Raw genomic sequence first — 65245 nt, 5'->3', positions numbered from 1 at the left:
ATTTTGTTGTTGTACATATTTATATTGTCATCATGAATAATCTGCTTGGATTGGCCGACCATTGGAGTCATGACGGAGCTGGCCCTGGCCCTGGCCCTAAGGTGGCTGTCTCCTGGGCACATTCAATACCTGGTCGCATATACTTACTTCTCACATTTATGCACACATCAAATCTGAGCACTGCTGCACTAGGGAGAGAGGCTTGCTCTCTATTGCTGCAGCTGCGGAGGGGCCGGGGTTTGTGAGATGGGAGCGTGCAGATGGAGGGAGAGAGAGGGAGACGCTGTAGCCAAGGCAACTCGGCGACAGCCAAGACTTGTAGCAGCCACAACGTTATTTATCATCCCATATAACAGTGCCTGTCTTGACTGGAGTAGCCTAGAGAAGCTAGCTACACAGTATAGCTAGCTAGGCTAATTGAAGCTACATGCTGCGCCCATTCGGATAAACCACAACCCCATTCAGTAAAACCACAACCCCATTCAAATAAACCACAACCCCATTCACATAAACCACAACCCCATTCATATAAACCACAACTCCATTCAGGTAAACCACAACCCCATTCATATAAACCACAACCCCATTCATATAAAACACAACCCAATTCATATAAACCACAACTCCATTCATATAAACCACAACCCCATTCAGATAAACCACAACTCCATTCATATAAACCACAACCCCATTCATATAAAACACAACTCCATTCATATAAACCACAACCCCATTCATATAAACCACAACTCCATTCATATAAACCACAACTCCATTCACATAAACCACAACCCAATTCATATAAACCACAACTCCATTCAGGTAAACCACAACCCCATTCATATAAACCACAACCCCATTCATATAAACCACAACTCCATTCATATAAACCACAACTCCATTCACATAAACCACAACCCCATTCATATAAACCACAACTCCATTCAGGTAAACCACAACCCCATTCATATAAACCACAACCCCATTCATATAAAACACAACCCAATTCATATAAACCACAACTCCATTCATATAAACCACAACCCCATTCATATAAACCACAACCCCATTCAGATAAACCACAACTCCATTCATATAAACCACAACCCCATTCATATAAACCACAACCCCATTCATATAAACCACAACCCCATTCATATAAACCACAACCCCATTAATTTAAACCACAACCCCATTCATATAAACCACAACCCCATTCATATAAACCACAACTCCATTCAGGTAAACCACAACCCCATTCATATAAACCACAACCCCATTCATATAAACCACAACCCCATTCATATAAACCACAACCCCATTCATATAAACCACAACCCCATTCATATAAACCACAACCCCATTCATATAAACCACAACCCCATTCGGGTAAATCAACAGCCTACCTGTTGATTGCTCGTTGTAGCCTACTCCTGTTCATTTCACAAACTTTTAATTCCGTCATTTTATTCCAAGTTTCATTGCATTAGTGAACTCTGCTACACACTTGCTACACATTGAGCCTCTTTGCTGCTTTGACTGGGCAACGTAAACAACAAGCTCCACATGGGTTGGCCACCGGTCTATTTATGGGTCGGCCACCGGTCTATTTATGGGTCGGCCACCGGTCTATTTATGGGTCGGCCACCGGTCTATTTATGGGTCGGCCACCGGTCTATTTATGGGTCGGCCACCGGTCTATTTATGGGGCGCACGTCATTGAAAAGTGTGTTGTTCTATTTTTTTACAATTTCACATGTATACTGACATTTTATTTAGAAAAAGCCTTTCAGCATTAGAATACATGAAAGTATATGAAAATACAGTGACATAGCAGACATTGTTTGTCAAATAAAGTTGAAGTCAAATTGTAGTTTAAAATTAAACAAACCAAAAAATACCTTCCTTTACCTTTATAAATATATATATATTACAGAACAGGGAAAAAAAAGACAAAAAACACATTAATCTAACATAAACACTTGCGACAGCCTCTTTAAATTATTCCATTTCTCATCCATACAGGATGAGACATGAATGATTCATGGCCCAGCATGCACTGGGACAGGAAATGGAAACAAATAGAGGGAGGCTTAGGTTGCGTCCCAAATGGCACCCAATTCTTTATAAAACACTGCTTATGACCAGGCCCGGGGAATAGGGTGCCATTTGGGATGTAACCCAGGCTAAAACCCCAGCCAGCCAGGTCCCCCAGCCCCAGTCCCCCAGCCCACCTCTCAGCTGCAGCCTGTCTGAGTGACTGAGAGAGCCCCTCAGTGGCGCAAGGCTACTCCCCCGGTAAGTGCAATGGGGAGTATCAACATTCCTCCAACTAGGCTATACAACAGTACAGCACTGCCCACTCATTTATAAAAGAGAAGCTGTTGTAGGAGAAATGTCGTGGTCTGTCTGTAAGGACTGCTCTGACCCTCTCTCCCTCAGTGTGGCTCCAGCTGCAGGTGATGTTGCGTGGGGAACATTGGAGTAGAGGAGTGAGGAACATGACTGGAAATGAGGGATGAGTTACCCTACATACAGTACTGTGTGGAATGTTCTCCACTAACAAAACTGAGGGATGAGTTACCCTACATACAGTACTGTGTAGAATGTTCTCCACTAACAACACTGAGGGATGAGTTGCCCTACATACAGTACTGTGTAGAATGTTCTCCACTAACAACACTGAGGGATGAGTTACCCTACATACAGTACTGTGTAGAATGTTCTCCACTAGCAAAACTGAGGGATGAGTTACCCTACATACAGTACTGTGTAGAATGTTCTCCACTAACAACACTGAGGGTTGAGTTACCCTACATACAGTACTGTGTAGAATGTTCTCCACTAACAACACTGAGGGATGAGTTACCCTACATACAGTACTGTGTAGAATGTTCTCCACTAGCAAAACCGCAGTGTCAGAATTAGATGTTTTCTAAGGTTTCATCCCACATCAGTAGTGCACTATATAGGGAATAGGGTGCCATTTGGGATATACGTAGATAATGTACTGTATGTATGGCATATAGCTAATGTATTTATAATATATGTATATATAATACGAATAAGAATTGTTGTCTAGAGACAGTGACAAAAGGACAGGAAGTTAAGAGAGACATTATGTTAGAAGGCCGTATTCAAATCCACTCCAACACAGTACTGTAGATGTGCTGTAGGTAGCAGCAGTGTAACCTCTAGATCACCTGACCAGCGCTCCACACCACATCTCTGGTGTTCCTATCATGACAACACACTGAGATAGACTCCAGCGCTCCACACCACATCTCTGGTGTTCCTATCATGACAACACACTGAGATAGACTCCAGCTCTCCACACCACGTCTCTGGTGTTCCTATCATGACAACACACTGAGATAGACTCCAGCGCTTCACACCATGTCTCTGGTGTTCCTATCATGACAACACACTGAGATAGACTCCAGCGCTCCACACCACATCTCTGGTGTTCCTATCATGACAACACACTGAGATAGACTCCAGCGCTCCACACCACATCTCTGGTGTTCCTATCATGACAACACACTGAGATAGACTCCAGCTCTCCACACCACGTCTCTGGTGTTCCTATCATGACAACACACTGAGATAGACTCCAGCGCTCCACACCACGTCTCTGGTGTTCCTATCATGACAACACACTGAGATAGACTCCAGCGCTCCACACCACGTCTCTGGTGTTCCTATCATGACAACACACTGAGATAGACTCCAGTGCTCCACACCACGTCTCTGGTGTTCCTATCATGACAACACACTGAGATAGACTCCAGCGCTCCACACCACGTCTCTGGTGTTCCTATCATGACAACACACTGAGATAGACTCCAGCGCTCCACACCACGTCTCTGGTGTTCCTATCATGACAACACACTGAGATAGACTCCAGCGCTCCACACCACGTCTCTGGTGTTCCTATCATGACAACACACTGAGATAGACTCCAGCGCTCCACACCACGTCTCTGGTGTTCCTATCATGACAACACACTGAGATAGACTCCAGTGCTCCACACCACGTCTCTGGTGTTCCTATCATGACAACACACTGAGATAGACTCCAGCGCTCCACACCACACGTCTCTGGTGTTCCTATCATGACAACACACTGAGATAGACTCCAGCGCTCCACACCACATCTCTGGTGTTCCTATCATGACAACACACTGAGATAGACTCCAGCGCTCCACACCACGTCTCTGGTGTTCCTATCATGACAACACACTGAGATAGACTCCAGTGCTCCACACCATGTCTCTGGTGTTCCTATCATGACAACACACTGAGATAGACTCCAGCGCTCCACACCACGTCTCTGGTGTTCCTATCATGACAACACACTGAGATAGACTCCAGTGCTCCACACCACGTCTCTGGTGTTCCTATCATGACAACACACTGAGATAGACTCCAGCGCTCCACACCACACGTCTCTGGTGTTCCTATCATGACAACACACTGAGATAGACTCCAGCGCGCCACACCACGTCTCTGGTGTTCCTATCATGACAACACACTGAGATAGACTCCAGCGCTTCACACCATGTCTCTGGTGTTCCTATCATGACAACACACTGAGATAGACTCCAGCGCTCCACACCACATCTCTGGTGTTCCTATCATGACAACACACTGAGATAGACTCCAGCGCTCCACACCACATCTCTGGTGTTCCTATCATGACAACACACTGAGATAGACTCCAGCGCTCCACACCACGTCTCTGGTGTTCCTATCATGATAACACACTGAGATAGACTCCAGTGCTCCACACCATGTCTCTGGTGTTCCTATCATGATAACACACTGAGATAGACTCCAGCGCTCCACACCACGTCTCTGGTGTTCCTATCATGATAACACACTGAGATAGACTCCAGCGCTCCACACCACGTCTCTGGTGTTCCTATCATGACAACACACTGAGATAGACTCCAGCGCTCCACACCACGTCTCTGGTGTTCCTATCATGACAACACACTGAGATAGACTCCAGCGCTCCACACCACGTCTCTGGTGTTCCTATCATGACAACACACTGAGATAGACTCCAGCGCTTCACACCATGTCTCTGGTGTTCCTATCATGACAACACACTGAGATAGACTCCAGCGCTCCACACCACGTCTCTGGTGTTCCTATCATGACAACACACTGAGATAGACTCCAGCGCTCCACACCACGTCTCTGGTGTTCCTATCATGACAACACACTGAGATAGACTCCAGCGCTCCACACCACATCTCTGGTGTTCCTATCATGACAACACACTGAGATAGACTCCAGCGCTCCACACCACGTCTCTGGTGTTCCTATCATGACAACACACTGAGATAGACTCCAGCGCTTCACACCATGTCTCTGGTGTTCCTATCATGACAACACACTGAGATAGACTCCAGCGCTCCACACCACGTCTCTGGTGTTCCTATCATGACAACACACTGAGATAGACTCCAGCGCGCCACACCACGTCTCTGGTGTTCCTATCATGACAACACACTGAGATAGACTCCAGCGCTCCACACCACGTCTCTGGTGTTCCTATCATGACAACACACTGAGATAGACTCCAGCGCTCCACACCACGTCTCTGGTGTTCCTATTATGACAACACACTGAGATAGACTCCAGCGCTCCACACCACGTCTCTGGTGTTCCTATCATGATAACACACTGAGATAGACTCCAGCGCTCCACACCACGTCTCTGGTGTTCCTATCATGACAACACACTGAGATAGACTCCAGCGCTCCACACCACGTCTCTGGTGTTCCTATCATGACAACACACGGAGATAGACTCCAGCGCGCCACACCACGTCTCTGGTGTTCCTATCATGACAACACACTGAGATAGACTCCAGCGCTCCACACCACGTCTCTGGTGTTCCTATCATGACAACACACTGAGATAGACTCCAGCGCTCCACACCACATGCCTCTGTTTAACCTCACACACACACATAATGCATACACAAACACACACACTTGCGCACACACACACACATACAGTAGATTAATATACTCAGGACCCTCGCCCACTTGAACGAGCTGCATTTTTCATGCTCTGTTATCCCCTGCTAACATTATACTGTAGCAAGATAGGAGGGATGCTGACATCCCTCAGACAGACAAAATGTAATCAGAACACATCAGAGCATAAAAGCCAAATATAGACCGCCCCAAGAGGATACGTCCCAAATGGCACCCTATTCCTGATATAGTGCACTACTTTTGACCAGAACTGATTTTAGCCAAGGTCAAAAGTAGTGCACTAAATAGGGAACAGGGTGCCATTTGAGATGCAACCCAAACCTCTGAGGCCATGCACTATAAACCTGTCTCTCACCTCTCAGCCTTCCTCCTTTCTCTGAGCCTCTGTCTGTCTCCACTTCTTCCCAATCTGGCAATACAGTACATATTAAGTGTCCCAATCTGGCCCTGCCAAGCACTACACATTAACTGTCCCAATCTTGCCCTGCCCAGCACTACATATCAACAGTCCCAATCTGGCCCTGCCCAGCACTACATATCAACAGTCCCAATCTGTCCCTGCCCAGCACTACATATCAACAGTCCCAATCTGGCCCTGCCCAGAACTACATATCAACAGTCCCAATCTGTCCCTGCCAAGAACTACATATCAACAGTCCCAATCTGGCCCTGCCCAGCACTACATATCAACAGTCCCAATCTGTCCCTGCCCAGCACTACATATCAACAGTCCCAATCTGTCCCTGCCCAGCACTACATATCAACAGTCCCAATCTGTCCCTGCCCAGCACTAGATATCAACAGTCCCAATCTGGCCCTGCCAAGAACTACATATCAACAGTCCCAATCTGGCCCTGCCCAGCACTACATATCAACAGTCCCAATCTGGCCCTGCCCAGCACTAGATATCAACAGTCCCAATCTGGCCCTGCCGAGCACTAGATATCAACAGTCCCAATCTGGCCCTGCCCAGCACTAGATATCAACAGTCCCAATCTGGCCCTGCCCAGCACTACATATCAACAGTCCCAATCTGTCCCTGCCGAGCACTACATATCAACAGTCCCAATCTGGCCCTGCCCAGCACTAGATATCAACAGTCCAAATCTGGCCCTGCCCAGCACTAGATATCAACAGTCCAAATCTGGCCCTGCCCAGCACTACATATCAACAGTCCCAATCTGGCCCTGCCCAGCACTACATATCAACAGTCCCAATCTGGCCCTGCCAAGCACTACATATCAACAGTCCCAATCTGGCCCTGCCGAGCACTACACATTAAATGTCCCAATCTGGCTCTGCCGAGCACTACATATCAACAGTCCCAAATCCCTATAAACAGCATATATACCATAATGTATACATAACTTACTCATTATAGGAAAGCTATTACTATCATGTATCACATTGTTTTGCAGGTAAAGTAGGTGATCAAATAAATGAAGATCCTACATCTGTAATATGTACATTTAGGTAGGAAAAATAGTGTCCGTGTGTGTGTGTGGGGGGGGGGGGGATTGCGTCATCTATGAATCTGTTGGGGCAGTATGCGAATTGGAGTGGGTCCAGGGTGTCTGGGATGGGTGTTGATCTGAGCCATGACCGGCCTTTCAAAGCATTTCATGGCTATAGATGTGATTTCTACGGGGCGATAGTCATTTAGACAGGTTACCTTGGCGTTCTTGGGTACAGGGACTATGGTGGTCTCCTTGAAACATCACAGACTGGGTCAGGGAGAGATTGAAAAAGATACTTGCCAACTAGTCAGCGCTCTGAGTACGCGTCCTGTATCCTGTATCAAATTGTACTGCAAAGTAGGTGAAATGTTCTGTATAAAACATGCATTTATGAAAAGTTATGGAGAGATGTTTTCAGCCTCAATCATTTCTGAGGAGATACTGTGAAAAGTACATAGCTTGAATGGAAAACTACATTATATTTTATCATAAGCGCATGACACAGTTTATCAAGTGATTTGTTGGCATATAGCTAATATTCTTGTTTATTGCCAGACAGGCATGAAACCATTTACTTCCTGCCCTCATAACTAAATGCTAAGTAGGTAAATAAATAAATACAAGAAGCATTTGACAGAAGAGCACACTGTTGCCTGGTAACCTAATGGCATGCTGAGGATTCATCTCGGAATTAAACAGAACAACTACCACAGCCTACAAGCCTTTCAATTGCCCTCTGTAGAATTCTCTATTCCCAAATGACAACAATGTACTACAATATACAGCATAACGTACACATATAGTCTCCCTACTGTCTGATGTATAGTAACTGTACTGTCTGATGTATAGCAACTGTCTGATGTATAGTAACTGTCTGATGTATAGTAACTGTCTGATGTATAGTAACTGTCTGATGTATAGTAACTGTCTGATGTATAGTAACTGTCTGATGTATAGTAACTGTCTGATGTATAGCAACTGTACTGTCTGATGTATAGTAACTACCACAGCCTACAAGCCTTTCAATTGCCCTCTGTAGAATTCTCTATTCCCAAATGACAACAATGTACTACAATATACAGCATAACGTACACATATAGTCTCCCTACTGTCTGATGTATAGCAACTGTACTGTCTGATGTATAGCAACTGTCTGATGTATAGTAACTGTACTGTCTGATGTATAGTAACTGTACTGTCTGATGTATAGTAACTGTACTGTCTGATGTATAGCAACTGTACTGTCTGATGTATAGCAACTGTACTGTCTGATGTATAGCAACTGTACTGTCTGATGTATAGTAACTGTACTGTCTGATGTATAGCAACTGTACTGTCTGATGTATAGTAACTGTACTGTCTGATGTATAGCAACTGTACTGTCTGATGTATAGTAACTGTACTGTCTGATGTATAGTAACTGTACTGTCTGATGTATAGCAACTGTACTGTCTGATGTATAGTAACTGTATGATGTATAGTAACTGTCTGATGTATAGTAACTGTCTGATGTATATTAACTGTCTGATGTACAGTAACTGTACTGTCTGATGTATAGTAACTGTCTGATGTATAGCAACTGTCTGATGTATAGTAACTGTACTGTCTGATGTATAGTAACTGTATGTTATATATTAACTGTCTGATGTATAGTAACTGTCTAATGTATAGTAACTGTACTGTCTAATGTATAGTAACTGTCTGATGTACAGTAACTGTCTGATGTACAGTAACTGTACTGTCTGATGTATACTAACTGTATGTTGTATATTAACTGTCTGATGTACAGTAACTGTCTGATGTATATTAACTGTCTGATGTATAGTAACTGTACTGTCTGATGTATAGCAACTGTCTGATGTATAGTAACTGTACTGTCTGATGTATAGCAACTGTCTGATGTATAGTAACTGTATGATGTATATTAACTGTCTGATGTATAGCAACTGTCTGATGTATAGTAACTGTCTGATGTATATTAACTGTCTGATGTATAGTAACTGTATGATGTATAGTAACTGTCTGATGTATAGCAACTGTCTGATGTATAGTAACTGTCTGATGTATAGTAACTGTATGATGTATAGTAACTGTATGATGTATAGTAACTGTCTGATGTATAGTAACTGTATGATGTATAGTAACTGTCTGATGTATAGTAACTGTATGATGTATAGTAACTGTCTGATGTATAGTAACTGTACTGTCTAATGTATATTAACTGTCTGATGTATAGCAACTGTCTGATGTATAGCAACTGTCTGATGTATAGCAACTGTCTGATGTACAGTAACTGTCTGATGTATAGCAACTGTCTGATGTATAGCAACTGTCTGATGTATAGCAACTGTCTGATGTACAGTAACTGTACTGTCTGATGTATATTAACTGTCTGATGTATAGCAACTGTCTGATGTATAGCAACTGTCTGATGTATAGCAACTGTCTGATGTATAGCAACTGTCTGATGTATAGCAACTGTCTGATGTACAGTAACTGTACTGTCTGATGTATATTAACTGTATGTTGTATATTAACTGTCTTATGTATAGTAACTGTACTGTCTGATGTATATTAACTGTATGATGTATAGTAACTGTATGATGTATAGTAACTGTCTGATGTATAGTAACTGTCTGATGTATAGTAACTGTATGATGTATAGTAACTGTACTGTCTGATGTATATTAACTGTCTGATGTATATTAACTGTATGATGTATAGTAACTGTCTGATGTACAGTAACTGTATGATGTATAGTAACTGTATGATGTATAGTAACTGTCTGATGTATAGTAACTGTCTGATGTATAGTAACTGTATGATGTATAGTAACTGTCTGATGTACAGTAACTGTATGATGTATAGTAACTGTATGATGTATAGTAACTGTCTGATGTATAGTAACTGTCTGATGTATAGTAACTGTCTGATGTATATTAACTGTCTGATGTATAGTAACTGTACTGTCTGATGTATAGCAACTGTCTGATGTATAGTAACTGTACTGTCTGATGTATAGCAACTGTCTGATGTATACTAACTGTATGTTGTATATTAACTGTCTGATGTATACTAACTGTATGATGTATATTAACTGTCTGATGTATAGTAACTGTCTGATGTATAGTAACTGTCTGATGTATAGCAACTGTCTGATGTATAGCAACTGTCTGATGTATAGCAACTGTCTGATGTATAGCAACTGTCTGATGTATAGCAACTGTCTGATGTATAGCAACTGTCTGATGTATAGCAACTGTCTGATGTACAGTAACTGTACTGTCTGATGTATATTAACTGTATGATGTATAGTAACTGTATGATGTATAGTAACTGTCTGATGTATAGTAACTGTCTGATGTATAGTAACTGTATGATGTATAGTAACTGTACTGTCTGATGTATATTAACTGTCTGATGTATATTAACTGTATGATGTATAGTAACTGTCTGATGTATAGTAACTGTCTGATGTATAGTAACTGTCTGATGTACAGTAACTGTCTGATGTATAGCAACTGTCTGATGTATAGTAACTGTCTGATGTATAGCAACTGTACTGTCTGATGTATAGTAACTGTACTGTCTGATGTATAGTAACTGTACTGTCTGATGTATAGCAACTGTACTGTCTGATGTATAGTAACTGTATGATGTATAGTAACTGTCTGATGTATAGTAACTGTCTGATGTATATTAACTGTCTGATGTACAGTAACTGTACTGTCTGATGTATAGTAACTGTCTGATGTATAGCAACTGTCTGATGTATAGTAACTGTACTGTCTGATGTATAGTAACTGTATGTTATATATTAACTGTCTGATGTATAGTAACTGTCTAATGTATAGTAACTGTACTGTCTAATGTATAGTAACTGTCTGATGTACAGTAACTGTCTGATGTACAGTAACTGTACTGTCTGATGTATACTAACTGTATGTTGTATATTAACTGTCTGATGTACAGTAACTGTCTGATGTATATTAACTGTCTGATGTATAGTAACTGTACTGTCTGATGTATAGCAACTGTCTGATGTATAGTAACTGTACTGTCTGATGTATAGCAACTGTCTGATGTATACTAACTGTATGTTGTATATTAACTGTCTGATGTATACTAACTGTATGATGTATATTAACTGTCTGATGTATAGTAACTGTACTGTCTGATGTATAGCAACTGTCTGATGTATAGCAACTGTCTGATGTATAGCAACTGTCTGATGTATAGCAACTGTCTGATGTATAGCAACTGTCTGATGTACAGTAACTGTACTGTCTGATGTATATTAACTGTATGTTGTATATTAACTGTCTTATGTATAGTAACTGTACTGTCTGATGTATATTAACTGTATGATGTATAGTAACTGTATGATGTATAGTAACTGTCTGATGTATAGTAACTGTCTGATGTATAGTAACTGTATGATGTATAGTAACTGTACTGTCTGATGTATATTAACTGTCTGATGTATATTAACTGTATGATGTATAGTAACTGTCTGATGTACAGTAACTGTATGATGTATAGTAACTGTATGATGTACAGTAACTGTCTGATGTATAGTAACTGTATGATGTATATTAACTGTCTGATGTATAGTAACTGTCTGATGTATAGTAACTGTCTGATGTATAGTAACTGTATGATGTATAGTAACTGTCTGATGTACAGTAACTGTATGATGTATAGTAACTGTATGATGTATAGTAACTGTATGATGTATATTAACTGTATGATGTATAGTAACTGTCTGATGTATAGTAACTGTCTGATGTATAGTAACTGTCTGATGTACAGTAACTGTCTGATGTATAGCAACTGTCTGATGTATAGTAACTGTCTGATGTACAGTAACTGTACTGTCTGATGTATAGTAACTGTATGATGTATAGTAACTGTCTGATGTATATTAACTGTCTGATGTATAGTAACTGTATGATGTATAGTAACTGTATGATGTATATTAACTGTCTGATGTATAGCAACTGTACTGTCTGATGTATAGTAACTGTATGATGTATAGTAACTGTCTGATGTATAGTAACTGTCTGATGTACAGTAACTGTACTGTCTGATGTATAGTAACTGTATGATGTATAGTAACTGTCTGATGTATATTAACTGTCTGATGTATAGTAACTGTATGATGTATAGTAACTGTCTGATGTATATTAACTGTCTGATGTATAGTAACTGTATGATGTATAGTAACTGTCTGATGTATAGTAACTGTCTGATGTATAGTAACTGTCTGATGTATAGTAACTGTCTGATGTATAGTAACTGTCTGATGTATAGTAACTGTCTGATGTATAGTAACTGTCTGATGTATAGTAACTGTCTGATGTATAGTAACTGTCTGATGTACAGTAACTGTATGATGTATATTAACTGTCTGATGTACAGTAACTGTATGATGTATAGTAACTGTCTGATGTATAGTAACTGTCTGATGGATAGTAACTGTATGATGTACAGTAACTGTCTGATGTATAGTAACTGTCTGATGTATAGTAACTGTCTGATGTATAGTAACTGTCTGATGTATAGTAACTGTCTGATGTATAGTAACTGTCTGGTGTATAGTAACTGTCTGATGTATAGTAACTGTACTGTCTGGTGTATAGTAACTGTCTGATGTATAGTAACTGTCTGATGTATAGTAACTGTCTGATGTATAGTAACTGTCTGATGTATAGTAACTGTACTGTATGATGTATAGTAACTGTCTGATGTATACTAACTATACTGTCTGATGTATAGTAACTGTCTGATGTATAGTAACTGTACTGTCTGATGTATAGTAACTGTCTGGTGTATAGTAACTGTACTGTCTGATGTATACTAACTGTCTGATGTATAGCAACTGTCTGATGTATAGTAACTGTCTGATGTATATTAACTGTCTGATGTATAGTAACTGTCTGGTGTACAGTAACTGTCTGATGTATAGTAACTGTCTGATGTATAGTAACAGTCTGGTGTATAGTAACTATACTGTCTGATGTATAATAACTGTCTGATGTATACTAACTATACTGTCTGATGTATAGTAACTGCCTGATGTATACTAACTATACTGTCTGATGTATACTAACTATACTGTCTGATGTATAGTAACTGTCTGATGTATAGTAACTATACTGTCTGATGTATAGTAACTGTCTGATGTATACTAACTATACTGTCTGATGTATACTAACTATACTGTCTGATGTCTAGTAACTGTCTGATGTGTATACTAACTATACTGTCTGATGTATAGTAGCTGTACTGTCTGATGTATACTAACTATACTGTCTGATGTATAGTAACTATACTGTCTGATGTATACTAACTATACTGTCTGATGTATAGTAACTGTACTGTCTGATGTATAGTAACTGTCTGATGTATACTAACTATACTGTCTGATGTATAGTAACTATACTGTCTGATGTATAGTAACTATACTGTCTGATGTATAGTAACTATACTGTCTGATGTATACTAACTGTACTGTCTGATGTATAGTAACTGTCTGATGTATACTAACTATACTGTCTGATGTATAGTAACTATACTGTCTGATGTATACTAACTATACTGTCTGATGTATACTAACTATACTGTCTGATGTATAGTAACTGTCTGATGTATAGTAACTGTACTGTCTGATGTATACTAACTATACTGTCTGATGTATAGTAACTGTACTGTATGATGTAAAGAAACTATCTGATATATAGTAACTGTACTGTCTGATGTATAGCAACTGTACTGTCTGATGTATACTAACTGTATGATGTATATTAACTGTCTGATGTATACTAACTGTATGATGTATAGTAACTGTCTGATGTATAGTAACTGTCTGATGTATATTAACTGTCTGATGTATAGTAATTGTACTGTCTGATGTATAGTAACTGTCTGATGTATAGCAACTGTCTAATGTATAGTACCTGTCTGATGTACAGTAGCTGTACTGTCTGATGTACAGTAACTGTATGATGTATATTAACTGTCTGATGTATAGTAATTGTCTGGTGTATAGTAACTATACTGTCTGATGTATAGCAACTGTACTGTCTGATGTATAGTAACTGTCTGATGTATAGTAACAGTCTGGTGTATAGTAACTATACTGTCTGATGTATAGTAACTGTCTGATGTATACTAACTATACTGTCTGATGTATAGTAACTGTCTGATGTATACTAACTATACTGTCTGATGTATAGTAACTATACTGTCTGATGTATACTAACTATACTGTCTGATGTATACTAACTATACTGTCTGATGTATAGTAACTGTCTGATGTATACTAACTATACTGTCTGATGTATAGTAACTATACTTTCTGATGTATACTAACTGTACTGTCTGATGTATACTAACTATACTGTCTGATGTATAGTAACTGTACTGTCTGATGTATAGTAACTACACTTTCTGATGTATACTAACTATACTGTCTGATGTATAGTAACTGTACTGTCTGATGTATACTAACTATACTGTCTGATGTATAGTAACTGTACTGTCTGATGTATACTAACTATACTGTCTGATGTATAGTAACTGTCTGATGTATATTAACTGTATGATGTATAGTAACTGTCTGATGTACAGTAACTGTCTGATGTATATTAACTGTCTGATGTATAGTAACTGTCTGATGTATAGTAACTGTATGATGTATATTAACTGTCTGATGTATAGTAACTGTCTGATGTATAGTAACTGTCTGATGTATAGTAACTGTATGATGTACAGTAACTGTCTGATGTATAGTAACTGTCTGATGTATAGTAACTGTATGATGTATAGTAACTGTATGATGTATAGTAACTGTCTGATGTACAGTAACTGTCTGATGTATAGTACCTGTTTGATGTATAGTACCTGTTTGATGTACAGTAACTGTCTGATGTATAGTACCTGTTTGATGTATAGTAACTGTATGATGTACAGTAACTGTCTGATGTATAGTAACTGTATGATGTATAGTAACTGTATGATGTATAGTAACTGTCTGATGTATAGTAACTGTCTGATGTACAGTAATTGTACTGTCTGATGTACAGTAACTGTCTGATGTATAGTAACTGTCTGATGTACAGTAACTGTCTGATGTATAGTAACTGTCTGATGTACAGTAACTGTATGATGTATAGTAACTGTCTGATGTATAGTAACTGTCTGATGTACAGTAATTGTACTGTCTGATGTACAGTAACTGTCTGATGTATAGTAACTGTCTGATGTACAGTAACTGTATGATGTATATTAACTGTCTGATGTACAGTAACTGTACTGTCTGATGTATAGTAACTGTCTGATGTATAGTAACTGTACTGTCTGATGTATAGTAACTGTATGATGTATAGTAACTCTCTGATGTATAGTAACTGTATGATGTATAGTAACTGTATGATGTATAGTAACTCTCTGATGTATAGTAACTGTATGATGTATAGTAACTGTCTGATGTATAGTTACTGTCTGATGTATAGTAACTGTACTGTCTGATGTATAGTAACTGTCTGATGTATAGTAACTGTATGATGTATAGTAACTGTCTGATGTATAGTAACTGTATGATGTATAGTAACTGTCTGATGTATAGTAACTGTACTGTCTGATGTATAGTAACTGTCTGATGTATAGTAACTGTATGATGTATATTAACTGTCTGATGTACAGTAACTGTACTGTCTGATGTATAGTAACTGTCTGATGTATAGTAACTGTATGATGTATAGTAACTGTCTGATGTACAGTAACTGTCTGATGTATAGTAACTGTATGATGTATAGTAACTGTCTGATGTATAGTAACTGTACTGTCTGATGTATAGTAACTGTCTGATGTATAGTAACTGTATGATGTATAGTAACTGTCTGATGTATAGTAACTGTATGATGTATAGTAACTGTCTGATGTATAGTAACTGTATGATGTATAGTAACTGTCTGATGTATAGTAACTGTATGATGTATAGTAACTGTCTGATGTATAGTAACTGTACTGTCTGATGTATAGTAACTGTCTGATGTATAGTAACTGTATGATGTATAGTAACTGTATGATGTATAGTAACTGTCTGATGTATAGTAACTGTCTGATGTATAGTAACTGTACTGTCTGATGTATAGTAACTGTCTGATGTATAGTAACTGTATGATGTATATTAACTGTCTGATGTACAGTAACTGTACTGTCTGATGTATAGTAACTGTCTGATGTATAGTAACTGTACTGTATGATGTATAGTAACTCTCTGATGTATAGTAACTGTCTGATGTATAGTAGGATATTGATTGACCATAAACACATTCTATTAGTCAAAAATGGCCATATTTATATTGTTACTGCCTATATATCTACTGTACGTATGAAACTTACAGTAATAAGGTTAACTGCTTTATGTTGTTGAAACTGATTCTATGATGCATTTCAATTTGTCAAGTTAAAACTGATTACTGTTGGTGAAAATGCTGGTTAAATTGACGGCACACATTTTCAATGTGTGAAATTCAATGTGTGAAATATGACTAACGTCAGAGCTTCTCATTTCGGTTCGCATACGGGCAATAATTACATAGCAAAATATGATCTGTTTTTTTTGCTCCCAATTTTCCCATTTTTCGATTAGTAATGTTATTTTTCACACAGTCATGTTATAAAGCACATGACTGTTGACTACTGTGCTGTATATCATTCCTCTGACCAGCGTCATCATACATACTTCCTCTTCCTCCATCCCAAATGGCACCCTATTCCCTATATAGTGCAACTACTTTTGACAAGAGCCCTGGGGGGAATAGGGTGCCATTTTGGACACATCACTGTTGTGAACCTCAGTACTCTCAAACCCTACACTCTCACATCACTTTAAAACTGTCATTAGTCTGGTGAAAAGGCCAACAAGGGGGCTCCCAAAGGCCATTTCATATCAATAGGAGAATAATAAAAAGAACAAAATGTTCAGCATTTCTTCTTTCAGTTCCCTTACATGTCCCTCACTACATTACAGGTCAGGTTTCAGTAAGATGTGAGGGAAAACACAGCCAGACACACTGTTTAACAAGGCATCAAATCAAACCTGCTATGGAGACATCTACTATATCAAAGGAGTGTTTGTGGAACAGAAACTATGATGACCAAGCCATTCAACAACAGGCCTTTAGTTTCAATTCCCTCTAAACTACAAGGCAATACACACTTCTCTTTACTGTAACAAGTCCCATTTGAAACAATATCTACGTCCTAAATGGCACTCTATGCACTCGACAGTGCACTACTTTTTTTTACCAGGGCCCATGTTCAACAAGTGCTGTTCTAACTGGTTGAATGAACACATTCACAGGCATTATTCTTTCCTGTGTACAATGTGTCAAAACAATAAACAATTATCATCAAACTCAGTAAACACATTACATTACATTCACTTTGCATTCACAGTGTTATCGCAGAATTGGACCGACAAGTTAAATATCCAACTAGACATGAATGTATTGTCAGTGTGTGTTGACTAGCAGCACGTACTGTGCTGTGCCTCATTGGATCTGACTTGCCAATGTGCTTAGTAATATGGCCACACCTCTACGGACGTACATTATCATAATCTACAAGTGACTAACAATACCTGTCAAATCAACGTGTTTCGTCCCTCTGTATTTAATCCCAAAAAATGTTTTAATCTAAGCAACATTTTGGTACCATGAAACTGAGGCTGCATCCCAAATGGCATCCTATTATATTAGCTCTGTCAAATGCAGTGCACTATATAGGGAAAAGGGTGCCAATCAGGATGCACTGTGTCAAACCTACTGTAAGTGCATGGAGCTGTTAAAATGACTCGGTCCATCCATGACACAGCTCAGATGGTACCTGCCCCCTCAAGCCATCTGAACAGCACAGAGTGGACATCTGTGAGCCCTCGCACTGCCAAGAAAAAGTCTGATGTAAAAATACCATCAACATTCTGAGGTGGAGAAAAGACTGAAGGGTCGTTTGCACGTGGTCTGAGAAGGGCTTTCGTATCAAAACACATGAGCATTTTGTTCTTGTCACAGTTGAAAATGTCAAGTGAATACTGGCAAGCCCCCACTTCCTGTGTGTTCTCATTACCACGCCGAAATAATAGTTGGCTTTTGTCAACATCTGACACCTCGAGACAGAACATTGGCAGATACAATAGCTTCATAAAACCTGAAATGTACTCAAAAATTGAATCAAAGCCATCTAGCAGCATGTCTGCAATAAGTTACCATAGGAAACTTGGCAACTCAAACACTGGGGTCAACAAGACAGTCAAATATGCATTTTCACCAATATCACAACATCCCTACAGCCAATGCTGATTGATATTTAATTGAGCTGTCCACTCTTGGATTTAGAGTCAAATCTGAAAAACTATTTTAAAATTGCAAGGAATCAATGTTGACATCCTGTTTTTGTATCTTAAGATATGTTTTATTGTGTAGGGGGAATGGGGGGGGGGGGGGGGTCACTTACCACTAGCTGGATCTGTTGGTCGTATGGTTGTCTGTGAGACGTAACGCTCGTAGGCGATCAGCCAGGATGACCGTGGTGGGTTTATAACTGTGCTGATTTTTTCTTCTGTGCTGTTGTCCTGTCTTTGCTCTTTGGCTGTTTGACTAGAGAAGTTGACTGTAGAACAAGAGATCCACAGATATTATGATGCTGATGAGAATGGACCATCCCTGTAACCAACAGGTGAACAATCTAGATAAGGGATAATACTAATATACTGATAGCGTGTATTGTAAAGCCACACACACACACACACACACACACACACACACACACACACACACACACACACACACACACACACACACACACACACACACACACACGTACACACACACACACATATACACATACACACACGTACACACACACACACACACTCACCACATGAGGTGGGTGGCACCTTAATTGGGGAGGAAAGGCTTGTGGTAATGACTGGGGCAGAATGGTAGTGGAATGGTATCAAATACATCAAACACATAGTTTCCAAGGATTTAATGCCATTCCACCCCTCAGCAGCCTCTACTAACATAGCCGGCCATATAAACCTTATGTAAATGCATTTAAACAACCACTTTTTAAGTCAGCCGCTTAACACCATGTCTATCTATCTGTGGAGATAATAGCAGAGATGATACTGTTGCAGGCAGCTAACTCATTGTTACTTCAGTCACGTCTGGTGGTGAGATCATACATGTGGGCATTGGTCTATTTATAGTCTGGCTGTGGTACTGCTTGGAGACAGAATCAATGCGCATGGCATTTTATCTGTCTACCGGCGTAAAACAATTAAGGGGGACAATATCGGGTAGTTTATGCTCATGCAGATTAATGTGAAGTATGTGCAATATGAATTCAGTTAGGTTATTATTAAGTAAAACATTTTGTATCATGTAATAAACAGCCTCTTACATAAAAAAGCAAGTGGCAAGATACAGGTGGGCTATGAATGAAAACATGGAAGTCACTTTTGAACTGTGATAAAATACAATTAAGTTCAGACCAAGCTAGAGTTGACAGTAATAGGCTAAATAACAGTAATACATTCCGATTCAAATGAGTAAATTCTCTACTAAAAACATGATCATGTTTGCTACTGTACCGACCTGGTGCACTATTGTATCTCATTGCAAGGATTTGACACTAGCTATCTTACCTTCTGTACAACAAAACCACGTTGAGTTGAGAAGAAACTCGGTTGGATCAATTTGGCAACGGTAAAGTGAATTTAGTACCCTGCTCGAAGGCAGATAGAGGGCTTCGGGTCAGGCGAGCGCCGTGTTTTAAAATTGAAGCGAATAGAAATGCGTCTAAAAGCGGTATGACGAATGGGCTAAAAATAACTACGAGGGGAGAGCAGGAGCGGTACAATCAAAATTGTAGCCTATGTGGTATTGAGGGATTGTAGACATAGCAACGGTGTTTATAAATACATGTGGATATAAAGTGATGTTATATTTCAACCTCTACACGATTGCACTGGATAAAGAAGAACTAGTCTTAAAAAGCATGCCTTGTTACAGGTGCCAGTGAATATCTTGATAACAGATTACCCTACATACATTTAAATAATACTAGACTACCTTGTGATTGTGTTTTTACTTTGTACTGCTATTACAATAGATTGCATGTCACAAAGGAATGTTATTAATGAGTGATAGGGTTTATATTGAAGTTTGTCTTTGTGAGAAAGTGCAGTGAGTATGCTGCAGAGCAGGCTGCTTATGTTCTGTTGGTTTGGGCTGTCTGAGGTGTCTGGGGTCCACTGTGGTGGGCGGGAAGCTGTGGTCTGTATATGTGTATGGGTGGCGGGGGTGGTTGTCCTCAGGGCCACTGAAGAGAACTTTCTCCCCTGGGTGTCTTGTGGCAACCTGGTCTCAGAGCATATCGTATTATTCTGTAGGATGATATGTTATGTTTCGTATGGTATGAATTCATTTGTGGCTTTCCATCACTCATTTCGTATGATATGGTACCAATTACAATTAGTATTATATGTTACGAATTTGCAAAATGTACAATGTGTTATAGATTTGTAACTGCATGATATGTTACGAATTCTAGCTAGGTGGCTAACGTTACCGAGCTCGCTAACATTAGCTAGTCTAGCGGTTGGGGTTGGGGTTAGGGTTAAGTTTAGGAGTTAGGTTAAAGGGTTAATGTTATGGTTAGGGTTAGGGGAAAGGTTAGCTAAAAGGTTTGAGGTAAGGGTTAGGGGAAGGGTTAGCTAACGTGCTCCACAAGCACTTCGTATTATTCTGTATGAAAATCCAAGGCTAGCTTTTTTCAAACAGAAGTTTGCATCCTGTTGCTCCAAAAACTTTTGGGACACTGTAAAGTCCATGGAGAATAAGAGCACCTCCTCCCAGCTGCCCACTGCACTGAGGCTAGGTAACAATGTTACCACCGATAAATCCACGATAATCGAGAATTTCAATAAGCATTTTTCTACGGCTGGCCATGCTTTCCTCCTGGCTACCCCTACATCGGCCAAAAGCTCCACACCCCCCGCAGCTACTTGCCCAAGCCACCCCAGCTTCTCCTTCACCCAAATCCATATAGCAGTTCTTCTGAAAGAGCTGCAAAACCTGGACTCGAACAAATCAGCTGTGCGAGACAATCTGGACCCTCTCTTTCTAAAACTATCTGCCGCCACTGTTGCAAGCCCTATTACCAGCCTGTTCAACCTCTCTTTCGTATCGTCCGAGATCCCTAAAGATTGGAAAGCTGCCGCGGTCATCCCCATCTTCAAAGGGGGTGACACTCTAGACCCAAATTGTTATAGACCTATATCCATCCTGCCCTGCCTTTCTAAAGTCTTCGAAAGCCAAGTTAACAAACAGATCACTGGCCATTTCGAATCCCACCGTACCTTCTCTGCTGCCCGCACCCGTTCGCCCGACTAGCATCACTACTCTGGATGGTTCTGACAATGTGTGGACAACTACAAATGCTTAGGTATCTGGCTAGACTGTAAACTCTCCTTCCAGACTCATATTAAACATCTCCAATCCAAAATTAAATCTAAAATCGGCTTCCTAATTCGCAACAAAGCCTCCTTCACTCACGCCGCCAAACATACCCTCATAAAACTGACGATCCTACCGATCCTTGACTTCAGCGATGTCATTTACAAAATAGCCCCAAACTCTCTCCTCAGCAAACTGGATGCAGTCTATCACAGTGCCATCCGTTTTGTCATCAAAGCCCCATATACCACCACCACTGCGACCTGTGGCCTCTCGTCGACTGGCCCTCGCTACATATTCGTGGCCAGACCCACTGGCTCTAGGTCATCTATAAGTCTATGCTAGGTAAAGCTCCGCCTTATCTCAGCTCACTGGTCACGATAACAACACCCACCCGTAGCACGCCCTCCAGCAGGTATATCTCACTGGTCATCCCCAAAGCCAACACCTCCTTTGGTCGCCTTTCGTTCCAGTTCTCTGCTGCCAATGACTGGAACGAATTGCAAAAATCACTGAAGTTGAAGACTTATATCTCCCTCACTATCTTTAAACATCAGCTATCTGAGCAGCTAACCAATCGCTGCTGCTACACATAGCCCATCTGTAAATAGCCCATCCAATCTACCTACATCATCCCCATATTGTTTTTATTTACTTTTCTGCAATTTTGCACACCAGTATTTCTACTTGCACATCATCTGCACATCTATCACTCCAGTGTTAATTTGCTAAATTGTAATTACTTTGCTGCTCTATGGCCTATTTATTGCCTTACCTCCTCACGCCATTTGCACACATTGCATATAGACTTTATTTTTTTCTATTGTGTTATTATTGACTGTACGCTTGTTTATTCCATGTGTAACTCTGTGTTGTTGTTTGTGTCACACTGCCTTGCTTTATCTTGGCCAGGTCGTAATTGTAAATGAGAACTTGTTCTCAACTAGCCTACCTGGTTAAATAAAGGTTAAATAAAAAATATATTAAAAAAACACTCCATTTAGTATGATATGTTATGTTTAGTATGGTTACATAAGACAGATGTTACTTAAGACAAAAAAAACGGAAGGAGGGTGGTTGGGTGGAAATTTAACGTGACCGTCTATAAGTAGTTGCAAAGTAGCTCAAACGTAGGAAGTAGTTGAAAGGTTGCTACTTAGGTAAAATGCTAAAGTTGTCTGTGATGAGATTTGAACTTGCAACCTTTCGGTTGCTAGACATTCGCCTTAAAAGCCCATCCAACCACCATCCTTTTGTTTTTTCTGTCTTATGCTACCATACCAAACAAAGTATAGCATACTAAATGAAGTGTCTCAGATTTACGTACATAATAATACGAAGTACTCTGAGACCAGGTTGCTCCCCTGTTAGAGGAGGGGAGCCACGATGAGGGATGAACTCTGATTTACTGAGGATTTATATGATTTATGGCTGTAGTGTAAAGTATGTGAGGTATTTGTCAGAATCAATTGTCATGGGAGTGTCAGGACAAAAACTTACCTGAGGATTTCAGTAATACTGCCTGTCTCCTAAATGGCACCCTTTTTCCCATAGAGCTCTGGTCAAAAGTAGTGCACTTTGTATGGAATAGGGGTGTCATTTGGTACACAACCAATGTGTTGAGGTATTTGTCAGAATCGTCATGGGAGTGTACCTAAAGTGTACCTGAAGATTTCAGTAATACTGTTTGCCTAATTTTGACCACAAAAATATGCAACCTATATCTTTATATCGTTATGTGAGGAAGGAAGGGTTACACAGAGAAGCACTTGAACAAATAAACAGTGTTGCTGTCTGTCTAGCTGCAGCTGGGTGCAGCAGGAAGGAGCAGATAAAACACTGGTGTTCACTCTTCACCTTCTAGGAAACAGCTTCCCCTGCTGCCTACGTCCGAAGTTGCATGGAGGTCCAACAACTGTCTTATAGCACGTCTGTACCACTTCCAACAGTTGTGGCTATCTACCAACCAATAATCTATCACCACCAGCTAAGCCTATGCTGCACTAGTGACATATTTATGATTCTCTACTGTAGCCCATTCTGCACTAGGGATACCCCTACATACTTATGATCCTCTACTGTAGCCCATTCTGCACTAGGGATACCCCTACATATTTATGATTCTCTACTGTAGCCCATTCTGCACTAGGGATACCCCTACATATTTATGATCCTCTACTGTAGCCCATTCTGCACTAGGGATACCCCTACATATTTATGATCCTCTACTGTAGCACATTCTGCACTAGGGATACCCCTACATATTTATGATCCTCTACTGTAGCCCATTCTGCACTAGGGATACCTCTACATATTTATGATCCTCTACTGTAGCCCATTCTGCACTAGGGATACCCCTACATATTTATGATTCTCTACTGTAGCCCATTCTGCACTAGGGATACCCCTACATATTTATGATTCTCTACTGTAGCCCATTCTGCACTAGGGATACCCCTACATATTTATGATTCTCTACTGTAGCCCATTCTGCACTAGGGATACCCCTACATATTTATGATTCTCTACTGTAGCCCATTCTGCACTAGGGATACCCCTACATATTTATGATTCTCTACTGTAGCCCATTCTGCACTAGGGATACCCCTACATATTTATGATTCTCTACTGTAGCCCATTCTGCACTAGGGATACCCCTACATATTTATGATTCTCTACTGTAGCCCATTCTGCACTAGGGATACCCCTACATATTTATGATTCTCTACTGTAGCCCATTCTGCACTAGGGATACCCCTACATATTTATGATTCTCTGAGGTTGCCCATTCTGCACTAGGGATACCCCTACATATTTATGATTCTCTACTGTAGCCCATTCTGCACTAGGGATACCCCTACATATTTATGATTCTCTACTGTAGCCCATTCTGCACTAGGGATACCCCTACATATTTATGATTCTCTGAGGTTGCCCATTCTGCACTAGGGATACCCCTACATATTTATGATTCTCTACTGTAGCCCATTCTGCACTAGGGATACCCCTACATATTTATGATTCTTTACTGTAGCCCATTCTGCACTAGGGATACCCCTACATACTTATGATTCTCTGAGGTTGCCCATTCTGCACTAGGGATACCCCTACATATTTATTATTCTCTACTGTAGCCCATTCTGCACTAGGGATACCCCTACATATTTATGATTCTCTACTGTAGCCCATTCTGCACTAGGGATACCCCTACATATTTATGATTCTCTGAGGTAGCCCATTCTGCACTAGGGATACCCCTACATATTTATGATTCTCTACTGTAGCCCATTCTGCACTAGGGATACCTCTACATATTTATGATCCTCTACTGTAGCCCATTCTGCACTAGGGATACCCCTACATATTTATGATTCTCTACTGTAGCCCATTCTGCACTAGGGATACCCCTACATATTTATGATTCTTTACTGTAGCCCATTCTGCACTAGGGATACCCCTACATATTTATGATTCTCTACTGTAGCCCATTCTGCACTAGGGATACCCCTACATATTTATGATCCTCTACTGTAGCCCATTCTGCACTAGGGATACCCCTACATATTTATGATTCTCTACTGTAGCCCATTCTGCACTAGGGATACCCCTACATATTTATGATTCTCTACTGTAGCCCATTCTGCACTAGGGATACCCCTACATATTTATGATTCTCTACTGTAGCCCATTCTGCACTAGGGATACCCCTACATATTTATGATTCTCTGAGGTAGCCCATTCTGCACTAGGGATACCCCTACATATTTATGATACTCTGAGGTAGCCCATTCTGCACTAGGGATACCCCTACATACTTATGATTCTCTGAGGTAGCCCATTCTGCACTAGGGATACCCCTACATATTTATGATTCTCTACTGTAGCCCATTCTGCACTAGGGATACCCCTACATATTTATGATTCTCTACTGTAGCCCATGCTGCACTAGGGATACCCCTACATATTTATGGTTCTCTACTGTAGCCCATTCTGCACTAGGGATACCGCTACATATTTATGATTCTCTGAGGTTGCCCATTCTGCACTAGGGATACCCCTACATATTTATGATTCTCTACTGTAGCCCATTCTGCACTAGGGATACCCCTACATATTTATGATTCTCTACTGTAGCCCATTCTGCACTAGGGATACCCCTACATATTTATGATACTCTACTGTAGCCCATTCTGCACTAGGGATACCCCTACATATTTATGATACTCTACTGTAGCCCATTCTGCACTAGGGATACCTCTACATATTTATGAGTGATGTACTACACATATAACTGAAGTGGTAGGTGTGTGCTTCAAATCACAGATCATACATTTATATTGTCCAGTAAACATCATGAAGTCATGCAATAGCTTATGTGGATGTGTTTGCCCTCCTCTAATGTGTTTAGGGACAGGTATCAATGGTGAGGGTCTACGTCCCAAATGGCACCCTATTCCCTATGTACTCAACTACTTTTGACCAGAGCCCTGAGGGGTGAAATTAGTGTATGTGGGCCCTGGTCAAAAGTAGTGCCCTATATATGAAATAGGGGCCCATTTGGTACACAACCAGGGTCTTCTCTTGTTCCCCATCGAAGTATGGGGTAGGGTGGGTTATGTCACGGTGTGTCACGGTGTGTCACGGTGTGTCACAGCAGCCGGTTGCTCACTTCAAAGCCAGTCAGTGAACCAGAAGCTGTGGGCCCTCAGACCTGACACTTTCCCACTCCTCTGGTGACATCACCGGTCATTGCTGGGAATGTAGGGAGAAGAGAGATGCTTTTATCTTAACCAGGAGCAAAGGCATGCACGATTAGGGCAGATTATATGCAGATTTGTCATCGTCATAAATCCACAGCTGTCCAGGGCCTCACATTTTTATTTGTCACTTCAAAGGCATTCTTCACTGTCTCTCTTTGGTTCATTGTTTTGGGCATGGGCTGCCGGTGGACAAATGCATTTTCAGTCAGTCAGTGTGAAAGTTGTTTTTCAACAATGCATATTGAAACAATGTTTTTCTGACATAAAAGTAGTGTTCTGTAGGGGCCAATGATTTGGATGTCCAGGGTGGATGGTGACTACAGAGCTGTCCATTCAATTCCCTCTGCTGAGTGACTGGCTGAAGACCCAAAACTAAAGAGGAGAATGTAAGACGTTCCAAGACCACACTAGCATGTCTCCAGTGACTACCTGAAGCACCAGTAGCAGCCATGGCAAGACATTATCAGTCTTGATTATGCAGAAAGGCCTTGTGGCCCATAACCATTACACCCCTGTAGCGATGGGAAATGACTGGTGAGCTGATGCAGTTCCTGTTCTTCTTGTTCTTGTTCTTGTTTTTGTTTTTGTTCTTCCCCTCTTCCTCCTGCTTCCCTCCTCCTCCTGCTCCCCTCCTCTTCCTCCTGCACCCCTCCTCCTCCTGCTCCCCTCCTCCTCCTCTCCTCCTCCTCCCCCTCCTTCTCCTCCTCCTCCGCCTGCTCCCCTCCTCCTGCTTAGCCTCCTCCCCTCCTGCTCCCCTCCTCCTCATCTCCTCCTCCTACTCCCCTCCTCCTACGCCTCCTCCGCCTGCTCCCCTCCTCACCCTCCTCTCATCTTCCTGCTCCCCTCTCCTGATCCCCTCCTCCTCCTGCTCCCCTCCTCTTCCTCCTGCACCCCTCCTCCTCCTGCTCCCCTCCTCCTCCTCCCCCTCCTCCTCCTGCTTAGCCTCCTCCCCTCCTGCTCCCCTCCTCCTCATCTCCTCCTCCTACTCCCCTCCTACTCCTCTCCTCCTCCTGCTCCCCTCCTCCTACTCCTCCTCCACCTGCTCCCCTCCTCCTGCTTACCCTCCTCTTCTCCTCCTGCTCCCCTCCTCCTCCACTCCTCCCCCTACTCCACTCCTCCTCCCCTACTCCCCTCCTCCTCCTCTCCTCCCCCTACTCCCCTCCTCCTCTTCTCCTCCCCCTACTCCCCTCCCCCTCCTCCTCCTCTCCTCCCCCTACTCCTCCTCCTCATCTCCTCCTCCTGGTCCCCTCCTCCTCCACTCCTCCCCCTACTCCCCTCCTCCTCCTCTCCTCCTCCTGCTCCCCTCCTCCTACTCCTCCTCCGCCTGCTCCCCTCCTCCTGCTTACCCTCCTCTCCTCCTCCACTCCTCCCCTTACTCCCCTCCTCCTCCGCTCCTCCCCATACTCCCCTCCTCCTCCTCTCCTCCCCCTACTCCACTCCTCCCCCTACTCCCCTCCTCCTCTCCTCCCCCTTCTCCCCTCCTGCTTACCCTCCTCCTGCTCTCCCCCCCTACTCCCCTCCTCCTCCTCCTTTCCTCCTCCTACTCCTCTTGCTCCCCTCCTCCTCATCCCATACCTCCTACTCCCCTCCTCTCCTCTTCCTCTTCCTCTCCTCCTCCTCTCCTCTCTTCCTCTCCTCCTCCTCCTCTCCTCCTCTCCTCTCTTACTCCTCCTCCTCACCATGCAGCAGCAGCAGTAACAGCTGAGTGACCTGGTGGGTGACAACTCTTTCATCTGAGGTTCTCCTCTCCACTGGCCAGCTGTTTGCTATTCCTCATTCTGACAGCCTGAGACAGAGGACCAATGCTTAAATGCAGAATCTCTCACACTCACACACACTCACACACACACACTAGCACTGCACGGGTCAGCAGTTTTCTCACCTGCAACCATCTGCAGTTGCTAATAACTATTAGCGACCGCCCGACTATAATGTGATGAAGTGAAAATCCAGCGCCAGACCCGCTAATAAAGAAAATGTGCTGTAGTCAGAGACGGCAGAACGATTTTTGCAGGATTTTTATTGCTTGATTTAGATATGTTTCTGCTTAGAATTTTCAACATTTTGGTAGGCTATTTGTTAGTCAACTTGTCTGTAATTAGATACATGCAGCCTCTCTTCTGTCATTATACGTTGCCCTAGAAGACTAACCTTGCTCACCAGAACAATGTCATGCATTGATAGAATGAATGATTCAATCTAGTTGACATTGGTAAAGTTTTCTCTGTGATCTCTGCTTCTTTCATGGAGAAAATACGTCTAGGGACCGGGGAGAAAGTCCATTAACAAAAAATAAAGGGAAAAGTTTGACCGGTTGTAAGGAAATATAAAGCTGTGAAAACAACCCAACATATTTCTAATAACATTTCAGTTCGGCTTGGATGCACATTTTATGTGGTTGAAATACTATCGGCTTTTATGACGCTGATAAATATAGATACTGTCTGTAGAGGCGGTATCTGCACATTCATAGAGGCGCTATCTGCACATTCACATTGGCTCAAGATCAACATTTCTCCACTCCTGTTCCTGAGTAAAAATGTAGCCTATATTCGGTGTAGTCCTGTCATTAAACTGTAAGAAATGCTTGATTCTACAGGAGTTAATATTAAGGCTATGTGAGAGGTTATAGACCGACAGTCAGTGTCCAGATATCAGTATCTATTTAACCCATCTGAACAGTAGGATTCAGTTCCCTTGACGTGCCACAGGCCAATTTAAGTCACTGTCTTGTGACTGTTGAATTCATAGCACCTCACAATCATCACACACAACACATCCGGCACTGCTATCATCCTCTTTCACCACTTCACCAAATCTTTCCTAAACATGACGTTTCTGGCCCTTCATTGTCTTTACTTTCAACTCTCCATTTTACAGCTTTTCTCTTATTGAATTCAACTCTGACATTGTCCTTTTTCCTTCTGTGTATCGACCCCTTTCCCAAAAAGGGCCATAAAGATTAGGTGTATGCACTAATGCCACTGATAAAATAATTACAGAAAAACCTCAATGTAGCCTAGAGATACATATTTCACAAAAATTATACATGCATTTCTTAAGGTATTGTTTTCTCTTTATTCAATTCACCCCCCACCAAACTGCCTTTCATCCACACAATCTCTCATGATCACCCGAAACACGCCCACCATGCGGATATAACCTCGGTAACTGCAGGTTATTAGTCAACCCGCACATCACTAACACACACACAGACACACACACGCCACTGTGGCCCACTGCAGCACAGGATACAACCACACCTGGACTGAGTAGCCCAATCATCAGATCAACATCACGCATCAGGTCCTAGTGCCATAGATCCCTGCATTAGCAGAATATACAAGCTGGCCTGGGCTTCCTCAGTAGTCAGGGGAGAGAGGGTAGAGCACAGGTGCTACAGGTCAGTGTACACACATTACAGAGTCCAGGGATGGGGTGGAAGGGGGAGGGGGTTAGGCTGCTGTTCAGGAGAAAGGGGGTTAAGATCAGGGTGAGGCATGTGAGAGCGAAGGGCATCTGTTTTCTCCATCTCCCTGTGTTTACTCCCCTTCTCCCTCTCACCCTCCTTTCTGCTCCTCTCTTAATTCAATTTGTGGGAACCCCCATCCCTCCACTCTCCCCTCCCTCCCATCCAGCTGTCCCCCGTGAGAGTGCATTCCAGCTGGGGTTTCTAGGGCCTTAGGGGGGCTTAGGGACAGATCCTGGAGGATTACCTCTGGCTAAAAGGGACCAACCCACCCAAAACCATCAATTCAGTGGTGGAACTGCACACCATGGCTGCCATACCCACCACCTTTCCTCTCTCCCCTCTCTTTCTCTCCTTTCCTTGAAATGTGAGACTGCCAGGCATAACTGGTGAGCATAACCCACAAGGAGCTCTGTCTTTTTCTCTCATTCTCTCTCTCTCTCTCTCTCTCATTCTCTCTGTCTGCCTACTACTAGAACAGTAGGACATTCACCAGAGAGTGATAATGAGTGTGTTCAGTTTTCAGTCTCCCCAGATAGATGAGAGTTGACACCACATCCTGACCTGGCTGCTCATAGCTCAACTGTGGAAGGAAGAGGCTAGACTTGATCTGTGATGTAATGGCCACCCAATGGGACAACTATACAGGCTGTATCATAATCGGTCGTGATTTGGAGTCCCAAAGGGCGGCGCACAATTGGCCCAGGGTCGTAAAGGTTAAATAAATAAAAAAGTCTCATCAACAGAATGGCTGTTTGGTTCACAATATGTCTGTATTTGCTGTGCGGTTATTTAACTCTTATTTTACCAGGTCAGTTGACTGAAAACACATTCTCACTTACAGCAACGACCTGAGGAATAGTTACAGGGGAGAGGTAAGGGGGATGAATGAGCCAATTGGAAGCCAGAGATGATTAGGTGACCGTGATGGATTGTGGGCCAGATTGGGAATTTAGCCAGGACACCAGGGTTAACACCCCTACTCTAACAATAAGTACCATGGGATCTTTAGTGACCACAGAGTCAGGACACCAGTTTAACGTCCCATCCAAAAGACAGCACCCTACACAGGGCAATGTCCCCAATCACTGCCCTGGGAAATTGGGATATTTTTTTAGACCAGAGGAAAAGGGCCCTCCAATACCACTTTTTTTGTAATGGCTGGTTGATACAGTTACAGTTGAGCGTGGTACAGTTGAGCGTGGTAACTGTATTATAATACTATTCATGCTATCATGAGTTACTTCAACTATTCTAATATTGCTTCAATGTTAAGGAATATGGGACATTTTTGTATCAATCATTTTTCTGTCAAGGATTCATTAGCACTCTTGAGAGAGTGAAAAGGTCATATTTAAGTTAACAGATCATCATGAGCATAGAGGAGTGTGAAAGTCTCCTGACATGGAATGTTAGCCACAACAGCTGATGATGCAGGACAATAATCTCCTCTGGGTGGACAGTGGAAACAGATCCGACAGGACTGGCCGGGAATGGAATGCCAGCGTGGCTTAGAGCCAGACAGAACTGGCAAGGAATGGAATGCCATTGTGGCTTAGAGCCAGACAGAACTGGCCGGGAATGGAATGCCATTGTGGCTTAGAGCCAGACAGGACTAGCGGGGCACCAGTGTGGCACAGCGCCAGAGGCTTGGACACAAGACAGGCAGTGTGTGGAGCACAATAGACCAGTTCCCACAAACCAAATCCATCCTGACTCCAATGATTCCAATGAACATGTCACATTCCTAGCATGGCCAAAATCCCTGTCATTGATAGCTTGGCATTTTAGAATATTTTTGGGGGAAAGAAATTTGCAGTTGTTCCCCTGTCTGGAAAGAGATGCCTCACTCTGTCAACCTGATGTGGAATTTAGACCTAAATATTGCACATTCTCTCATGGCTCTGGTGCTGTCGTTGTTTCAGGGAGAGTAGACAGCAGGGGGCGGTGTTATACCACATTTCATCAACCCAGGAAATTACAAGACAATACTAAGACCTATTATATCTGTCTAAAATGAGAAAAATACACTCAGCTAGTCTAAAATAAAATATATACAATGTTGGTCTACAAAAACCAATACTTTTCTGTATCTACAGATTTTCACAGAAAAAAACTGTGAGAACCGAATGCCACCAAACTAGACGATTCACATTCCTCAACAATCAACTGAATTAGACATGTCAGTTTAGCCACAAATAAAACATGTCAGATTTTATTCTCCCATAGACAACAAGCCTCATGTGTGTTTCAACATGACATAACACATTACCATTGGGGTTACCAGGTTGTTACTACCAGTCGATAGAAAGTTGTGGAACGGCTATCCTTTCTGCCTACCTACTTCACATATTGTATTAGTGTGAAAACACCCTCAGAACTGGGACATCCCTGGTTGACTTATGTTAAGTATCATCATGAGATTCCAGGAGCCAAGATGTAAACATTCCGTGAGGAGCACAGTAGTGGTGATCTATATAGGTTAGTTACCATCATAGTGGTGATCTATATAGGCTAGTTACCATCATAGAGGTTGTCTATATAGGTTAGTTACCATCATAGTGGTGATCTATATAGGTTAGTTACCATCATAGATGTTGTCTATATAGGTTAGTTACCATCATAGTGGTAATATATATAGGTTAGTTACCATCATAGTGGTGGTCTATATAGGTTAGTTACCATCATAGTGGTGGTCTATATAGGTTAGTTACCATCATAGTGGTAATATATATAGGTTAGTTACCATCATAGTGGTGGTCTATATAGGTTAGTTACCATCATAGTGGTGGTCTATATAGGTTAGTTACCATCATAGTGGCTATCTATATAGATTAGTTACCATCATAGTGGTGGTCTATATAGGTTAGTTACCATCATAGTGGTGGTCTATATAGGTTAGTTACCATCATAGTGGTGATCTATATAGGTTAGTTACCATCATAGTGGTGGTCTATATAGGTTAGTTACCATCATAGTGGCTATCTATATAGGTTAGTTACCATCATAGTGGTGATCTATATAGGTTAGTTACCATCATAGTGGTGGTCTATATAGATTAGTTACCATCATAGTGGCTATCTATATAGGTTAGTTACCATCATAGTGGTGGTCTATATAGGTTAGTTACCATCATAGTGGTGATCTATATAGGTTAGTTACCATCATAGTGGTGGTCTATATAGGTTAGTTACCATCATAGTGGCTATCTATATAGATTAGTTACCATCATAGTGGTGATCTATATAGGTTAGTTACCATCATAGTGGTGATCTATATAGGTTAGTTACCATCATAGTGGTGATCTATATAGGTTAGTTACCATCATAGATGTTGTCTATATAGGTTAGTTACCATCATAGTGGTAATATATATAGGTTAGTTACCATCATAGTGGTGATCTATATAGGTTAGTTACCATCATAGATGTTGTCTATATAGGTTAGTTACCATCATAGTGGTAATATATATAGGTTAGTTACCATCATAGTGGTGGTCTATATAGGTTAGTTACCATCATAGTGGTGGTCTATATAGGTTAGTTACCATCATAGTGGTGGTCTACTGTATATAGGTTAGTTACCATCATAGTGGTGATCTACTGTATATAGGTTAGTTACCATCATTGTGGTGATCTATATAGGTTAGTTACCATCATCGTTGTGGTCTATATAGGTTAGTTACCATCATAGTGGTGATCTATATAGGTTAGTTACCATCATAGTGGTGATCTACTGTATATAGGTTAGTTACCATCATAGTGGTGATCTATATAGGTTAGTTACCATCATCGTTGTGGTCTATATAGGTTAGTTACCATCATAGTAGTGATCTATATAGGTTAGTTACCATCATAGTGGTGATCTATATAGGTTAGTTACCATCATAGTGGTGATCTATATAGGTTAGTTACCATCATAGTGGTGATCTACTGTATATAGGTTAGTTACCATCATAGTGGTGATCTATATAGGTTAGTTACCATCATCGTTGTGGTCTATATAGGTTAGTTACCATCATAGTGGTGGTCTATATAGGTTAGTTACCATCATAGTGGTGGTCTACTGTATATAGGTTAGTTACCATCATAGTGGTGATCTACTGTATATAGGTTAGTTACCATCATAGTGGTGATCTATATAGGTTAGTTACCATCATCGTGGTGGTCTATATAGGTTAGTTACCATCATCGTTGTGGTCTATATAGGTTAGTTACCTATATAGTGTAAATAAAGTGTAAATAAAACCCTTCAACAGTACTTGATCAACATTTATCAGCGTGTGAAAGAACAGAATAACAGTAAACTTTCTCTTCCTGCAGTGTCATGATTGCTCATTACATAAATTGTACACAATTTCATACAAAATACAGACAAATGCAAAACTGAACATTTTCATCGATTGAATTTGAACATATTCAAAGTTTGATTTGTCTTTTGACAAAATAAATTAAATAAACCCTGACTTTCACTGAATTATGTCAATGAAGTGACAGACCTCCAAACAACAAGGGGTATAATGTTCCACTGCACTATTCTGCATAGCAACATGAACATGATTGGCTCAGTTAAACAAGGTACATTATTTATAGTGCTACATACAACAGTCTTCTACTTTCACTAAGAGTGCAATAGGTTATTTTGCCATAAATAAGTGCATACATTTTCTTCAAGTTAGATATGTAGATCAAACACATTGATCTGCCACTTGAACTCAATGGCAAAGACCCAGATGGCACCCTATTCCCTATAGATGGCACCCTATTCACAATATAGCTCACTACTTTGACAACAGCCCTATGGGTCCTGGTCAAAAGTAGTGCACGATATAGGGCATAAAGTGCTATGTAGAAAATGTCATTGGGTCTTGGACTACTAACTCATCTATAAATTATCATTACTTTGCCTGTCTTGCAATGCAAGTGAGTGGGCTGAAGAACAGATAGACAGGATCCATAAAGCGATCAAATTGCTCATAATATTACTTCATGATTTAGTAGGATTGTCGATGCATTCTGTACAAAAATATGAAGCACAGTGTAGACAGATACTCCATCTCATAGATAGCTCAAATAGCTTATGGTTTGTTTCATTCAACTGCACTTTTAAATGCAACTGATTATTTCTAAGCAATCAATGGCTTATATATACTTAAAAGCAAGGCTCCGTATTCATAAAGTGTCTTAGAGTAGGAGTGCTGATCTAGGATCAGATCCACCCCCTTCTCCATATAATCATATTCATTATGATCTAAAAGAAAACACTGATCCTAGTTCAGCAGTCCTACTCAGAGATACTTTATGACTATGGGCTCTTCGGATTGGTAACATTTGAGTTCTGCATCATCTCATCTTACTCATTGACCAATGGAAGAACTGCTTGTTCAGTATTACATCAGGTTCATGACCTGGCATGCTGACACACTGACCAGTAAACCATGACTGCACCAACAGGATGTTTTTCTGGACAAACAAAATGGCTGACAAGAGTTTTCTTTTTAAAGTAAGTCCACATTCAAACAGGTCATTAGTCCATTACATTTCTATGCACTACCTGGTATGATGACTCCTTGCTGTCCCCAGTCCACCTGGCCGTGCTGCTGCTCCAGTTTCAACTGTTCTGCCTGCGGATATGGAACCCTGACCTGTTCACCGGATGTACTACCTGTCCCAGACCTTCTGTTTTCAACTCTCTAGAGTCAGCCGGAGCGGTAGAGATACTCTGAATGGTCGGCTATGAAAAGCCAACTGACATTTACTCCTGAGGTGCTGACCTGTTTCACCCTCTACAACCACTGTGATCATTATTATCTGACCCTGCTGGTCATCTAAGAACATTTGAACATCTTGCCCATGTTCTGTTATAATCTCCACCCGGCACAGCCAGAAGAGGACTGGCCACACCTCATAGCCTGGTTCCTCTCTAGGTTTCTTCCTAGGTTCTGGCCTTTCTAGGGAGTTTTTCCTAGCCACCGTGCTTCTACACCTGCATTGCTTGCTGTTTGGGGTTTTAGGCTGGGTTTCTGTACAGCACTTTGTGACATCAGCTGATGTAAGAAGGGCTTTATAAATAAATTTTATTGATTATCCACTTCCTCTGGTCTCCCTCCGTCTGTCTGTCACAATCTCTCTGTCTCGGACTGTCCCTCTGCCTGCTGTCTGACGTTCAGACAGTCTCTCTGGATGTGAATCTCACTTTTACATTTGATTATTTTAGCAAATGCTCTGATCCAGAGCGACTTATAGTTGTGAGTGCATACATTTTCATACTGGTCCCCAATGGGAATCGAACCCCCAACCCCGGCGTTGCAAGTGCCAAGCTCTAACAAAATGATCCACACGGGACCCCTCCAGTCCAAGTCCTCCATACTCCCAGACATGCCCTGGTTCCTGTTTTAGACAGCAGCCCAAATTGTACCCTATCCCCTATATAGTGCACTACTTTTGACAAGGGCCCATTTGGGAAACAGTCTTAGTGGTCGCAGGGGAGCCATGTGCAGCTGGGTGCCAGACAGGAGGATCCTTATCCCTCTAGCCTCTGTTGTGTGGTGCTGTCGTCAGTCAGGGCTCTGCTCCCTCCGGGGGACCGGGGGCAGCTGGCTGGCCTTGGAATGTCTGGCTCTGGAGCCTCCAGGGAGGAGGGCCTTCAGTCTCACATAAATCCACTCAGAGGGAGGTCAGGGTAGGGCCTGCTCTCAGCAGAGGGAGGAGGCGGCTGGTGAATTGGCTGCCCCGCTGCTGCATGTCCATGGTCAGCCCCTCTGGAGGACCCAGGGTTGGGTACAGGGCCAGGGGCCGGACCAGCCTTCTTCAGGCTCCCGTTCTGGAACTGGAACAGAGGAAAATGGCCGACTTAGCTATGCCTCCCTTTTCTGGTCTAAATTGCCTTGATGTGTAAATACCCACTGGCTTTCAATGATCAAATGATAATGACCTTCTGTTTCTAAAGTCTCATTCCCTTGGTAAATCTGATGCGCAGGTAAGTATGTGCCATTGGTATTCAACGTTCATATGATGAGCACATAGCTAGAGGAAGTAAAGCGCATAGGTCTAACATTTTACAGTGCCTTGCGAAAGTATTCGGCCCCCTTGAACTTTGCGACCTTTTGTCACATTTCAGGCTTCAAACATAAGGATATAAAACTGTATTTTTTTGTGAAGAATCAACAACAAGTGGGACACAATCATGAAGTGGATTGGATATTTATTGGATATTTCAAACTTTTTTAACAAATCAAAAACTGAAAAATTGGGCGTGCAAAATTATTCAGCCCCTTTACTTTCAGTGCAGCAAACTCTCTCCAGAAGTTCAGTGAGGATCTCTGAATGATCCAATGTTGACCTAAATGACTAATGATGATAAATACAATCCACCTGTGTGTAATCAAGTCTCCGTATAAATGCACCTGCACTGTGACAGTCTCAGAGGTCCGTTAAAAGCGCAGAGAGCATCATGAAGAACAAGGAACACACCAGGCAGGTCCGGGATACTGTTGTGAAGAAGTTTAAAGCCGGATTTGGATACAAAAAGATTTCCCAAGCTTTAAACATCCCAAGGAGCACTGTGCAAGCGATAATATTGAAATGGAAGGAGTATCAGACCACTGCAAATCTACCAAGACCTGGCCGTCCCTCTAAACTTTCAGCTCATACAAGGAGAAGACTGATCAGGGATGCAGCCAAAAGGCCCATGATCACTCTGGATGAACTGCAGAGAGCTACAGCTGAGGTGGGAGACTCTGTCCATAGGACAACAATCAGTCGTATATTGCACAAATCTGGCCTTTATGGAAGAGTGGCAAGAAGAAAGCCATTTCTTAAAGATATCCATAAAAAGTGTTGTTTAAAGTTTGCCACAAGCCACCTGGGAGACACACCAAACATGTGGAAGAAGGTGCTCTGGTCAGATGAAACCAAAATTGAACTTTTTGGCAACAATGCAAAACGTTATGTTTGGCGTAAAAGCAACACAGCTCATCACCCTGAACACACCATCTCCACTGTCAAACATGGTGGTGGCAGCATCATGGTTTGGGCCTGCTTTTCTTCAGCAGGGACAGGGAAGATGGTTAAAATTGATGGGAAGATGGATGGAGCCAAATACAGGACCATTCTGGAAGAAAACCTGATGGAGTCTACAAAAGACTTGAGACTGGGACGGAGATTTGTCTTCCAACAAGACAATGATCCAAAACATAAAGCAAAATCTACAATGGAATGGTTCAAAAATAAACATATCCAGGTGTTAGAATGGCCAAGTCAAAGTCCAGACCTGAATCCAATCGAGAATCTGTGGAAAGAACTGAAAACTGCTGTTCACAAATGCTCTCCATTCAACCTCACTGAGCTCGAGCTGTTTTGCAAGGAGGAATGGGAAAAAATGTCAGTCTCTCGATGTGCAAAACTGATAGAGACATACCCCAAGCGACTTACAGCTGTAATCGCAGCAAAAGGTGGCGCTACAAAGTATTAACTTAAGGGGGCTGAATAATTTTGCACGCCCAATTTTTCAGTTTTTGATTTGTTAAAGAAGTTTGAAATATCCAATAAATGTCGTTCCACTTCATGATTGTGTCCCACTTGTTGTTGATTCTTCACAAAAAAATACAGTTTTATATCTTTATGTTGAAACCTGAAACCTGAAATGTGGCAAAAGGTCGCAAAGTTCAAGGGGGCCGAATACTTTCGCAAGGCACTGTACATAATTAGTTCAGGGCCCTAGTCCCGGTGCTGCTACATCTGCATTGCTTGCTGTCTGTGGTTTAAGGCTGGGTTTCTGAATAAGCACTTTGTGACATCTGCTGATGTAAAAAAAGGACTTTATAAATACATTTGATCTTGTTCCATGGGGCACAATTTTGTATTTATTAGCATTTTTATTAGACAAGTTCAGGTAGGACCCCCTTTACCTGTTTGACACCTAATGAACACTACCCAGGTTAGTGTCACCTTTCTTACCTGTGTGGTGAATGGCCACTCTGCTCTATTGACCTGGCTGAGCCCCATAGCCAGGGGATAGGCATGCTGAGCGCAGCCCTGGCTGGTGGCCTGAGACTGAGCCAGGCCGTCAGGGAGGTGCCTCTGCTGCTGGAACACACCAAGGGCCTCCACCACACTCCACTGGAGCGCTCCCCTACCATCCTCTGTCCCTTGGGGACCACTGGACTCCAGGCTGCCCAGCAACTCCTCAAAATTCTGGGGCATGAGGTCTCCGTCCACCCCCTGGCTCTGGAGGCCCGTGGTGGGTACATAGGAGGAGAGCACTGAAGAGTAGCTAACAGACAAAGTGTTCAGCTGGTTCCTGTAGGGGAGGCCCAGGGAAGCTTCCCCCAGGCAGAGGTGCCCATGCTGGGGGTGGCCGTGGTGAGTCTGGAGCCCCCCTGGCTGCTCCACATTGAACAATGGAGGAATCTGCTGCTGCTGCTTGGTGATGTCGTTCTGTCTTTGTGTTATTGAACCCGTCCCAGTCACCTGCATGTGCTTCAGTCTGTTACACAGCTGCTGCTGCTGCTGTTGGTTTGGCAATACCTGTCCATTTAGATGGCTCTGTTGCTGCTGCTGTGTTGCCTGTGGGTGGGGCTGTGTGTGTAAACACTGCTGCGGTATTGGCTGCTGTGGGTAGTGGGGAGGAGGCCGATAGTGGTGAACTGATAGGGGATGGACTACAGGCAGCTGTGGTGGCTGTATCTGTGACTGACACTGAGGCACTGTTGAAGAATGTGGTCGTGAGGTTGATGGTTGGTGTAACAGAACTGTAGTAGAATGTAGATGTGGGGTTTGTGATTGTTCCATAGATGGTTGGTGTAACAGCGTGGTAGGGCAGCTATAGTCCTGTTCCCCTAACTTAGCCCCCCTGCAAGAGAATACAGTCTGACCCCAGTCCGACCTCTTCCTCAGAGACTCCTGTACGTAAGAGAGAATCTCGTCTGTCAGGTCAGGAAGGAGGTCGTCTCGGCCAGTGTCCAGATCCACATCAAGGAACATCTCATCCTGCTGGAACAGCTCCAAATCCTCCCTACTGATGCCCAGGTTCATCATGAAGCTCCACAAATCCCTGTCTCTGTCAATCAAATCAATATCTTTATAGTCACAATTGGGAAATGTGTAGTGCAGTCAAGGTTACATAAACAGTAGCAACCACACAGATACACATAAGATACATATTAAGTGATCAGTTACCTGTCCTCCGATGAGAGGCCGTCGATCCCCCCGCCACCCCCGACCGCCAACGGCTCCTGCTTGAAGAGGACACTCTCCGACAGAGAGCGGATGCTGCCCTCATGCCAGCTGCTGGAGAAGATGCCCCCACAATCCCCCTGTGGAACCCCTGCCACCTCCTCCTGGAGTTGGAGAGGGAGTTGGAGCTCGTTCTGAGTGTGAGGGGAGCAGCAGTAGATGGACTTGTCCTGTTTCAGCAGAGAGCCCAGCAGTGAGTCAGGGTCCAGGGTTCCATCCTGGTTGTTGTTGGTGATATTTCCTGCAGGGCTGGTGGTGTCGCCTGCTAAGGAGTCCCCTGTTAGCAGAGTCTTGGGGAAGCTGGTGTTGTAGAGAAGAGCCTCCCCAGTGGTGTAACTGAAAGGCAGCTGGAGGCTCCGCTTCCTTAGGTTGTCCTCTCCCTCTTCATCACTAAAAACAAGTACATTTTAGTCATTTAGCAGACGCTCTTATCCAGAGTGACTTACAGGAGAAATTAGGGTTAAGTGCTTTGCACTTAAGGATTCCAACCAGCAACCTTTTGGTTACTGGCCCAACGCTCTTAACCACTAGGCTACTTGCCGCCCCAATGGAATGACATTAAACAATGAGGTTGTGTGTGTGCGTGCTGAGACGTACGTGAGGACTCTTTGGGATGCGATGATACACTGAGGCCGTCCGTTCTTGTAGACCAGTCTGGCGTTAGCCTGCACCCACACCCAGCCTGTCAGCTTTGTCAGCAGCCTGAATACTGTCATCCCACTCTCTCCGGTCTTTATCACTGGGCATGGAAACACACACATTGACCAGGTTACACAGCAGAAATGTGTATAGGACACATTCATGCAGTTTAACTAATAAACTAAAAACATCACCAAAAGTCACTAGGGATGTGGCATACGGTGAAAAAAAAAAAGCTGACATTTAAACAGAATTTTCTCCTTGCTGTTTCTGTAACAAAGATACAGAAAATTCATAACGTTTCATGTGAATTGACAATGCAGCTGCCAGCAACGGTTTGGGTCTCACGGTGCATCCCTTTCAGATGCTGAAGCATTGCACCGGTACTACAATTCCTGTACCTCAATTCCAAAGTTGCCATTTACTTCTCATTTAACGGGACTTCGCTGCTGTCGCTTGCCTTTCTCAGCCATTTTTCAAAAGTTAACGACAATGACGTAGTGGTGGAGAGTCGACTACAAAAGAATAGATTCCTCGACTCCTTGCACAACGACTCCCGCTGCCGACTCCTGTTTCTGAGTGTTAAGATTAGATTGCACTAAGAATCGACCCCTAAGATTCAGTATTTTTGGAACGGAGGAGAATTATTAGTTGCCAAACTTCTGAGAACACAAACACTGGCATCTTTCATAGAGAGCTAGCGAGGGCAGGGAGAGAGGAGGCGCACATTATAGGCAGGTCGGCCACCAGGCAAACAGTCAGAAACACGCACTAGGCCTATCTATCTGTAATCAAAAGCTGTATCTCGTAACGTAAACTCGTACATCGCCTTGGTCCGTACAATTGCCCTTATTTTAGCGCCCCAAAAACGTAATACTTCCAGATCAACTGTAATGTCAATACCATTGTAAAGCACAATTTCTCCCTTTCCAACAGAATCAATTACATGACCTAAACATTGCCCGTTTCTGCATAATTCAAGCAGGCAATGAGCCCCGTTGGGTCTTTTAAAAAATAGAGGGTGGGGAAGCGAAACTAATGCGTGATAGTGAGAAGGAGCGATGTCGTGTGGGAAAATTGCTTTTTTTCACTTTATCAACTTATCACCTTATCGCCTCTAAAATGTTTTAAAAAAAACTTAAAAAAAACCTAAACCTAAGGTTTGTGTCGAATTTGAATCAAGTTTTTAGGGCAGTGCTAAAGTGATGTTCAGAAGTAAACCGTTTTTTGAGAGATGTGATCGCTTGCAGTGAAGACTCAAAAAATGACTAGGTACCCCCCCTTACCTCCGTCACTGTCCATTTCTTGTTTTTAAAGGATGATAGAAGTGCTACACCTGGTGGAGAGAGACTATAAGACCGAAATAGTAGCTTTAAGAGTGCTATACGTTATGACATGACACGTCTAGATGTAACCGAGGGTCTGTTTTTTCAACAATAGTAGAGCCATTACCATGTCGATCAACGCTTGAATAGAAACCTAGTTCACATCCCTGATTTTGACGTCAACACAGTCGCTACAGTCCCATTAGTTTTCTTTGTAGCCTCGTTTGAATGTTGCGGTTGCGCACATTTGTACGGAATGGGGTGAGTTTACGTTAATGGAATGCTGTATCTTGCCATTTCTTGGCTTGCAATGTTTCGTAACTTCAGCAAAGCAGGGCCTATCACTAGGGCTGGGCGCTATACCGTATTTGACGATACACGGGCATTGATGCAGGGACCGGTTTGGGTTTTTACTTTACCTTCTATAACGGTATTTGAATGTTTGGTTTGTTAAATGGGTACACCTTGTGTAACGTCCATTTTTATAGTTTACTTCGCTACTTGAGTCATCTCTATCCACTCTTTCCATGCTGCTTTCCAGACAGACCTAGGCCTGCACCATGCATTGCATGGGAAATGCAGCACATGCAACAATGTTGATGAAAATGATGCTGTTTTCACCATGCTTCTTAATATAATTTTACTAGCGTTCTACAATTACACTATTGATTTGTGTTTCTTACATCTGAAAACAGCTAGTTGTCTTTTCTTAGCAAGTTGGGCCTAAATCCTGTTAGCCGCTAATGCTAATCGCTAGCTAGCTAATAAATGTACTGAGTCAGAGCAAACGTAATTCGCTATACTGCCTGATAATACCAGTGATGGTGTAGACCTAAATCAACATGCTGTCTAAATCAGAGGAATACGCGAAGCAAGAATATGTACGCTACATGAAGTAGCTAAGAGAGAACATTCAATGTAGCCAAAGATTATAGGGTCCCCTAGGAAACACTTATCAACAGTTCCTACCCTGTCACAATAACTCTTCCCTGGCATTTTCATTCGTAGTCATGTCAAACACTGAATTCAAATGGGCCACTATTATATTCCAACTATAGAATAAAAATAATCCTTCTATTTCCATGATTCCAACAGTTCAATAATTTTTTGGGTTGAAGTTGAATTGAACCGTATACAACAATCAGAATGGAGACCCATTGAAATTAGAATGTATGTGTTGCCACCCTAGGGTCACACTTTTCAAAGAAAATTGTGAACATTTATTATTCAAAAACATAAATTATCGTCAATATAATAGTTTTTTGCCTGATATGATATTTTGGCCATATCACCCAGCCGTACCTATCACCAATGAATAGGCTAGGATATATTACACACAACAGACCGAAGACTGAACACACACTCACATCATTAATAAAGAGCAGACGAGCCAGCTAGAAGGGGAGGGGGCAGGCAAAAATGATGTCTTGTCTTGCATGTTTCGCAAATTCACCAAAGTAGCCTAAGGTTTTATTTAAAATTACACAACTTTCCACAGGCATTTATAGCATACCGTTTAGTTAGGCTATAAAACTGAAAATAACATTTTAACTGCATTGATTTTAGCAAAAAAAACAAGGATTTTTCATAACATTAAGGGTCCCAACTTTGTATAAAATTTTGAATGTTTAAACGTTCACACCTCTGCGTGTCACTAAAAGTCTAAATCTAATTTCAATCAAAATTGGCTTCAGGGATTAATAAAGTGTGGTCTTGTCTTGTTTTATCATATCTTAAAACACAATTTTTTAGAAGTTGCAGGAATGAATCTGTTCAGAAAGTCCCCTCAGGGACACTGGCTGTAGAATTAACTACTCAACATGTAGAATGTGCAACTCAACATGTAGAATGTGCTACTCAACATGTAGAATGAACAACAACATGTAGAATGTGCAACTCAACATGTAGAATGTGCAACTCAACATGTAGAATGTGCTACTCAACATGTAGAATGAACAACTCAACATGTAGAATGTGCAACTCAACATGCAGTATGAACTACTCAACATGCAGTACACTGTGCGTTTGAAATGTGACCGCACGTTTTTGATCTCGGTCTGTCAGTCTCCATGAACTACACTACATGATAGGACTGTGTGCAGCAGGAGAGCAGTCTTACTCCTCATGTGGTTCTCAGCACAGTGCAGCATGTCAGCAGCATGGATGAACTGGTATCCTGAGCCATGGTTGCACAGCTCAGCCTCAGTGTAACCCAGCACCAACGTCCCTCTGTACAGGAGGACAGGAAAAACACAGGAAGCACAATGAAAACGTCTCCTCCCTACTTCTGAATAGATCACACTTGTGATCTAAAAGCATAATTAATCATTAAGGCACAAGAGGGTGTGGTATGTGGCCAATATACCACGTCTAAGGGCTGTTCTTAAGCACGACGCAAAGCGGAGTGCCTGGATACAACCCGTAGCCATGGTATATTGGCCATATACCACAAAACCCCAATGTGCCTTATTGCTATTATAAAGTGGTTACCAATGTAATTAGAGCATTAAAAATATATGTTTCGTCACACCCGTGGTATACTGATATACCACGGCTTTCAGCCAATCAGCATTCAGGGCTCGAACCACCCAGTTTATAATCTCAAATATGATGAGATTGCGCTGATGGTTCCTCTTAAAATGTATAAATGATTTGAATTATTAGGTTTATTTGACAGGGACCACATACAATTAAAACATACATCTCACAAGACACGTGATGCATTGTACTAGATTTAGCTCAATAGCTCGTACACAACTCCAGTACCCGGGCAGCTGAACAATAAAATGATTTACCATTCAGACGGCAAGCTTTGAATTCAATGTAAAATATTGTAGTGAAGTGGTCATGTTCCCTGTGTATTGAAGGTGCTTAGCAGCAGTAAGCCCCACCTAGACAGGCCCACTAGACCGGCCCACTAGACAGGCCCACTAGACAGGCCCACCTAGACAGGCCCACTAGACAGGCCCACTACTGTTATTGTCACTCACTTGGTGTCGCAGGCAATGGGGGTGAAGTCCAGCTTGTGCTTGGTCTTGAAGATGAAGTTCTTGGTGCGGATCTCCAGGATGGTGGGGGGCTGCAAGGGAGAGGCCAGGGCGAACAGAGCCAGCTGAGGCGGGATGGCCTTGCCCTCCTTTGTCCTCTCGCTCTGGCCATGGAGGAACTTTAGACGCCCCTGGATGTTCAGGGCCTGGAGAACGCAGAATAGCCATTAAACATAGGGCTGTGTCCCAAATGGCCCCCTATTCCATCCTGATGACGGTCGATTCAGACAGGAACATTGGTTAAATAAGATCCCATTAAACTGTTGGAAGGAGCGTCAAGATTATCAATGAGCTGGAGCTCTTTTTATTGAGTACACTTTTCTCCATGCAACTGGTAGCACCTTAAAGGGACATTTCACAAATGTTCAACTTCCTATTCATCATCAACATATGTGAAAATGGCATCTTTCTATGTACTGTAGTAAAAAATATGGAGGAAGATAAGCGTTTCCAATGACAGCATCGGTGAAACATCATGTGATTTTAACCAATTATGAGGAGGCATTACCTACTAATTGCCTCCTAATTGTCTATGAATTGGTTGTCATTGGAAACATGCCGTTTTCACATATATTGATGTTGAGGTGGTGCTGGATTTAAGCTACAATACTGAGTTTATGTAATAAGAAAACAATTTCCAATTCCAGCTAAATCTAATTATTCAGTGATTATAACTTGACATTCACAAAACTGTAGAGAAATGCAAAAACAATCCAAAAAAGTAGAGAATATTTTTGTGTTCTCAAAGCTTGGCTGCAAACGCTATCTGTAGGAAAACTTCCTGGTCTGGATAAGCAGTCTTTGGCCCCACCCTTTCCTGAACTCAAAGGGGAAATGGAGAAGCCTCACACTGATTCCCCCACTTCAGGACAACACATATTTAACCCCTTCCTGACACACCACTCATCCTCAAAGAAAGTGACTTCAGTGGCTGTCATAATGCAATTACAATCTCAAGAGTATCAGCGGGAGATGAGAGTTGATTTCCATTGCGCTCTAGTACACACTGTTCACAAGTAATCTTTTAAAATAATTATTTTAAATGATTAGGGTTGAAAAATCCTTCCCTAAAATTCCCTACATTTCCAGAAATGGCAGAGATTTCCTCCACGAACTTACTAGGAAGCCAGTGGAGTTGTCCAGGAGACATCTTAACCTGCAGACAAAGTTGCGTTCCAGGAAGGTGGAATTCTCTGGTGGGAGTGTCTCTGGCTTGTAGACTGTGACAGCCTGTGGCGAGGCTGAATCTTCAAAGGCCAGAGGGGTGGGGGGGGGGTCATAAAATTACAAATACAGCATACTATATCTATAATAGTGAATTACAGGATGTCTAGAGAAAATAGTATATTCATATAGTAGACTAACTATTCGCAGCAGCCCTCACCCCGAGCTGCAAACCTCACCCGGAGGGGACTGTTAACAGTCTCGTCCCCACACTACAAACCAGAATGTTATGCCACATGTCATTAGCCATTTCCTACTGAGGAAAGACAGAATGCTAGGTAATACTCTCAAACGTAGAGTTTTTTATCCAGGGCTGGGCCTAGGTCAGGCTCACCCCAGCCAGGTGCCACTTCTGGTCCAAGGTGCTAAAACACCTCTCAGGATGCAAGGTGAAACACTGCTCCACACTACGATATGGAGAGAGAATACAGTGACAGACTGGATAATATCAAAGATAGTAAACCACCAGTCCTCTATGATCAGTGTAACACGAGTAGGGCAAAGGACCCGTACAAAAAATATGGTTTCCCCATGGAAACAACGTTGTTACTCGTATGACCAGAGAATGTGAAATACTCCTCGATTTTAGAAAGACACAAGCCGAGTGGATAGGTAGAGGGTGTTTTATGGCTTTATAAAAGTGTTGAAAAGAAGTGTTGACGATGCTGAATAAAATCTTAAACATGAACTCTCATAAAAACAGCATCTCTTCACTGTATTTGTTGACAGTCTCTCTAGTCATGAGTTTGTTTCTCGCAGTAGTTTTGAAATCTCACAGTAGTCGACGAACAACTTCACTGTGGGCTCGTGGAAGCTGTGACACAGTGATCTGAGATATCTGATTGGCCAGCGGTAGGCCTATAGATGCACTTGATTTGCTATCCGGACCTGCCAGGTAGGTGGAGTTTGTACCTTCAGACACATGAAATGGGACAAAATGGGAACACTTCAACGACCCGGCGTGCAGGACAGCTGAATCAAGTGCACCTAAAACAAACATTGTAAAAGTAATACAAAAATAGGAATGCAAGGCTTTATTGTTGGGCTTTATACAGAAATGTTTGGCGATCTACTTGGACAGGTTTCTAGATCGACCAGCCGACTGCAATAGACCGGTTGGATGGACTAGAACATCTAGGCCTTCATTCCTGGCTGACACAGCAGAGATACTGTACATTCAAGGAGGTTATTTCCTTTTGTGGCTCTCTTCACTTCCTAGTAGATACCATGTTTCCCTGTGCTTCACCAGCATACATGGAGCTGCTGGACTTCATGTCATATTAGAACATTAGGTAGCAGACACCCTAGGACTAATATATATATTGAAGGAACCTGCCAACGCAGGGGGAGCTCAATTAATATAAGATCTGGGGCAAGATAGATTAGACAGTGTGGATTGGAGAGTGATAGCCTATAAAAAACAGACGTGCTGGTACAAATTGCATGTCGGCTGTCTGTGTGGTGAAAAACTCATTCCAGCGCAGGGGAAAAATGCAGCTTTACCTGAGACCAGCTGTCCAGTGTGAGGGTGGGATTGGAGGTTACCTGAGACCAGCTGTCCAGTGTGAGGGTGGGGTTGGAGGTTACCTGAGACCAGCTGTCCAGTGTGAGGGTGGGGTTGAAGGTTACCTGAGACCAGCTGTCCAGTGTGAAGGTGGGGTTGAAGGTTACCTGAGACCAGCTGTCCAGTGTCAGGGATGAGGGTGGGGTTGGAGGTTACCTGAGACCAGCTGTCCAGTGTCAGGGGTGAGAGTGCGGTTGGAGGTTACCTGAGACCAGCTGTCCAGTGTGAAGGTGGGGTTGGAGGTTACCTGAGACCAGCTGTCCAGTGTCAGGGATGAGGGTGGGGTTGGAGGTTACCTGAGACCAGCTGTCCAGTGTCAGGGGTGAGAGTGGGGTTGGAGGTTACCTGAGACCAGCTGTCCAGTGTGAGGGTGGGGTTGGAGGATAGCTGAGACCAGCAGTCCAGTGTCAGGGATGAGGGTGGGGTTGGAGGTTACCTGAGACCAGCTGTCCAGTGTCAGGGGTGAGAGTGGGGTTGGAGGTTACCTGAGACCAGCTGTCCAGTGTGAGGGTGGGGTTGGAGGATAGCTGAGACCAGCTGTCCAGTGTCAGGGATGAGAGGGGGGTTGGAGGTTACCTGAGACCACTGTCCAGTGTCAGGGATGAGACGGGGGTTGGAGGTTACCTGAGACCACTGTCCAGTGTCAGGGATGAGGGTGGGGTTGGATGTTACCTGAGACCAGCTGTCCGGTGTCAGGGGTGAGAGTGGGGTTGGAGGTTACCTGAGACCACTGTCCAGTGTCAGGGATGAGGGTGGGGTTGGAGGTTACCTGAGACCAGCTGTCCAGTGTCAGGCGTGAGAGTGGGGTTGGAGGTTACCTGAGACCAGCTGTCCAGTGTCAGGGATGAGGGTGGGGTTACCTGAGACCAGCTGTCCAGTGTCAGGGATGAGGGTGGGGTTGGAGGTTACCTGAGACCAGCTGTCCAGTGTCAGGCGTGAGAGTGGGGTTGGAGGTTACCTGAGACCAGCTGTCCAGTGTCAGGGATGAAGGTGGGGTTACCTGAGACCAGCTGTCCAGTGTCAGGGATGAGGGTGGGGTTGGAGGTTACCTGAGACCAGCTGTCCAGTGTCAGGGATGAGAGGGGGGTTACCTGAGACCAGCTGTCCAGTGTCAGGGATGAGGGTGGGGTTGGAGGTTACCTGAGACCAGCTGTCCAGTGTCAGGGGTGAGAGTGGGGTTGGAGGTTACCTGAGACCAGATGTCCAGTGTCAGGGGTGAGAGTGGGGTTGGAGGTTACCTGAGACCAGCTGTCCAGGGTCAGGCGTGAGAGTGGGGTTGGAGGTTACCTGAGACCAGCTGTCCAGTGTCAGGGGTGAGAGTGGGGTTGGAGGTTACCTGAGACCAGCTGTCCGGTGTCAGGGGTGAGAGTGGGGTTGGAGGTTACCTGAGACCAGCTGTCCAGTGTCAGGGGTGAGAGTGGGGTTGGAGGTTACCTGAGACCAGCTGTCCGGTGTCAGGGGTGAGAGTGGGGTTGGAGGTTACCTGAGACCAGCTGTCCGGTGTCAGGGGTGTTCAGGGCCCAGTGGAGCTGTCTCTGTAACTCTGCTCGGTCCTCCATATGAATGACGTCATAAACACTCTGATGGACGACGTCTGACTGAGAAGCAAAAACATCCACCATCATCAAAATACAAGTCTAGTAAACTACAAGAAAACAATGCAAACATGGACATTAATGTTGCTAGACAATACAATAAATGTAAATCCCATTGTAAACCTGACACACAAAATGTTTGAAATGATTGAAATATCTTGAAGTAATGTCTGAGGTACAGGGAAAGAAACACTCACTTTAATGGGGTTGATTGACCTCTGACCTCTGTTCTGACTTTCTGGTGAGGCCTGATCACCCTCATTAGAAAGACTAGAGACATTGGTTGAGATTTAAAATGGGCTACGTAAACACTAGAGAATTAGGAAGAGGTTTATAATTTATCAACATTCCTGTGTGCGATTCGGAACACGAGAAGGAGAGAGAGAGAGCGCTGCCCCTGAATGAGGGACACCTTTCTCTAGTCTATTTGACCATTACCTTATGGGATACAATTATTTCCTTGTGGAGTTATCAAGGGTTGTAATTATAATTTAATTTGTATTTAACATGCAGTGTTGTCATTTTTTTTTGCTGCATGAATCATGATGTGAGTCATGTGTCCAAAGGGGGAATTACCAGTCCCCTGGGGCCCTTTGGTAAATATGCAAATTGATTTTATTCACATGACTGCACATGTGATTCACATGACTGCACATAGATTTTTATTCCTCATCTGCACATATCACTCCAGTGTAAATATGCCAAATTGTAATTACTTCGCCACTATTGGCCTATTTATTGTCTTACCTGCCTACTTCATCTGCACACACTGTATACAGATTTTGCTATTGTGTTATTGACTGTACGTTTGTTTATCCCATGTGTAACTGTTTTTGTCGCACTGCTTTGCTTTATCTTGGCCAGGTCGCAGTTGTAAATGAGAACTTGTTCTCAACTGGCCTACCTGGTTAAATAAAGGTGAAAAAAATAAAAATTAATAAGAATATTGGTAGTAGTATTAATTTGTCATACAGTGAATAATTTGTCTGGATTTCCGGAATCATATATGCCCTAAACTAAACTGTTGTTCTGGTCGGTCCTCTCTCGAGGTTATGGTGAAGGTGACCACAGATGGTATCTAGATGCATAGAAGGTATAATTAGGCCGAGAACAAAGTGAATCTCACCCCCACTAACTGGCTGAAGTAATGGCAACAATGGCGTTCACTATGGTCCTTCACCACCTGAAACCTGAGTCCGAGCCAGCAACCTGTACACAGCATCCAGTAAAAACTATAAACTGCCTTTTCTCTCATGCAATTTTCTCAGGAGTGCAACATGTGTCCACGTGGAGTGATCATGGAGAGATCCCGTCCAAACTTCTCTCATGCTGCAGGAGTACTGGTAGGAAAATGGACAAGACATAATGGACTGGAAAGAACAGTGGCGGCTCAGGTGAGAGAAATGGGGACATTATCAAGGGCCATCCATTTTGAACATGTGCCATTGGGAGGACAAACGGAAACGCCACAAGAATGAGTGTCGAGGGGGTGGAGTCAACCGTGCCCGTAATTAATTTAGGGTTATCCTAAATTGTTTATTTGGGGTATCAGGTCGATTGTGGAGGTCTGCACACTGCAAATGTATAGTACTTTACACTAGAACTGCATTGAGATAATCTGTCATTACCACAAATGAAGGCTGTGATGAAAAAAAGTTAATGCTAGAAATATAAGATGAATATACTGTCAATGTAAATTCTGCCTGTATAGGTGTGCGCTGAATTGTGGGTCTTCAAATTTGAGTGAGATAACCAACGTGAAGCACTAAGGGGGGGACTGTCATTATAAATGTGTGCTGGATAATTTATCAATAGTTCTAATTATGATTTGGAAAGGCTTCTAGAGACAAAGCTATGCCCAGAAAATGTGATGAGCCACTAGATTGTAGTTTTGGCTAATCTTGCCCTAATCTCATTCATATCAAGGTTGGTGTGAAACTGTTATAACGTGTGCTCTCTCTTCCCTGTGAAATTCAATATGGATGTGCCCTAGACCAAATTCTGGAGATCTCTAGAAACATAGATGCTAAAAGAATTGTGTAAATTGGCTCTGCCAAACAGAGAGGCTTTTGACTATCTTTTGGCAGGTAAAGGGGGCACATGTGTAATCATTGATGATGAAAGTTGTACTTTTGTCCCAGATCACTCTTCTAATATGACTGATCTCACCAAATACATTGCCACTGTTGCTAAGAATAATTCCCCACAGAGTGGACGCCTGTAACTTGGTTGGAATCCCTGTTGGGAAGTTGTGGATCCCAAATGACCAAATGGGCTGCATCATATGTTTTTTTTCTTAGTTAGCCTAATTGTGTTATTTAACTTGCTGTGCATGTGTGTGTATTTTATATAAATTCACTCCTGTTAATAGCAGTATAACCTCTATTATGATGATAGTATTACCATACTAATTAGATTGTATAACCCATAATGAAGGGTTTTAAATGATGAAGTGTCTGGTTTTATGTGTGGATTTCCCTTTAACAGAAGTACAGTACCTTTTGAGAGAAGCTATAATCTAATGCTTACCTTAAAATATAATGATAATCATCAAAGATTGACAGGTAAGAGGGAATGTGATGGAGCATTTTATGTTTGTGCTCTTCTAATAACCAATTTCTGTGTTCATGCTAGTGAATGATTGAACAAATCCTCAATATCAGGATCTACAAATGTGCAATTTGGCAGTTCGCCCCAATATCTCAGTTTCAAAGTCTCAGCCTAGAGAGAAGAAGCCTCATGAGGTATTGTTCGGTCACATGAATGAAGCAAACGTTAATGATTAATTAAATATGAATGATGAATAAGCTAAATCATGCAAATATAACTTGTCTGCAGTATATAAGAGAACTAAAGGGACTGTCCCGGAAGAGCTCCTGATCGACATGTGTACTTGATGCATTGAGTTGGTTGGAACCAGTGCTAATAATAACAAATTATTAATTTAAGATTGACTTTGGGTGACCCTGTGTAGAATTTCTACGACAGAGGCATTACAGAAAGTACTTTTACTAGATTAAACTATGGAAACTCCATACATAACATTGTTTAATGCAAGAACTACTAGCATAGTAATCAAATGTGCTTCAATAACTATTTATTTTGAATGAGGATGAGAATTAAGAATCTAATAGCCTACTTTTTATCACAGTCAGAACTAACACTTACATATGAGTGTGCCACAAATGCACTGGCTGGCTAGGCTACCTAGACCTTTTCATTCCAAATTATTGACTGAAAGTGATGACAAACTATCAACAAAGTGATGACATATAAGGTGTGAATAACTTTTTAATTACAGGTGCACACTAGATGAAGCACCCTGCATAAAGCAAGCTGAGACATATTTGTTCTATGGTCCAATTGCAGTTGGTCTCTGTGTTTCCCTTAGAATCAGCCTGAACAAGAATTGTTCCACTGCACCAGAGTACAGAGAGGAATGAAATACACCTTCACTCTACATTTTCACTGAGTTTACACCTTCACATTTCAAATTCATTCCATGTTTGCTTCATGCATTATTTCATCCTGTCAAATAAAGGGAATGTTGTACATGCACTCTGGTTTATTTTTACAGTAGTAAATGTTGTACATGCACTCTGGTTTATTTTTACAGTAGTAAATGTTGTACATGCACTCTGGTTTATTTTTACAGTAGTAAATGTTGTACATGCACTCTGGTTTATTTTTACAGTAGTAAATGTTGTACATGCACTCTGGTTTATTTTTACAGTAGTAAATGTTGTACATGCACTCTGGTTTATTTTTACAGTAGTAAATGTTGCACATGCATTCATTTTTACAGTAGGAAATGTTGCACATGCATTCATTTTTACAGTAGTAAATGTTGCACATGCATTCGTTTTTACAGTAGTAAATGTTGTACATGCTCTCTGTTTTATCTTTACAGTAGTAATTGTTACATTAGACATTCTAGGCTGACTTGATGAAAGAGGATTAATCTCTCTTTTGGTTTTCCTGGTCATACTTGCTGTAGTCTGATCTTGGTAATCTATTAATGTTTAGGGTAGTTCATGTTCATGCAAAATTAGGAGGCAGGGAGGAAACTTGCCAGAACTGAACATGGGTAGTACAGTAGTAGTTAGCTAGCTAGATAGTAGGGCAATGTGAATCTTACATGCATTATAAGTAAATCGAAGACATCCAAGAAGGAAAATTAATAACTTTAGTGGGTTAAGGAAATGTTCAGCCTATAATTAGTGAATTAGTTAAATTTGAAATAAAACATACATTTGATTAGCTGGCAGATTTTGATTTGATAGCCAGCAAGCTAAACTTATTAGCTGTCTGTGTTTCTATGGGCTGAACAATGCTAGCTAACGTTAGTTGCTGCTTGCTAGCTAGCTACAAGATCGTAACGTTTAACAAGTTGCAGTTCTCTATATGTCACTCATTTTAGTGTAGAAGGGTTTTAATAACGTTTGGAAAATGTGTGTGATGTTTTATGCACCCTATTCATCATGTTAGCGGCAAACGATGTCCAAACTACGAAGGTTTGTGCAAGCTACAGTGTGTTTTTGCTTATCCCGGAAGGGCTGGCTGGAAGCTGAAGGTGGTCCTATGTAAAAAATAACAGATCATGATTCATTCAATTTGAATGAGGGATGGGGATATCCAACCCTTCACTATTGATGCTTCGTGCCGACACATCAAAGCAGCCATTCCAGTCTCAGAAAGACTCTGGTGTCAACCAGACTACATTTATAGAAAGCTAAAAAGAGGCCCTTTACCTGGTGAAAGCCCAGTTGTAGAGAGGTTAAAGAGCCTTTACCTGGTGAAAGCCCAGTTGTAGAGAGGTTAAAAGAGCCTTTACCTGGTGAAAGCCCAGTTGTAGAGAGGTTAAAGAGCCTTTACTTGGTGAAAGCCCTGTTGTAGAGAGGTTAAAAGAGCCTTTACCTGGTGAAAGCCCAGTTGTAGAGAGGTTAAAAGAGCCTTTACCTGGTGAAAGCCCTGTTGTAGAGAGGTTAAAAGAGCCTTTACCTGGTGAAAGCCCAGTTGTAGAGAGGTTAAGAGAGCCTTTACCTGGTGAAAGCCCAGTTGTAGAGAGGTTAAAGAGCCTTTACCTGGTGAAAGCCCAGGTAGTCCTGGATGGTGGAGGATGCATAGAAGATTGTGCCACCAGCCGTGACGACCAGAACAAAGCCATTCAACACCTGAGAGGAGAGTGGAATAGAACAGATTAGTATATCGTTATACACTGAACAAAAATATAAACGCAACATGTAAAGTGATGATCCTATGTTTCATGAGCGGAAATAAAATCATCCCTGTTAGTGAGCATTTCTCCTGTGCCAAGATAATCCATCCACCTGACAAGTGTGGCATATCAAGAAGCAGATTAAACAGCATCATTACACAGGTGCACCTTCTGCTGGGGACAATAAAAGTCCACTTTAAAAAGGTGCAGTTTTGTCACACAACACAATGCCACAGATGTATCAAGTTGAGGGAGCGTGTAATTGGCATGCTGACTGCAGGAATGTCCACTTGAGCTGTTGCCAGATCATTGAATGTTCATTTCTCTACCATAAACTGCCTGCAACGTCGTTTTAGAGAATTTGGCAGTAAGTCCCACCCACTTGGACGATCCCAGGCCCACCCACAGCTCCACCCCTGTCCAGTCATGTGAAATCCATAGATTAGGGCCTAATGAATGGATTTCAGTTGACCGATTTCCTTATATGAACTGTAACTCAGTAAAATCTTTGAAATTGTTGCCTTTATATGTGTTTAGTATACATGTTTACACACATCTAGACTACATGTGGTCATATGAAGTAGGCCTACAGCTATAAACAGCAAACAGCAAAATGTCAAAGGAACTGAAAGGCCTATAGAGTTTTGTATGTGTCCCAAATGGCACCCTATTCCCTATGTATTGCAATACATTTGGTCAAAAAGTATGACTCAATAATCCCTGCTTTCTGGGAATGTTCTAAAGACTAAAGTTATGGGCGGAGTTAGAATGTTGTCTGTCAGAAGAATAACAATGTAAATGTATTTTAATATGCCTGTCTGTCATGGCATATGAGGGTGCAGTGAGATAACCCATGGGTTCTCACACTGCACCCTCACCATTCATCTGGAAAAAAACATGCTTAAAAGCAGGAAAATCAACCAATCCTCTGTTGTTAACACAATGGAAAGGTCAAATTCTTTATTATCTAAATGTTGAAAGTGTGTGGGCGACTCAGAGAAACAAAATGGTGCAGTTTGAGGCCACGTGGCGGAGAGTGATGCGGGCGCTGGAGATGGGGGTGTGTGGGTCTGTCTCGGCAGGTGTGTTATAGTCCATGTTTGTGTGATGTTGTCGTTTGTATGGGTATGTTTTGTATTGTTTTAAAAAATAAAATCAACATTTAAAAATATTGTTTTAAGGAATAGGGTGAATTTGGTCAAAAGTAGTGCACTATACAGGGAATAGGGTTCCATTTGGGAAGCAGGCATTGTGTTTGTATCTACCCTATTCCATGTAGAGTCAGTTCAAAGATCAGACAGTTCAAGGATCAGACACGCAACAGTATATGATTAACTCTGGAATTATTTGGACAGGAAAAGCTAACATGCCACATGACCCTGCATGGTGTGGTTCAACTGCAGTTCATCTCAACTTAAATCAATAACTTTCCAATGTAAAAGATCAGGTCCGTACTGTTAATGTAAGCTTACTCATTAAGATCTAAAAAAAAAGGACAAACTGATCCTAGATCAGCACTCCTACTCTGAGACGACAAAAATATGAGCTGCTTTTAATATCGGTTTGTCCTTTGTTGTGTTTTATTAGGGTATGTATTGGCTGGTGCAATCAAATGTACCCTGTGTGGGATTAATAAAGTACTTACCTTATGAATACAGGCCCTGGAGTGCTATGGTAACAGACAGGGTGGCTACTGAATAGACCCCCACTAACCTGTAGTAACAGACAGGGTGGCTACTGAATAGACCCCCACTAACCTGTAGTAACAGACAGGGTGGCTACTGAATAGACCCCCACTAACCTGTAGTAACAGACAGGGTGGCTACTGAATAGACCCCCACTAACCTGTAGTAACAGACAGGGTGGCTACTGAATAGACCCCCACTAACCTGTAGTAACAGACAGGGTGGCTACTGAATAGACCCCACTAACCTGTAGTAACAGACAGGGTGGCTACTGAATAGACCCCACTAACCTGTAGTAACAGACAGGGTGGCTACTGAATAGACCCCACTAACCTGTAGTAACAGACAGGGTGGCTACTGAATAGACCCCACTAACCTGTAGTAACAGACAGGGTGGCTACTGAATAGACCCCACTAACCTGTAGTAACAGAGAGGGTGGCTACTGAATAGACCCCACTAACCTGTAGTAACAGAGAGGGTGGCTACTGAATAGACCCCACTAACCTGTAGTAACAGAGAGGGTGGCTACTGAATAGACCCCACTAACCTGTAGTAACAGACAGGGTGGCTACTGAATAGACCCCCACTAACCTGTAGTAACAGACAGGGTGGCTACTGAATAGACCCCACTAACCTGTAGTAACAGACAGGGTGGCTACTGAATAGACCCCACTAACCTGTAGTAACAGACAGGGTGGCTACTGAATAGACCCCACTAACCTGTAGTAACAGACAGGGTGGCTACTGAATAGACCCCACTAACCTGTAGTAACACAGGGTGGCTACTGAATAGACCCCACTAACCTGTAGTAACACAGGGTGGCTGCTGAATAGACCCCACTAACCTGTAGTAACAGACAGGGTGGCTACTGAATAGACCCCCACTAACCTGTAGTAACAGACAGGATGGCTACTGAATAGACCCCACTAACCTGTAGTAACAGACAGGGTGGCTACTGAATAGACCCCACTAACCTGTAGTAACAGACAGGGTGGCTACTGAATAGACCCCCACTAACCTGTAGTAACAGACAGGGTGGATCCTGAATAGACCCCACTAACCTGTAGTAACAGACAGGGTGGATCCCACTAACCTGTAGTAAGAGCTCTCCCTCTGGAACGTGAAGTTCTTTCTTCTTCAGAACATTACTCTCTGGGCGTAGGGTCACTGCAACACAATACAATAAAATCAAGATTAAGGTTGTTGTCCCATAGAGGATTTCCATCACACACTGAAGGAATGCAGAGGAGCCAGTTACAGTGCATCACTACAGACCCATTCACAATAATGTGAGATAGACCTAATGTGCACACCGCTAATGGTACTAGTTGTTCCTGTGGAAGAGAATTTGATGGGCATTTTAAATCAACCAAAAATGTTATTCTATTTGTGTGTACTGTGGTAGCCATATAGGCTAGGCAATGGCAAATCATCTTCAGATAGATGGTGCAGTGAGATGCCTTATGTTTCAGTGTGATTAAGAGAACAGACCCTAACTGTGCTGGTCGGGCCCTATAGCCTAGCTACAGTAGGAGAGTTGTGCCAGTAGAACGTGGATAGGGAACTAAAGTCCTCAGGGGCCAGAGTGGTGTCACACTTTCTCCCCGTCTAGCAAACACAGCTGATTAAACTAATTACATTTTAAACTGATGATCATGATTAGTTGATTATTGGAGTCAGGTGTGTTAGCTAAGGCTGGAGTAAACGTGTGACACCAATCAGGCCCCCGAGGACTTGCCCATCCCCGCAGCAGAATAACTCAGGAAGTCTGCAACCACAATTATTTTCCCCCCTTTATTCATACAGGTAAGTCATTTAAGAATGTTTTCTTACTTACAATGACGACCTGTCCACAATCTTGATTGTATTCTCATACGATGGGCAAAATAATCCCCCTCCACCTCTGGTTCACATCAACCTACACCCATCCCCTTCTCAGAGCCGAGTCAACACTTCTCACTCATCTAAACAAGTACAGTGCCTTGCGAAAGTATTCGCCCCCCTTGAACTTTGCGACCTTTTGCCACATTTCAGGCTTCAAACATAAAGATATAAAACTGTATTTTGTTGTGAAGAATCAACAACAAGTGGGACACAATCATGAAGTGGAACGACATTTATTGGATATTTCAAACTTTTTTAACAAATCAAAAACTGAAAAATTGGGCGTGCAAAATTATTCAGCCCCTTTACTTTCAGTGCAGCAAACTCTCTCCAGAAGTTCAGTGAGGATCTCTGAATGATCCAATGTTGACCTAAATGACTAATGATGATAAATACAATCCACCTGTGTGTAATCAAGTCTCCGTATAAATGCACCTGCACTGTGATAGTCTCAGAGGTCCGTTAAAAGCGCAGAGAGCATCATGAAGAACAAGGAACACACCAGGCAGGTCCGAGATACTGTTGTGAAGAAGTTTAAAGCCGGATTTGGATACAAAAAGATTTCCCAAGCTTTTCCCAAGACTTCTCAAACATGGCAGAAAGCTAAAACAATATGATGAAAAATTCACCTTATTAATTCAGCCACTTAGATTAAGTAGCAAGTTAAACTTCGGGGTCACGTTTACACAGAATTTTGAAAACTCTTTAGAAAGATCTTCCCGCGTTCTGTAAATGCAGATGTAAAATGGATCTTATTGTAATTTCTGCTCTGCGTTAGACTCATTTCGTGCTTCAGTTGCACTTCTCCACTCAGATGAGAATTCAGGAATGGGCATTCTATCAGCAGACAGCACTCTGACTGATATGGAGCTACTGTTCTCCATCATTCTATCAGCAGACAGCACTCTGACTGATGTGTAGCTACTGTTCTCCATCATTCTGGGGCGGCAGGGTAGCCTAGTGGTTAAGAGCGTTGGACTAGTAACCGGAAGGTTGCAAGTTCAAACCCCCGAGCTGACAAAGTACAAATCTGTCGTTCTTCCCCTGAACAGGCAGTTAACCCACTGTTCCTAGGCTGTCATTGAAAATAAGAATTTGTTCTTAACTGACTTGCCTAGTTAAATAAAGGTACAAATTCTATCAGCAGACAGCTGACTGACTGACTTGCCTAGTTAAATAAAGGTAAAAATTATATCAGCAGACAGCACTCTGACTGACATTCTATCAGCAGACAGCGTGCTGACTGATGTGTAGCTACTTTTTTTCCACTTTTAAAATGCCAAACATGAGGAAATTTAGCTTGCTTTATGTGAAATTTAAGAAATATGCATAGGCTATGCATAGTTTTCGCAAAAAACACCTTGCTTTTTCATTGTAAGCTCATGTTGCATTTCTGCTGCCATCTGATGAAAATGAATGTGTTGCACTAATGTTTTTCCTGTGAAGGAAAGCTTGTACGTCCCTGATCACTATTGACTTTCAATATAAAACAGGTTCATGTCAACACACAGCTGGACTCACCTGCTCCCGTTTTCTCCTGTTGTGCTATTTCCAAACAAACACGTGACTGTCTCAACTGTTCTGGGGAACTACGGTAAGCTTCATAATGTGACTGTCTCAACTGTTCTGGGGAACTACAGTGAGCTTCATAATGTGACTGTCTCAACTGTTCTGGGGAACTACGGTGAGCTTCATAATGTGACTGTCTCAACTGTTCTGGGGAACTACGGTGAGCTTCATAATGTGACTGTCTCAACTGTTCTGGGGAACTACGGTGAGCTTCATAATGTGACTGTCTCAACTGTTCTGGGGAACTACGGTGAGCTTCATAATGTGACAGGCTCAACTGTTCTGGGGAACTACAGTGAGCTTCATAATGTGACTGTCTCAACTGTTCTGGGGAACTACGATGAGCTTCATAATGTGACTGTCTCAACTGTTCTGGGGAACTACGGTGAGCTTCATAATGTGACTGTCTCAACTGTTCTGGGGAACTACGGTGAGCTTCATAATGTGACTGTCTCAACTGTTCTGGGGAACTACGATGAGCTTCATAATGTGACTGGCTCAACTGTTCTGGGGAACTACGGTGAGCTTCATAATGTGACTGTCTCAACTGTTCTGGGGAACTACGATGAGCTTCATAATGTGACAGTCTCAACTGTTCTGGGGAACTACAGTGAGCTTCATAATGTGACTGTCTCAACTGTTCTGGGGAACTACGGTGAGCTTCATAATGTGACTGTCTCAACTGTTCTGGGGAACTACGATGAGCTTCATAATGTGACTGGCTCAACTGTTCTGGGGAACTACGGTGAGCTTCATAATGTGACTGGCTCAACTGTTCTGGGGAACTACGGTGAGCTTCATAATGTGACTGTCTCAACTGTTCTGGGGAACTACGGTGAGCTTCATAATGTACAATAATGTGACAGGCTCAACTGTTCTGGGGAACTACGGTGAGCTTCATAATGTGACAGGCTCAACTGTTCTGGGGAACTACGGTGAGCTTCATAATGTGACAGGCTCAACTGTTCTGGGGAACTACAGTGAGCTTCATAATGTGACTGTCTCAACTGTTCTGGGGAACTACGGTGAGCTTCATAATGTGACTGGCTCAACTGTTCTGGGGAACTACGGTGAGCTTCATAATGTGACAGGCTCAACTGTTCTGGGGAACTACGGTGAGCTTCATAATGTGACAGGCTCAACTGTTCTGGGGAACTACGGTGAGCTTCATAATGTGACTGGCTCAACTGTTCTGGGGAACTACGGTGAGCTTCATAATGTGACAGGCTCAACTGTTCTGGGGAACTACGGTGAGCTTCATAATGTGACAGTCTCAACTGTTCTGGGGAACTACGGTGAGCTTCATAATGTGACTGACTCAACTGTTCTGGGGAACTACAGTGAGCTTCATAATGTACAATAATGTGACAGGCTCAACTGTTCTGGGGAACTACGGTGAGCTTCATAATGTGACTGTCTCAACTGTTCTGGGGAACTACGGTGAGCTTCATAATGTGACAGGCTCAACTGTTCTGGGGAACTACGGTGAGCTTCATTATGTGACTGTCTCAACTGTTCTGGGGAACTACGGTGAGCTTCATAATGTGACTGTCTCAACTGTTCTGGGGAACTACAGTGAGCTTCATAATGTGACAGGCTCAACTGTTCTGGGGAACTACGGTGAGCTTCATAATGTGACAGTCTCAACTGTTCTGGGGAACTACGGTAAGCGTCATAATGTACAATAATGTGACAGGTGAAATGAAGAACACAATCTGCTTCATCTCCTAAGGTATTGCACACGTTGACTGCAGGCATTTAATAAAAAACATTTGCTACAAATATTAAAATGTATTGAAACACTTGAAATAAATAGTTTAATCTGTATTGGCGATATAGAAAAAGCATCCCGTGGCTATTTCCAAATACCCCGTATACAGCACCTAAAGACTCTCAGACCATGGGAAACAAGATTCTCTGGTCTGATGAAACCAAGATTGAAATCTCTGGCCTGAATGCCAAGCGTCACGTTTGGAGGAAACCTGGCACCATCCCTACGGTGAAACATGGTGGTGGCAGCATCATGCTGTGGGGATGTTTTTCAGTGGCAGACTAGTCAGGATCGAGGGAAAGATGAACGGAGCAAAGTATAGAGAGATCCTTGATGAAAACCTGCTCCAGAGCACTCAGGACCTCAGACTAGGGCGAAGCTGTACCTTCCAACAGGACAATGACCCTAAGCACACAGTCAAGACAACGCAGGAGTGGCTTTGGGACACGTCTCTGAATGTCCTTGAGTGGCACAGCCAGAGTCCGGACTCGAACACGATCAAACATCTCTGGAAAGACTTGAAAATAGCTGTGCAGCGACGCTACCCATCCAACCTGACAGAGCTTGAGAGAATCTATAGAGAAGAATGGGTGAAACTCCCCAAATATCGGTGTGCCAATCTTGTAGTGTCAAGAAGACTAGAGGCTGCCAAAGTTGCTTCAACAAAGTACAAAGGTCTGAATAATTATGTAAATGTGATATTTCAGTTTGTTTTTAACAGCCGAGTGGAGGTCCAAACAGCCGAGTGGAGGTCCAAACAGCCGAGTGGGGGTCCAAACAGCCGAGTGGGGGTCCAAACAGCCGAGTGGGGGTCCAAACAGCCGAGTGGGGGTCCAAACAGCCGAGTGCAGGTCCCGAGGATGGATACTCGAACCGGGACGATACCAGTATCGCAATATTTGTTAGTATCATGGCAAGGAAACAAAACAAAGCCTTAATGTTGGAAACAAACATCATTATGTTGTCATCCAGAGTGACATGTATCTATTTTCCAAGCTATAGCCACAATACTTTACATACAGCAGGTTTTAAAAGGACCAAAGAGTTTACTTCGAGTTTTCATTTTTGCCATGGAAAAAAATACTGCAATACGGGTATCGTCACAGCCCTACTTTCTTAGAGTCCAAACAGCCTAGTCTGCATCCCAAACAGCACCTTTTACCCTATATAGTTCACTACTTTTGACCCGAATAGGGTGCCATTTGAGATGCAAACATAATGTCTTGCAAGGGGGAGGATGTGGTCACAGGTTTCCCTTGGCAGATCCCTCAGAACCCTTTAATAATGTATGTGGTTAATGCTAGAAAACTATCTATTGTTGCAGCACTTCCGCTAAGACAGATCACAAGATTACACATTTATATGTTACTTTCCACAGGATTTCACACACCCTGATGGCATCCTGTTATTTCAGAGAGTCCTCCCTTTCTTGAGAGAGAGAGCGACAAGCGAGAGAGAGCGAGAGATCTAGCCACTGCCTTCCAGACACCTCAGTAGTTGATAGTGACTGATATAGTTGATCAGGGCAGCAGGTAGCCTAGTGGTTAGAGCGTTGGGCCAGCTGCTAGATCGAATCCCTGAGCTGACAAGGTAAAAATATGTGGTTCTGCCCCTGAAAAAGGCAGTTAACCCACTGTTCCTAGGCCGTCATCATAAATAAGAATTTGTTCTTAACTGACTTGCCTAGTTAAATAAAAGTTTTAAAAATTAAAATAAATCAGACAGTCAGATCCATAGCGATAATATCTTTACATAATCCAACCCTAAATATGGACAATAGGGTGTGTTATGATCATGCCTTACCATTGAAGAAGCTCTTGGCACGCAGGTAGCTGACACAAAGCCTGAGGATGGTCAGTTTGTCCAGCTTGGAGATGACATCCTGGGGGTAAGGAAGCAGACTGGCCAGCCTGTCCAACTCCCCATTCAGGCGTTCCCGGTGCCTCTTGGAAGGGTTTGATTTAGCTCCTTCTGGAGGTGGCTTCACACTACGAGGAGGAGAATGTCTGCCATCAATGTCTCATATGATATTCCTCGGTCTTGTTATGTAGCCTAATTGGTAGATACTGTATGTTTACGAAAGTGTGAATGAATGCAACTCATGGAGTCCACAGAAAGAAATATCATAAAGAAGTATCATTGTCCAAGGTTGAAACATGCTTCTTTCTGTACCTCATTCAGACCTCATACAAATCAGACTAGGGAGTGTCAGTCAACCCTATTCCATGAACATAATAACAGTACTACAATTGAACTGTCACTCACAAGACATCCTAATTCTGTACACTGATGTGGTATACTTAACATGCACTAGACTAGTAGTGACATAAACGTTGTCTACAACCCCTAACTAGCTGGCTATGCTGTTGTAGCGGCGATCAGTTAGCTAACGTGACTGTACCTTCTCTGGGGCTTTTTCCTCTTGCGACTTGCATACATGTTGGTGCTATTTTTTCCAATGTGTACTATGGAATGCCAAGCGCACTAGAAAGACAACTAGCTAGCTGACAGGACAGGGTACGCAGTCAAATCCCTGCTTCTGCTAGGCTAGCTAAATAACATGCATCATGTTAGCTAGCTGACAATCAAACCAAAACATGGTCAGTAAGATGCATTTTCATGCATACTACAAAACGATATAGCCAGTTAAATGCATACCTGCATTATTAAGCGAAAAGAAAGAGATGTTTGCTACATATATTAACAACCTAATTTAGCTAGAGAAAGTGGAAAAGTTCAAAGAAGAGAAAGATGATAAATTGCCAACACTGAGCCGTTGCGAGCTTCCTTGCCAAACGCGGATGGACTATAAATCAAATCGGAATATATTCCCCGAACATTAGCCACGCGAGAATTTCATAGCTACAACAAACGTCATGCAAACTGCCGAAATTGGACATTTGTGGTCATTTCTTTCACACCCCCTTTAGCTCCACCCACCGGGTACGCACACGCTTATCCCAGCCAATCGCAAAGTGACTACCATTGCGTTGTTTACACCCTTCGGTCTAGACGAGATGGATGGGAAGTCTTAAAAACCAATTGAAAGTTCATTACTGTAGCTACTGCAATTGTAGAACACATGGGAGAGGCAGGGTTCAATAATTCAGGTAGATTTAATATAATGCTTTGTATGAGGTCCCGTGTGGGTCAATTGGCAGAGCATGGTGTTTGCAACCCCAGGGTTGTGGGTTCGAGTCCCATGCACTCACTACTGTACATTTCTTTGCATAAGAGCTTCTGCTAAATTATGTAAAT

At 42.5% G+C, this 65245-nt stretch overlaps 1 protein-coding gene and 1 long non-coding RNA gene across 4 annotated transcripts; both read right to left on the bottom strand.

Moving 5' to 3' along the window:
- Positions 1-17116: 17116 nt before the first annotated feature.
- On the bottom strand, positions 17117-20340 carry LOC149984397 (uncharacterized). Of its 2 annotated transcripts, none has more exons than XR_016492044.1 (2): positions 20189-20340; positions 17117-19202 (listed from the first exon to the last, which is right to left on the bottom strand). It is a non-coding gene; the product is annotated as an uncharacterized LOC149984397 (long non-coding RNA). The 2 variants fall into 2 exon arrangements; XR_016492043.1 differs by having other exon boundaries at positions 17117-19149.
- A 14147-nt stretch (positions 20341-34487) lies between these two features.
- Positions 34488-65025, bottom strand: ahr1a (aryl hydrocarbon receptor 1a). 2 transcript variants are annotated; one of them, XM_090221147.1, is made up of 12 exons: positions 64389-65025; positions 63791-63975; positions 57857-57930; positions 54943-55032; positions 49747-49861; positions 46595-46722; positions 45419-45621; positions 44548-44657; positions 41062-41203; positions 40408-40854; positions 39187-40288; positions 34488-37057 (listed from the first exon to the last, which is right to left on the bottom strand). In XM_090221147.1, exons 1-12 carry the CDS (start codon positions 64424-64426, stop codon positions 36881-36883), a joined length of 2811 nt encoding a protein of 936 aa, XP_090077273.1. In that variant the 5' UTR covers positions 64427-65025; the 3' UTR covers positions 34488-36880. The 2 variants fall into 2 exon arrangements, with proteins under 2 accessions (XP_090077273.1, XP_090077275.1); XM_090221149.1 differs by lacking the exon at positions 46595-46722 and having other exon boundaries at positions 64389-64926.
- Between the last annotated feature and the right edge of the window lie 220 nt (positions 65026-65245).

The sequence above is a fragment of the Oncorhynchus mykiss genome, chromosome 3 (assembly GCF_057628025.1).
Source record: "Oncorhynchus mykiss isolate SJ-2025 chromosome 3, ASM5762802v1, whole genome shotgun sequence".
Lineage (NCBI taxonomy): Eukaryota > Metazoa > Chordata > Actinopteri > Salmoniformes > Salmonidae > Oncorhynchus > Oncorhynchus mykiss.
Note: the sequence above shows the minus strand (reverse complement) of the source record. Positions and strands in the feature narration are given on the sequence as shown.

What these genes read in the sequence shown, in the direction of transcription:
- ahr1a (XM_090221147.1), bottom strand. Translation starts at nt 64,426, where the DNA reads ATGTATGCAAGTCGCAAGAGGAAAAAGCCCCAGAGAAG. An exon ending in CACCGGACAGCTGGTCTCAG is followed by an intron (nt 46,723 to 49,746) that starts GTAACCTCCAAC and finishes TGGCCTTTGAAG; the next exon opens with ATTCAGCCTCGCCACAGGCT. An exon ending in GGCCTCTCATCGGAGGACAG is followed by an intron (nt 40,289 to 40,407) that starts GTAACTGATCAC and finishes TTTGATTGACAG; the next exon opens with AGACAGGGATTTGTGGAGCT.